General features: G+C 30.4%; 4 protein-coding genes across 4 annotated transcripts; all 4 read right to left on the bottom strand.

Moving 5' to 3' along the window:
• Positions 1 to 15,101: 15,101 nt before the first annotated feature.
• On the bottom strand, positions 15,102 to 22,066 carry LOC124928749 (trimethyltridecatetraene synthase-like). Its single transcript, XM_047468996.1, has 4 exons — positions 21,645 to 22,066; positions 16,280 to 16,458; positions 15,847 to 16,180; positions 15,102 to 15,752 (listed from the first exon to the last, which is right to left on the bottom strand). Exons 1-4 carry the CDS (start codon positions 22,032 to 22,034, stop codon positions 15,120 to 15,122), a joined length of 1,536 nt encoding a protein of 511 aa, XP_047324952.1. The 5' UTR covers positions 22,035 to 22,066; the 3' UTR covers positions 15,102 to 15,119.
• Positions 22,067 to 41,352: 19,286 nt separating this feature from the next.
• On the bottom strand, positions 41,353 to 43,169 carry LOC124931262 (trimethyltridecatetraene synthase-like). Its single transcript, XM_047471692.1, has 3 exons — positions 42,569 to 43,169; positions 42,110 to 42,443; positions 41,353 to 42,034 (listed from the first exon to the last, which is right to left on the bottom strand). Exons 1-3 carry the CDS (start codon positions 43,129 to 43,131, stop codon positions 41,393 to 41,395), a joined length of 1,539 nt encoding a protein of 512 aa, XP_047327648.1. The 5' UTR covers positions 43,132 to 43,169; the 3' UTR covers positions 41,353 to 41,392.
• A 1,539-nt stretch (positions 43,170 to 44,708) lies between these two features.
• Positions 44,709 to 47,020, bottom strand: LOC124929977 (trimethyltridecatetraene synthase-like). Its single transcript, XM_047470353.1, has 3 exons — positions 46,440 to 47,020; positions 45,428 to 45,767; positions 44,709 to 45,350 (listed from the first exon to the last, which is right to left on the bottom strand). Exons 1-3 carry the CDS (start codon positions 46,991 to 46,993, stop codon positions 44,709 to 44,711), a joined length of 1,536 nt encoding a protein of 511 aa, XP_047326309.1. The 5' UTR covers positions 46,994 to 47,020.
• Positions 47,021 to 50,727: 3,707 nt separating this feature from the next.
• On the bottom strand, positions 50,728 to 53,137 carry LOC124931206 (trimethyltridecatetraene synthase-like). The gene is made up of 3 exons (XM_047471627.1): positions 52,525 to 53,137; positions 51,634 to 51,967; positions 50,728 to 51,536 (listed from the first exon to the last, which is right to left on the bottom strand). The coding sequence occupies exons 1-3, from the start codon at positions 53,082 to 53,084 to the stop codon at positions 50,910 to 50,912; spliced, it is 1,521 nt and encodes a 506-aa protein (XP_047327583.1). The 5' UTR covers positions 53,085 to 53,137; the 3' UTR covers positions 50,728 to 50,909.
• Positions 53,138 to 72,089: the final 18,952 nt, after the last annotated feature.

Here is a 72,089-nt window from a genome sequence, read left to right as displayed (position 1 = left end):
ACTCCTGAGAATCTTCTCAAAAGCTAACACTCCATCTTCTGAAGCTGGATGGATGAAATGATAACGAACATATATATGTTTTGTCCTATCATGATAAACCGGATTTTTTGTCAAATGAATGGCACTACGACTATCGCAACGTAACACACTTCCCTCGTAGTCTTGACCAAATATTCGTAAAAAGGTTGCAACCACATCATCTCATTAACAATCTTTGTCACAACAACACACCCTTCCTTACAACTAGAAAGAACAAAAATCTTTTGCAATTTTGAAATCCAACTAATTGCAGTAACTCTTAGAGTATAGATGTATCATGTTATGCTCTTCCTACTCTCAACATCACCACCATTGTCAGCATCAATATATTATTCTAAATTAATGTTAGACTTTCGAAAACACAAAGAGAGACCCATACTTCCTCTTAATACTTCCTCTTAAATATTATAGTATCTACTTTACTGCTTCTCAATGTTGTCTACTCGAGTTGCTCATAAATATGATAACAACTCTCATTACATGTACAATGTCTGGTCGTGTGCAAATCATCGCATACATAATACAATCAATAACAAAGACATATAGAACAATGAAAATGTAATTTTTCTCATTCTTTGTTGAATGTGAATGATATTTAGATAGTCTAAAGTGACTAACTTAGGGGGTAGTAACTTGTTTTTTATCGTATAAGTTGAATTTTCTAAGAACTTTCTTCACATATTCTTCTTGTGAAAGTTTGAGAACTTCTTTATCCCTGAAGATCTTCATCCCAATGAGTTATTTTGCAGCACTCAAATCCTTCATTACAAACTTCTTAGACAATTATTTCTTTAGTTTGTTAATCTCATATAAACTTGCTCCAACAATCAACATACACTAGTAGAAAAAGGGGTATTAGTAAGGGCTAAAACCGTTACTGAAAGCATCGAACGCCGTTACTGAAACTTATTTGTAACGGCAAATAAAACCGTTACCAATCGTTACTAAAAATCACGTTACAGAAACTTCACATGTATCAGTAACGGCGTTCGAAACCCGTTACTGATAGTCATGGAATAATAGTAACGGTTCTAGCCGTCTAAAAACCGTCACAGAAACAACATAGGTATTAGTAACGGTTTTCGAAAACCGTTACAGATAGTCATGGAAGAACAGTAACGGTTTTAGCCGGCTAAAAACCGTTACTGAAAGACTATAGTATCTGTAACGGTTTTAGAAAACCGTTACAGATGCTTGTGTTGTTTCTGTGACGGTTTTTTTATTTGTTAAACCGTTACAGTTAGATTTATAGTAACGGTTTTTGAAATTATTTAACCGTTACTAAACCCTAATAGTTTTTTTTTTACAAATTTTTACCTATTTAAACCACAATCATCAATAACCAATAACCAAAAACCAAAAAGCACACAATCATCAATAACCAAAAACCCAAAACTACAATCATTAATTCAAAACAATAATCATCCACAAACTACAATCCATCCAAAAACTATAATTCATCCAAAAACTACAATCATATCACAAATTCACAAAAACCATTAATTAACGTATTTCAAATTACATTTCAACTAACCAGAATTGAAGTGGGAAAGCGACGATCAAGTGGAAGGGGCATCATCTCTAAGTAGCAATATTCTATTAACATATGAAAACCTAATTCAATATTATTAAGAATCAGCAAACACAGAATCAACAAATGTTTAACCAATATATTTTACTCCATAATATTACTTTATTTTACAAGGAAGGAGAGAGTTAAACTTACCTTTATGAAGATATTGATAGCGGGTGGCAGATTAGTTCGTTGATCGGCGGCGGAAGAAGAAAGTGATCGATCGGCGGAGGATTAAGATAGAGAAGAAACTTACCTGGCGGCGACTAGAACGGAAGGGCGACGAGTTGAACGGACCTGGCGGCGACTTGAAAGGACAGGCGGCGACTTGAACGGACGGGCGACGATGTCGGGAAGAAGATCGGAGGAAGAAAAGAAAGCGCGGAGGAAGAAAAGAAAAGAAAGAAAAGAAAGAAGAAAGAAGTTCGCGGGGGTTTATTAAGACTATCTGTAACGGTTATTGACACAACCGTTACAGATAGTTAACTGTCTTTTCAACTTCTGAAAACGTATCTGTAACGGTTAATGAGAAACCGTTACTAATATCCTTTTACAGAAACGTTTACTGAAGGCGTATCTGTAACGGTTATTCAGAAACCGTTACAGATACTTGAAGAAAATATGGAAAGACGACAGCGTATCTGTAACGGTTATTGAGAAACCGTTACAGATAATATAGTGGTAACGGTTAATGAAGAAAGCCGTTACTAGTATCCTTTTACGGAAACGGTAACTGAAGGCGTATCTGTAACGGTTTCTGAATAACCGTTACAGATACTTGAAGATAATATGGAAAGACTGCAGAGTATCTGTAACGGTTTATGAATAACCGTTACAGATAAGATAGTGGTAACGGTTAATGAAGAAAGCCGTTACTAATATCCTTTTACAAAAACGGTAACTGAAGGCGTATCTGTAACGGTTATTCAGAAACCGTTACAGATACCCATAATTCGAAAAATAAATTTCAAGCTGCTATTATCTGTAATGGTATATCCATATACCCGTTACTGTAATTTTTTATCTGTAACGGTCTTCTAAAGCCGTTACTGATGTTTTGATAACAGTAACGGTTAAATTTAACCGTTACAGATAAAAGGTATTAGTAAGAGTGTTCGAGCGCCGTTACTAGTAGTCGTTACAGAAGAACTCTATTCTACTAGTGATATCAACAACGTACATTAGCATAATACTTTAAGATTTATCAAATATCTTGATATAGTAGCGATGATCAACTTCACATCTCATAAAGTTGTTACATTTCACGAAGCTATCAAATTTCTTGTACCATTGTCTTAGAGCTTATTTCAAATCATACAGACTCTTCTGAAGTTTACACGCAAACCCATATTTTCCTTTGATTTCATAGCCTTGTAGTTGTCGCATGTAAATCTCTTCATCCAAATCACCATGAAGAAAAACAGTTTTGATAGGTATTCTTTCACAACCAAACTCAAATAGTTATGATTGACATCAATTTGACCATTGGAGAGAAGATCTCGTTGTAGTCAATACATTTTTTCTATTAAATTAATTTCACAACCAAGTTTGCCTTGTATATATGGGTTTATCATTTTTTCATTAATCATGAAGATCCACTTGTTGTGAAGTGTTTTCTTTCCCTTTGGTATCTCGATGAGCTGTCAAGTCTGATTCGACGTTACAAAGTTCATCTTATCTTTCATTGTAGACTCCCACTTAACTAATTTATCAGATTATATTGCTTTCTCGTAGCATTCAAGTTCACATCTATCTATCAACAAAATATAGTTTAGAGATGGGACCACCTCTTGATTGGTTTTCGATTTTTGATGATCTTCTCAACTGTATAACCGGTGTTTGCTTATTGCCTCTAGGGCCACGTTCTCAATGATTTATTCTTCAATAGCACTTTGGTCTTCTTCGACAGTAGATATATATTCAGCTGAAAAATCTCTCAAATTTACCGTATCAGTCTCTTCCAATTTAGAATCACCATCTGGTTTCCCAACACAATCTTTGTAATGAACCTATTCATTAAAGATGATGTCCTACTACGAATGATCTTCTGATTTTGATTATCCTAGAAACATCAAACTCGATATCACCATAAACAACGAAAAATTACTTATTAGACTGTAGATCAAACTTATTTCTATCAATTCATTAATATGCACATATAATAAACAACCAAACACTTTCAAATAAGAAATATTTATCTTTTTATTGCTCCATGCTTCTTTTAAAATTTTGAAATCAAGAGAAACATACGGTTCTATGTTTATCAAGTATGAAACAATATTGATAGCTTCTTACCATAAGGTTTTAGGCAACCCGACGTGCAATATCATGATTCTAACATGCTCGTTCAATGTTTGTTTAATCCGTTCAGCTACTCCATTCTTTTGAGACATTCAGATAACAATCTTCACCATAATGATCCCATTCACTACACAATACTCTCTAAAATCTGAATTGATGTAGTCACCTCTATTTTCAGATCTCAAACACTTAACCTTCAAATTTGTTTCATTTTTAACCAAAGCCTTTCACTTCTTAAAAATAAAAATACTTCAAAATTGTGTTTCATAAAGTAAACCCATACCTTTCTTGTTGAATCATCTATAAACGTCACGTAGTACTGTGATCCATCAATAAAATAAATAGGTGTAGGTCCCTAGACATCAGTGTGTACCAACTCTAGTATTTCTTTTAGAGCTCTTTCCTAATCTTTAAGAAAATCACATGTTTCTTTTTTCAAGAATGCAATTTTTGCATAACTGATACTCAATAGACTTCAGTTCTGGAATCTGACAATTCTTCAAAAGAATTATCATCCATTTTTGCTTATATGGCCCAACCTACAATGCCATAACTTAATATTCTCCGAGTTATCAACAACAACATTGTCTCTACATGCTGAAGTTATGTATAATGTTCTAGTTTTGTGACCTCGAACAATAACTATTGCTCAGTCACCTTTCACGTACCATTTCTACAACTAAAACTATGACATTAGTCATCAAGATGTGTAACAAAAATCAAATTACGCATTAGACTTAGAATGTGTCTCCTTTTATTAATCTTCCAAATAAAACAATTTTTTATCTTCAATTTAATACTCCCATGCCCACAATATATAGTGGCTCACCATCTACAAGATAAATTTTTTCGTAATTTCAAATCATGTAATTCTCCATTAATTCTTTGTGAAAAGTGGTGTGAAAAGACACTCCCGAGTCCAAAACTCATGAATCTATCGGGCTATCAACTGATAGAAGCAACACATCAATGATAGGTTATGTAACTGCGTTGACTACATCATTTGTATCATCACTGTTCTTCTTCGATACTTTACATTTCCTCTTTAAGTGACCATGCTTACCACAATTCTAGTAATCAAATATTTGCTTACATTTGGACTAACTCCTCATGTTCCTCGACATACACTAACTCTTATCTTAGTTAAAATTTCTATTATTACCTCTGTCCATGTTTCAACATTCATGGCAGAACCTTTAAACGTTTCACCAGATTCAATTTTACAAACTTCTTCAGCAAAAATACGATCTCTAATTTCAATTTATAATTTCCAACAAAGTTATTAATTATTGTCCTCAAAGGTTCCTAGCTATTTGATAGTGATGCTAACAAAATTAGGGCACTAACTTCGTCCATAATATCAATCTAAATAGATAGAAATTTATTCACAAATGTATTAAATATGTTCCAATGAAATGAGCAGTGATAGAAGTATCCTCAACCATTCTTAAATTGAAAATATTTTCAATAAATGTACCTTGTTGTTAACAGATAGTTTCTCATATATATCAGAGAGTGATTTCATCAAACTCATGGTAGTCTTATCATTAACTACGTTATGAGAAACCATTTTGGCTAGTGTCAATCAGACAACTCTTAAAACCTATATATCAAGAAGTTTCTATTCAGCTTCATCCATCATCTATGGTTCTCACTCAAAAGAACATTAAACGTCTTTTCGTAGAGGTAATATTCAATTTGCATCCTCTAAAATGCATAATTATTTCATCAAATCTTGCAATGCCATGTCATATACTATTCTAGTCAGCCATCATTTTAAATACATCAATCTAGCCTAACAACTTTGATATTAGTTGTTAGGATTTGAATTCCTCAAATCCGACTTTTACTTGAAACAATCTATAAAAATGAAAAAAAATAAAAACAAAAAAAGACACAGATTTATAATTGTTCTCTCAAAGATCTACGTCCCTTCCGTCGCCACCTGATTTCACTATGAAGAAAAAGAATGAATACAAAATTTTGCCACACACTTTATCTCTCTAAAATTATATTTATCCATTTAAAACACTTAATAATAACATATTTATAATTCAGAAATGAGCACGGCACGATCGACACAGCGACACGGTAGGCACATACCAAACAATCGTCATAGGTGATACAATATTGTCTTGAGTCGGAAGTCATCAAATTTGCACCGAAATCACCATTTATCAAAGGAAGTGCAATCGGCACGGACGGCACGATTGGCACAAATGGCACAACCCGGTATGCACGGACGAGACAATATTGTCTTGCATAATAAATGAGCCATTAAGTTTCTCTAGTCTAGGGTTTCTTGTGCATCTATAAATATCGCTGGAATTTGACCTTGATTGCGGTTTATCTATGATCATTTCTTAGGTTTCCTACAATTACTCAGTTCTTTTTCTCTGTTTCTGCCATCATGTAGAAGGGAAAGAACAAAAGTAATAAATCTAAAGAAGTTAGGGATTTTGTGTTGGAAGGAATCAAGGAAGTAACCGTCAAAGAAATTGAAAGAAATGATGAAGAAGTTATCAAAGAACAACATGATACCAACACAAGTAAGCAATCTGCTCCAACTGCTACTGAGAAAATTCCTGTTGAAAATGATGCAGGAAAATAGGGGATAATGAAGGAGCTTGGAAGATACGCTATAATGAAAGATCTATTCTATTTGGACTCAAGAATCCGATTACAAAGCTCCTTATGCATGTAAAAGGGGAGAAATTGTCATCAATAAGGAGAAAGCACAACAAATTACAATTCAACTCAACATCCACTATCTTCAAGACTGGAATTTACTGAAAAAAGAAGAATATGAAGAAATTATTCAATGGTTAATTGCTACAATGAAGGATCTGATGAAGGCTCCCAAATCTAAGTCATATACTATTAGGAGCAACTCGACATGGAAAATTAATGAAGTCTGGAAGAACAACAATGCAAAAAATAGTTAGAAGATCATGTCTATAAAGGGAAAATCTGCTTGGGCAATACACAGATAAAAGTGGAGGTATTGAATTCTCAATTTGAATTTAAATTGTCTACTGAAGTAGAAGAAAACTATATAAAAGAATGAGAATATGTACTTGTGAGAAACTACATAGGAAAAAATAGAGTATCATTCTTAATTACTAAAGATGCACAGTTAAAGTTATAGAAAGGAAAATGGCTGAAGATGATTTCAGCAAATGTCCATGATTTATATTTTCTTAAATTCAAGAAGGGATCTAATCTGGAAGAAATTCTAGAAAATGGGCATACATATATATGATCCAATTGTATGAAATTGGAAAAATGGTATGAAGACATGAACCTATTGAGTATACCTGTACATATGTACAATTCTGAAGCACTTAGTCATTTTGTAGGTTTATTGGGTAGACCATTATACATGGATCCAATTACTAAAGGAGGAGAGCGCCTATAATTTGCTAGAATTAGCATTGAGGTGCATCTTATAAGCACGCTGCCGAAAAGTATCACCGTAGTAGACATAAAAGGAAAACCCACTGTCATGGAAATCACTTATGAGTGAAGGTCAGACCGTTGCTCTTTCTGCAATACCTTCCAACATGCAAGCCCAAAATATGATTTGGTTAAGGAAGAAGATCAGTAAATTCATAAAGGCCAAAAAGTAAAGATGTAGGAAAATGAAACAGATGTGCCTATTTTTAAAGAGCAAAATATGGTTAAAGAGCATGAAACAGAAGATAAAGAAAATTATGTACAAAAAAAAGCAGTACGAAGAAGGAGGTGGAATCTCAACCTAATCATGTTGAAGAGATAGTTGATGATTCTCAATCAAATTAAGTTGAAGTGGTTGTTGATGAAAATAGAGATGAAAATACTCAGGTTAATCAAGAGGAAGAAGAAAATTCCAAGGTTGATATAGTGGAATCTAAAGTTGCTAAGAATTCCAAAGCTGAAGTTGAAGGAAATAAAGACAATGATCTCAAAATTCAAGTTGAGAACAACAAGGTGAAGAGCCCGAAATTCTTGATTAATAATGATTTCTATCAAATCGGAACGGGTTCATATAAATAAAAAAAATCAAAATGAGAATATATAGTATTCATCAACCTCTTCAGTTTATCCCCCTTTCATTGTAAGAGAAAGGGGAAGGGGAAGGGGAAGAGGAAGGACAAGGGAAAAAGATAGACAACATGTTGAAATATCAGGTTGGTATGATTATAAAAATTCTGATTGGGATAATTAGGATTTGATACAGTTTGTAATCTTTGTTTGCAATCTTTGTTTCTTGTATGTTTGATTGCTACTAATCATGTTCTTTAAGATCGTTTGATTGTTATCATTTAATCATAGTTAAAATTTGACTAGCTTTGATTCTTGACCCTCCCACTTTTGGGATTTTAATGAAAAAGTCTTAACCGTTTCCCCCCCAAAAAAACATATTTATAGGCTAAATATTAAAGTAATAAAACATAAATAACTTTTAGTCATGCCCAAACCTAATAAACTCTAATTAACTTATATAGAGTTTATTAAAAATATATACTCCACAACTCAACACATATTGCATTTTCATTATAAAAAATTGTTTCAAGATCAACAAATGAGAAGAAAGAATGAACTTGACTTGTAGACCGCCAAAAGTTCAACAAATTTGAAATAAACTTTGGAATATACCGACATACCTCTTTAATGCCAAAGCTCTCGTCTATATTACTATTATGATTGGAAAACCTTGAAAACATGATCTGGAGATGGTAAACTATGAAAGGGCATCAGTTGCCAATGTATGTATGGAGATCAATCCTTCAAGTGGACTGCCTGATTGTATTGACCTTAAAGACACGAGAGAGAATCCTTATCAGAATGATGTTCACTATGAATGAAGACTTGAAAGATGCAAGAAATATAACACACTTTCTCATTCGATGCATCAATGTCCCAAAAGCTTAAATGATGGCAATAAGGAACTCAACTTGGTTGGGATTGATGGGAAACTTGAGGTTAACGAGGATGCTAGGAGTAAGGTCAATAATGAGAAAAGAAATGAGCAAGCACATAAAAAAGAGGCTGATGAGAGTAATGTAATATAAAAGGATAAATTTAGAAAATATGAAATAGAGATAAGAAATAGGACCATTGAAACTCAAAGGAATCAAGAACAAAGGCCAACTGCAATGGTTATTGATAGTGATTGTAAAGATCAATTAAGAGAATCAATTGGGCTGTTTGGACTGGTTGAAGTGGAAATTCAGAATGATAAAGAGGAGAAGAATTTAAATAAAGGGTATCTGAATGATGTAGAACATAAACAATGTAATATCAATGAAAGTATACCAGAATCCATAGAAAGTGGTGAAAAATGGTAGTTGGTGATTTAAATTTTGACGCAACTAATCAATCACAAGGGACAATCAAATATATGATTTGAGGTCTTTATCAAGTGGTATGGCTATAAATACTACTCATGTGTATGAGGCTAGAAATGGATTGGAGATGGTGATTCTGACCCTACAATAAATGAAGGCCGAGTTTGAACACATATTCCTTATCGAGTGAAAAAATTCAATCATTTGTAGTTAATGTCAAAAGTATTGAAGCACATATAATCAATAATAACAATGAAGCACTTAGTGAATTGGTGAATCAATTGTGCCAAAATCAGTAAGAGCAAAGAAGAAACAAATTAAAGAAAAAATGAGAATGAAGGCTGGGAGTCAATCTCTTATTTGTAATCATAAATATTGTAACATGGAATATATGGGACTCAATGACCCACTAAAGAGAAAGGAAAATATGTGTATTACTGAAAAACACAATATTGTAATTATTGGTATTCTGGAAACAAAGTTAAACGCAAAAATAATGATCAGATTAGTTCTCTTTGCTTTGGTAGAGGTTGAAATTTAATTCATAATTCAAACTCAAGGACAAAGATGATATGGGTGGAATGGGATTCAAATATTACAAATGTCAAGAAAATTAATTTATTTAGATGATCAGATTATTATGGCCGAAGTCATATGTAAGAAGACGCTTAGAAAATTTCAAATTGCAGTGCTCTATGGCAGCAACTCTGAAAATGAACGAAAACAACTATATGGGAGTCTTAGGAGCTAGATTGACAACGATATAGCATGAGCCATAATGGTTGACTTCAATGTCATGAGATATGCACATGAAATAATATCAGCAACTAAGATTACACAATGAATGATTGAGTTCAATGAGTGCATTAGGAATATTGGATGTATCGAGCCAACCAAGTCGGGCAGCATGTTCACATGGTCATCAAAAAGAAAAATGAGCAAATTAGAAAGAGTTGAATTGATCGAGGATTAATCAACGAAGAATGATTTTTTCAATTTCCATGTAGTCAAGTTGAAGTTATTAGTATAGGGATATCTAATCATTGTCCAATCAAACTATTATGAGAAAAGGAAAGAATAATGAAAAGACCATTTAAGTTTTTCAATTACGGGATGGAAAGTGACGAGTTTAGAGTAGTCTTGGATGACGTTTGGTCGATGCAGGTACAAGGAACGAGAATGTTTCGTGTTAGTGAAAATTGAGAATGTTTAAAAACTGGCTTAAAATACTAAATAACAAAAAATTCAATGTATTTCTACTAAAATTGCCAAAGAAATGGCCAAACTTGAGGAAGTGAAGAGTCATAACATCTTAGAATTGAAGAAAAATCGGCATTGGCTTCTTTTAGGTCACTTAGTATGCATGAAGAGAGTTTTGTTAAATAGAAGTCGAGATAAAACTACATGTTTTTAGGGGATATAAACACTTCCTTTTTCTATAGCAAGTGTTCACCTATAAATTTTAAAAATAGGAGCAATTGTGAGGTTGCTCAAGGTCATATACAAATTAATGAAGAAGACATTAGCTATTATCGAGAACTCATTGGAACACGGAAAATGGTTACTGATTGTAGCGTTATTCTTCATCAGATTGTTAATAAGAGGATCACAGAAGAGGAGAGTAGAACATTAATTGATGTTGTTACTAACAAGGATATTGGACAAGCAATTTTAAGCATTAATGGGGACAAAAGCCCAGGACCTGATGGTTTAATGCAACATTTTCTTTAAGAACAATCGAGGTGTTGTCAAAAATAATATTTGCGAAGGGGTTAAAAAAATCTTTAACAATAGAAGAATCTTCAAGTAATGGAATGCAATAGTGTTGAATCTTATACCGAAGAGTTTAATACCCGAAAAGATTCAGGATATCCGACCCATTTCTTGTTGCAATGCCATTTATTAAATTATCTCAAAATCATTTTAAAATTTCTTAAACCTTTTATTTATAAACTTATTAGTCATAGGCAATCAACATTCATACCTAGTCTATCTTTATCACATAATATTCTTCTTATGCATGGTCTGTTAAAAGGTTATGGTAAGAAAAATATTTCACTTCGAGTAGCATTTAAGATTGACATTCGGAATTTTTTGACTCAATTAAATGGAACACTATTCATGAGTTCTTAGTAGTTTCTGGATTTCCTTATATTTGTATTGATTGAATTTTGTAGTGCATCTCTACTTCTTACTTTATCATTTTGTGAATGGAATCCATGGTGGATATTTTAAAGGAGAAAATGATGTGAGGTAAGGAGATCCTCTCTCTTCGTACATATTTTTCCTTATCATGGAGATCCTTGATCGCATCTTCAAAATTCTTCTAAGGAATCGACCATGCATCCACCATCCATATTATAGGGAGGAGAACATTACTCACTTATATTTTGCAGATTATGTTTCATTATGGCACATATTAAAGTTGACTCCATTACTATTATTAAGGATACAATAACCTTCTTTTTTAGTGTTACATGGTTGTTCCATAAATGAGGAAAAAACTCTTGAATTCTATAACGTTGTTAAAGAGGAGACAAATGTGGAAGTTTTCAACATTCTTAGAATAAAGGAGGGAATATTAACGGTTCGATATCTTAAATCCACTAACATCAAAACAGTTTCAAGTCTCACACTATAAGCCACTTATTGCGAAGGTGAAAAACTCAATCATGTGTTGGGCTACAAAAGACTGTCTTATGCGGGACATATTAAGTTGGTTAAAAAAGTCATAATGGGAACAATTGGATTTTGGGCACAACAGACGGTTCTCCCAAAAAAGGTGATGAAAAAACTTGATCAAATTATGAGAAACTTTATTTGGGAGAGCAAGGGCAAGATGGAAAGAAAGTGAAATGGTAATGTGTGTAAACAAAAAGAGGAAGGAGACATTGGCATAATAAATTGTGCTGAATGGAATAATGATTTAACATATAGGCACTTTTGGGTAGTTACAAAGAAACGACTCGATGTGGGTGAAATGAGTGCATTCGAGATTAATGAAGAGGAAAATGAGCATTTAGACGTGTATGATCAAAGAGGATATGGCTTGGTCGTTAAAGAAAATTATAAAATTAAAGGAGAGTGATTGGAAACTTATTGACTTATAAATTGGCGATGGAAGAGGAACCCTGTTTTGGCATGATCCATAGTTTGAAAATCAGTCAATTGTCCTTAAAAATGAGTTTGAGCTGACTCGAATCAGAAGAGATTGTCATTCGGCTACAATACACAAGGTTACATACGAGTGGATAACCCTTTTAAGGAGAATTCCATTAGGTATAAGGATCATTAAATTTATTTAGAATATGCAATTCCATAATCGAAGGGACTCTCGAGAATCGAAGATTGAAAGTGAAGGCAAGTTTATTTTGAAGCTTGATTGGGACATTGTTCGAACTAGAGGGAAAAAATTTACGTGACTTCATTTGGTGTGGTCCCCTAAGGTCATTTCAAGACATCAATTGATCATGTGGTTAGTCTTCCGTGGAAGATTAACAATGGATCGAGTCAAGCGTTAAATAGATATTCCGAATTCAAAATGCCTTTTGTGTTGGAGAAGAAGAACCAATGGATCATCTATTTAGAAAATATACCTTTGCATCTGCGATTTGGAAGTGTTTTTATAAATCCATGTGGTTTCTTATTTTCCCAGTGGAATGGAAAGAAGTCAAGGAATTAACTCTCACTAAAACAAAAGGTAATTATTTCTTTCAAATGTTTTTAAGTGTTTCTTTGCTATAGTTGTCTATCACATTAAAATGGAGCGAAACTCAAGCGCTTTTGTAAAAATTCAAAGTAATGAGGAGCAAGTTTGGAGAAAGATCATCTTTGATGGAAACGCACTCACGCACACATGGAGGCGAATTCCTATGAATGAGCAGAATATGTCGTTATGTCAAATGTGAAATATCCTGTATTGGAAAGTCATTCAAACTTTTTTATTTAAGGCGCGACAAATCCTCTTATTAATTGATTGTTTGTGCTATTTGATTTCCATTTATTTTGAACTGTTAGTCTTTTTTTTTCATTTGGTTGTGTTTGATTATGTTTAAATTGGGAAAAAAGTTGTTTTGCCTTAATTTCTAGAACTCATTTTTTTTCTTTTTGAGTTTTTTTAATGAAAGACGTAAATCGTTTTAAAAATTTTTTTTCTCTCTTTTTTAAAACATATATAAAACTCAATTGAAAATTTTATAAAACATATTTGAAGACTATGCCTCACATATTATTCTTTATTATTGTAAGGTGCTAGTTGTACACATTGTTGTCATTAAAAGAAATGGTTTACACAATTGGCTTTGTCTGGAAATAACATTACACAAGGGTGTAAGTAAACTGTTTAAATCAAATTGAAATCGTTCAAGTCAAACCGAACCGATCAAACTAAATTATTTTTGTTTTCTTTTTTTACCAAATTGACACAACAATTATGTTTGTCGGTTTAGCGCCAATAGATCGTTTAAACCATTCAAATCCTATTGAATGTTTAAAAAGTAATGTTCAAATAAGACGGACCGAAAATCGAACCTTAAACGATAGTGATGAGTAATATATTATTAATTATAATTTTAAGTTAGAACACAAACTTAATCTCATAATTCAATGTTAGCGAGATATTTAAGTTAAAAACAAATTATTAGTATAATGCAATTATGTTTTGAGCACAATTTATTTATTTTTATTTAGTTAATTTTTAATTCTTGACAGTATTAATAAAAATACAATATAACTTTATTTATAATTTTCTTATAAAGTAAGCTTAGTTCACCTTACTATATTAATATATTATTTTACATAATGAATTGTGTTATTGACCATATTATTAATTGTTTATAAAATAATAATAGTTACCGTTATTATATTACAAAATAATATCTACAAAACTAAAATGAATCATTAATAATTTAAATGTCAAATTATATAAATAATTTATAAAATTAAAAATTTCAACGAAAAGATGTAACGATCATTTAAATATTTTTTATAGTTACTTCGAAGAAGAATTTATTTGAATTTTTAAACGATGAACGTTGAAATAAAGTAAGCCGAATGAACTAATATAATAATGTTAGAAGAATTTTTACAAAATATTTAGAGCGAAAATTAAAATTATCATTATCCTATTATTGATAAACAATATCGAGAAAGATGTCAATAGAGACTATGTATATGACCGAAAAAGTGATAGTCACATCCAAATTAGGAAAGTATATTACCAATACAATTGAAGGATATGAGAATCAAACGACTCATAACGATTGAGAATATTGTTTAGATTATAAAAATTTTGAAATGAAAAATTCAATACGGATAAATAAAATTGAATCGAAAAAAAAAATAACACAACTCTGCACAATTAAATCCAAAATTAAATCAAACAATCCAAACATATATTCTTGCTCTTTTTTTTTGGTAAGAACCTGTAATACAGGTCGAAAATGATACATTACATATGGAAGAAAGGAAAGAAAAGAAAAGACATATATTCATTGTGATTATATTGCTATTAGATGCACTAAATCAAATCATGTTGATCATAAGATGCAAAGATACAAAACAAAATGAGGATGATCATTTTATTCACCATTAAATTGCTAAGAATGTCTAAATTCACAATGAGGAGAAATCATCTAGAAAACAAAATTGTATAATTTTGAAAGAGTTGATATAACACAATACAATAAAAGTTGTAAATTATGTTCCGGGAGTTCAGTCAACCCATTTTTGTATTATTTTATAAATTCCAACATATATATATATTTTTGACATGTTTCTCACCAAATTAGTTAGTGCTAAGAATCTGCTTAAGAGTCTAAAAGATCCCTGATAATGTCATGCTAAATTTAATATATATTTGACATTATTATTAGTTTTTACATAATATAGTACATATTTTGTGGAAGCCTAGGCTCAGCCACAGCTACAAGAGGGATTTTCTTTGTAATTGTAAGACCAAAAATTTCTTCCATATTCAAGTCATCACTATTCATTCCCTTAGGCAAACTCCACTTATACCCATGTAAGAGGTTAGCTAGGCTTGTTTGGATTACCTTTAGTCCTAGACTATACCCGGGGCACATTCTTCTGCCAGCCCCAAATGGCAAAAGCTCATAATTCTGCCCTTTCATGTCAATTGTCTTTCCAATGAACCTATCTGGGTTGAATTGTTCCGGTTCATCCCAAAGTGTCGGATCTCGTCCGATGCTCCACGCGCTCACTAGGACTCGAGTTCCTTGAGGAATGTCGTAACCTGCAACTTTACAATCCTCAATAGACTCCCTCGGCACAAGCATTGGAACTACCGGATGCAACCTCATAGTTTCTTTTGTTATAGCATCTATGTAAGGGAGATTTGGCATATCTTTCTCTTTGACCCAACGGTTAGGGCCTATGACGCGGTTCAACTCTTCATGTGCCTTCTTGAAGGTCTCCGGATTCTTCAACATCTCTGACATTGCCCATTCTGAAGTGATCGTAGAGGATTCAGTTCCACCGCTTAAGAGATCCTAAAAATATAGTAAATCAAACTTCATTACAAAACTCGCTTCTAATTCTAAAAAGTAAAAGAATGAAAAATACATAGAGTGCATATATATGTACCATAGTGAAAGCTTTGACACCTCGCCTTTCAAGCTTGACCTCAAGAGTCGAATCATCGGCCAATTCTAACAACACATCCATCATGTCCTTGTTATCGGAGTTTTCCCGATCAATGGACCTCCTTGCGATATGCTCTTCAAGCACATATTCTAGGAATTCGTCAAACTTTTTGCCCAAGACTTTCATCCTTTTGACGTACCCGCCCAAGTCCAAGAAGGCCAACCAAGGGATTGAATCCCCTATAGTAAACACCCCATTTAGTAATAACAACTCATCGATCATCTCTTTCAACTCTTTTGATGATACGATTGGATTCCCGTCTTTATCTATATACCTATTTTATATACAAATTTAATTTTTATAATTAAATAATCAAAATACAACACTAACATTTATACACTATTAACATTTTTATAGCAATGATCATTACTACCTCTTTCCAAGAACCATTCTACTGATGATATTAAAACTCAACGTGCTGAAATGATCCTTAAGTGTGATCGGGGTTCCAGCTGATTTAAACAGGTCTATAAGAAACGAGTTCAACTCCTCGACACGGATGAACTCGAAAGAATCTAGGCGCCTAGCGCTGAAGAGCTCCATGAGGCACATCTGTTGGGCCTTATGGGTCCAGCCCAATTAGGCAATATAAAACCAAATAAACCCTAATTTTGTTTCTCTCTCTACCACAATTTTCAGAGAGAGTTCTGTGAAGAGATCAAGAGAAACAGAGTGAAGAAAATACAGAGGAAGAAGAAGGGAAGAAGATATAGAGGAAGAAGAAGAGAAGGAGAACAGAGTATCACCTTCTTTGTCTTGATTACCCTCAGGTTCATTTCTCTCTTACTTGTAAAGGGAATTTCATGTTTTCTCAAACCTAGATTTGTTTGGGTTTGAATGAAATTAGTTTCTCTGTATGTATACCTCAACTTTAGGTTTAAAGTTGAGAGGAACAATTGTATCGGTTTCTTACTGATTAGTGAAATCTGTTGGTTTTGCCCCGTGGTTTTTACCCTCCGTGTTGAGAGGGTTTTCCACGTAAATCTGGTGTTCTTTATTACTTTGCTGATCTGCTAGTATGATTTGGTTGACTTGTGAAATTAATCAGATCAATTGATTTCAATAGGAAGTATTATTCAACTTGAAATTCCTAACAAGTGGTATCAGAGCTGTTAGGTTTACTTTCTATTGAAGAGTGTTTTTCCCTTAGGTTCAGATGGAAGGCAGTAGCACTATGATCAGGCTGACAAACAATAACTGGCAGATTTGGAAATCCAAAATGGAGGACATCCTTTATTGTAAGGATCTGTATGAGCCAGTTGAAGGAGATAGTGCAAAGCCAAAAGAGATGGCTGAAGCTGATTGGATAAAACTGAACCGGAAAGCAGTCGGCACAATCAGACAATGGCTTGATGATAGTGTTTATCACCATGTAGCAAGTGAGAAAAGTGCTCATGAGCTATGGAAGAAGCTAGAGTCATTGTATGAGCAGAAGACGGCAGGTAACAAAGCGTTTCTGATCCGAAAGTTGGTAAATCTGAAATTTAGAGAAGGCACAGGTGTTGCTGAGCATTTAAACGAGTTCCAGAGCTTGATTAATCAATTATCAGTGATGGAGATGACCTTAGAAGATGAGCTACAAGCCTTATTGCTATTGGGATCATTGCCTGACAGTTGGGAGACATTGGTTGTGACTGTTAGTAATGCAGCTCCGAATGGTGTGCTTACTATGAGTATAGTTACTAGCAGCTTGTTCAATGAGGAGACAAGAAGGAAGTCAACTAATACAAATAGTGCACAGGCCCTAGTCACAGAGAACAGGGGAAGAGCTGAACACCGACAACAATCAAGAGGCCATAGCAAGTCAAGAGGCAGATCAAAATCTAAGGGGAGAGAATGTTATCACTGTGGTAAAGAAGGTCACATGAAGAAAAATTGTAGAGCCTGGAAAAGACTACAGAATGAAGGCAAAAATCAGAAGAAAGATGATGAAAACAGAAATACCACAGCCACAGTAACTGCAGAGGATGTAGTTATTCTTTCTTGTGAAAAGGAACAATATCTACATGTAGAAGATCACCAAGGAGTTGAGTGGATAGTTGATACAGGTGCTTGCTATCATGCTACACCGAATAAAGAGTTTTTCACCACGTACAAGGCTGGAGATCTTGGTACAGTGAAGATGGGTAATACTAGTCACTCAAGCATTGTGGGTATTGGTGACATTTATTTGCAGACAGAACAGGGGCATCGGTTAACACTGAAAGATGTGCGGCATATTCCTGATTTACGTCTAAATTTGATATCAGGTGATGCATTGGACAAAGATGGATTCAAGCATTATCTTGGTGGTGGTGAATGGAAACTCAGCAAAGGATCAATGATTGTAGCAAAAGGGAAGTCGTGGCATTCATTGTACAGAACACATGTGAAGGTACTCAAAGATGATCTGAATGCAGTACAAGCTGAAAGCTCTCTAAATCTGTGGCATCAACGCCTTGGCCACATGAGTGAGAAAGGGCTGCGAATTCTGGTGAGGAAGCTGCACATCCCCTCAACCAAAGATGAGGTTCTGGATCTATGCGACTACTGCCCATTTGGTAAGCAACATCGAGTCTCTTTTAGTCAGACATCAGAAAGAAAACATAATGTGTTAGACTTGATTTATTCTGATGTGTGTGGTCCTTTTGAAGTGGAGTCATTGGGTGGCAATCGATATTTTTTAACATTTATTGATGATGCGTCTAGAAAGGTGTGGGTTTATTTTATGAGAACAAAAGACCAGGTATTCAATTACTTTCAAGAGTTCCATGTCATGGTAGAAAGAGAGACAGACAGTAAGCTGAAATGTCTTCGCTCTGATAACGGGGGAGAGTATACCTCCAAGGAATTTAAAACATATTGTACCAAATATGGTATTCGACATGAGAAGACAGTGCCTGGAACTCCGCAGCACAATGGTGTGGCTGAGAGAATGAATCGCACCATTGTAGAAAAGGTGAGATGCATGCTGAAGATGGCAAAGTTGCCAAAACAGTTTTGGGGAGAAGCAGTTCGCACAGCCTGCTATCTCATAAACAGGTCGCCATCTGTTCCTTTGAAATTCGAGATACCAGAAACAGTATGGTCTAAGAAGAATGTTTCATACTCACATCTAAGGGTGTTTGGATGCAAAGCATATGTGCATATTCCAAAGGAACAAAGATCCAAGTTGGATGATAAAGCAACTCCATGTATTTTCCTTGGATATGGAAATGAAGAATTTGGGTACAGGTTATGGGACTCAGAAAAGAAGAGAATTGTCAGGTGCAGAGATGTTGTGTTCTTTGAAGGTCAGACAGGGATAAGTCCAGAAATAATTGAGAAGTCAGAGAGGGTTGATGAGTCCATAGAACTCATACCAATTCCTTCACATGTACAGTCAACAGTAACGGATGAAGATGAACAAAATGAAGAAGCCACTGAGGAAACCTCTGACATGAATGGTAGTAATGATGATGAGAGTGTTTATGGTGTTCCTGAGCAGGGGGAGCAACATCGTCAAGAGGAGCCAGAAGAGCCCCCATTAAGAAGGTCTGAGAGAGAGCACCAACCTTCTAAAAGATACCCTTCTTCAGAGTATATCCTGTTGACAGAAGAAGGAGAGCCAGAAAGTTTTCAGGAGGCACAAGCTCATAAAGACAAAGTTAAGTGGCATGATGCAATGAAAGACGAGATGAAGTCATTGCAAGAAAATGACACATATGAGCTTGTGGAGCTTCCTAAGGGCAGAAAGGCCTTGAGAAATAAATGGGTGTTCAAGCTAAAGAGAGATGAAAATGGAGAACTTATGAAGTACAAAGCCCGACTGGTCGTAAAGGGTTTTGGACAGAAACAGGGCATCGACTTTGGGGAAATTTTCTCACCAGTGGTAAAGATGACTTCCATTCGTGCAGTGTTAGGTCTAGTATCTGGCCTAGATCTTGAACTTGAACAACTTGATGTAAAAACTGCATTCCTTCATGGTAACCTTGAAGAAGAGATCTATATGGTGCAACCAGAGGGATTTGAAGTGAAAGAAAAAGAAAACATGGTTTGCAAATTGAAGAAGAGTCTATATGGTTTGAAACAAGCCCCGAGACAGTGGTACAAGAAATTTGACTCCTTTATGATGAGTCATGGGTACCAGAAAACCAAGGCAGATCCATGTGTTTTCTTCAAAAGATTTCCTAATGGAAAATTTATAATCCTTTTACTTTATGTTGATGATATGTTGATTGCAGGACAGGATGCTCTGTTTATAGCTATGTTGAAGAAAGAGATGTCCAAGACATTTGAAATGAAAGACATGGGTCAAGCACGCCAGATATTGGGCATGAAGATTACTCGTGACAGAAAGGCTAAGAGACTTTGGTTGTCACAAGAGAAGTACATTGAAAGGGTGCTTGAAAGATTCAACATGCAAGGAGCAAAGAAAGTAAGTTGTCCACTTCCTAGCCATTTGAAATTGAGCAAGAAGTTGTGTCCATCAACAGAAAAAGAAAAGGATGAAATGTCAAGTGTGCCATACTCCTCAGCTGTAGGGAGTTTGATGTATGCAATGGTTTGCACTAGGTCAGATATAGCTTATGCAGTCGGTGTGGTAAGCAGATTCCTTTCTAATCCAGGAAAACAACATTGGGAAGCAGTGAAATGGATTCTTAGATATCTAAGAGGCACTTCCAATTTGTGTTTGAGTTTTGGAAATGGTGAACATGTGCTAGAAGGTTACACTGATTCTGATATGGCTGGAGATCTGGATCACAGAAAATCCACTTCAGGTTATGTGTTTACTTTTGCAGGGGGAGCCGTGTCATGGCAATCCAAACTGCAGAAATGTGTGGCTTTGTCAACCACAGAAGCAGAATACATTGCAGCCACTGAAGCTGGTAAAGAGCTATTGTGGTTGATTAGATTTCTCTTGGAGCTTGGTATGCAACAAGAAGATGCAGTTGTTTTCTGTGATAGCCAGAGTGCTATAGATTTGAGCAAGAATGCTACATATCATTCCAGAACTAAGCATATTGATGTGAGATTTCATTGGTTAAGAGATGCAATAGAAAGCCAGCAGATGAAGCTGAAGAAAATTCACACTGATAAGAATCCATCAGACATGTTTACGAAGATAGTTCCAAAAGACAAGTTTGAGCTTTGTTGTCGGTTTGTCGGCGTGAATACCAAGTGATGACTTGAAGATCGGTGTGCCTCTCTCCGTGGGCTGGAGGGGGAGATTGTTGGGCCTTATGGGTCCAGCCCAATTAGGCAATATAAAACCAAATAAACCCTAATTTTGTTTCTCTCTCTACCACAATTTTCAGAGAGAGTTCTGTGAAGAGATCAAGAGAAACAGAGTGAAGAAAATACAGAGGAAGAAGAAGGGAAGAAGATATAGAGGAAGAAGAAGAGAAGGAGAACAGAGTATCACCTTCTTTGTCTTGATTACCCTCAGGTTCATTTCTCTCTTACTTGTAAAGGGAATTTCATGTTTTCTCAAACCTAGATTTGTTTGGGTTTGAATGAAATTAGTTTCTCTGTATGTATACCTCAACTTTAGGTTTAAAGTTGAGAGGAACAATTGTATCGGTTTCTTACTGATTAGTGAAATCTGTTGGTTTTGCCCCGTGGTTTTTTACCCTCCGTGTTGAGAGGGTTTTCCACGTAAATCTGGTGTTCTTTATTACTTTGCTGATCTGCTAGTATGATTTGGTTGACTTGTGAAATTAATCAGATCAATTGATTTCAATAGGAAGTATTATTCAACTTGAAATTCCTAACAACATCTTCCGCGCCTGCCGCCAGTATGGCCCGTAAGGGGACCACGTGATGTTGGAGTAGTTGTAGGCGGTGTATTTTCCGGCACTAAAATTTGGGCGGTTAACGAAATTGGCATCCATAGTCTTTAGGAAAACCTTAGCCATCTCGACGGAGGAGCCAACCACCACCAGGAAAGAACCGAACCTTAGCTGCATAATGGGTCCATACTTAAGGGTGAGTTCGTGAATGGAGCGGTGGGGAAAGGGGCCAATGAGGTTAAGGTTTCCGATTATGGGCCAGGGTTTAGGCCCTGGAGGCAGTGCTAGGTTCTTACGACGGCGGCGGAGGAGGGTAGAGATGAGGATGAGCGCCGCCGTAAACAGACAAGCAATCCAATGAAGGCACTCAATCTCCATGGTATGGTATGGTTGGTTAGGGGAGAGATTGAGGGAGTGTGGCTACCAAATACTCACATCCATTTATAGTGGAGGAAGAAGATGGATATCCATATTAATTATTTGATATTTTTTTAAATGTTAATAAATTATTGTTATAAAAAAATAAATTATTTAAATAATTAAATTATTTATTATTATTATTTTTTTAAAATACTATTTTTATTAAATATTAATATATTTTAAATATTTTCAACACTAATCTAATTTTTTAAAACTAATACTATAAAAAAATTACGTTAAAAATGTGATTTTAAAATTTAATTCAATATTTTTTTATATAATTATTAAAAAATATTACAAAACTTACTTTTTATCCCTTCGTTTTATTTAAAATTGTTTTGTTATTTTTTTAAGTCTACCTAAAATCATATAAATTAAAAACATTCAATATTCAATTAGATTACCAATCAAATATAAAGTTCTATCAGGGTCTAATATTGCTTATTATTATATTTATTTAGAAAAAATAAGAATATTAAAAAAATTATCTAATCAATCCATTTAAGTTTTATATCTATAATGATTTTGATTATTTAATAACAAAATTTGATGGTGCATTCTTAAAATTCGATTACACCTTTAGGCATAAACTCTTAGGTGTGTTTGATAACCCTGAAATTGGCATTGGAATTGGAATTGAAATTAGAGGGTCCAATTCCAATTGTTATGTTTGTTAGACACTTTAATATTAAGAATTGAAATTGGAATTCGAATTCCAATAGAATTCAATATAGTGTAATTTGATAGTTCTCAATTCTAATCTTTTTAGGTCGGAATTGTAATTCCAAATTAACACGTTTTTCACGTTTTTGACATGTTTAACATGTTTTCACACATTAAACACGTTTAACACATTTTTAACACGTTTAACATGTTTTTCACATTATGACACGTTTAATACGTTTTTGGCACGTTTAACACGTTTTTGACACATTTAACACGTTTTTCACATCCTTGACACGTTCAACACGATTTTCACGTTTTTAACACATTTTTGACACGTTTAACACGTTTTTGACACGTTTAACACAATTTTTACGTTTTAATACGTTTTGACACGTTTAACACGTTTTTCACATTTTGGCACATTTTGCACGTTTTGACACGTTTAACAAGTTTTTCACATATTTGACACGTTTAACACGTTTTTGACATGTTTAACATGTTTTCACGTTCTTGACACATTTAACACATTTTTAACACATCAAACACGTTTATCATGTTTTTGACACGTTTAACACGTTTTTGACACGTTTAACACGTTTTTGGCATGTTTCACACGTTTAACACGTTTAAAATATTTTTAACACATTAAACACGTTGTTCTCACGTTTTACATGTTTTTTACATTTTTGACACGTTTGACACATTTTTAACACATTTAACATGTTTTTGACACGTTTTAACACGTTTTTCACGTTATGGCACGTTTAATAAGTTTTTCACTTATTTGGCACATTTAACACATTTTTGATACGTTTAACACATTTTTATGTTTTTGACACGTTTAACACATTTTTGATATGTTTAACACGTTTTTACGTTTTTGACACGTTTAACACATTTTTAACATGTTTAACATTATTTCATGTTTTTGGCACGTTTAACACGTTTTTGGCACGTTTAACACGTTTTTGACACATTTAACATGTTTTTTACGTCCTTAACACGTTTAACACGATTTTCACGTTTTTAACACGGTTTTGACATGTTTAACATGATTTTCACGTTTTTCATACGTTTTGACACGTTTAACACGTTTTTCACACACTTAACACGTTTTTCACATTTTGGCACATTTTACACGTTTTGGCACGTTTAACAAGTTTTTCACATATTTGACATGTTTAACATGTTTTTGACATGTTTAACACGTTTTCACGTTTTAGACACATTTAACACATTGTTAACACATCAAACACGTTTATCATGTTTTTGGCACGTTTAACACGTTTTTGGCACGTTTAACACGTTTTTGGTACTTTAACACGTTTTTGATACGTTTTCATGTTTTTTACACGTTTAAAACATTTTTAACACATTAAACACGTTTAACACGTTGTTCTCACGTTTTACATGTTTTCTTACATTTTTGACACGTTTGACACATTTAACATGTTTTTGACACGTTTAACACGTTTTTAACACGCTTTTCATGTTATGGCACTTTTAACAAGTTTTTCACTTATTTGGCATGTTTAACACATTTTTGATACGTTTAACACGTTTTTACGTTTTTGACATGTTTAACACATTTTTGATATGTTTAACACGTTTTAACGTTTTTAACACGTTTAACACGTTTTTAACACATTAAACACGTTTATCATGTTTTTAGCACGTTAAACACGTTTTCGACATGTTTAACATGTTTTTCATGTTTTTGGCACGTTTAACATACCAAAAACGTGTTTAACATACCAAAAACATGAAAAACATATTAAACGTGTGAAAATGTGTTAAACATGTTAAACGTATTAAAAATGCCAAAACGTGTTAAATGTGCCAAAAATGTGGAAAACGTGTTAAACGTGAAAACGTGTTAAGTGTGTCAAAAATCTGTAAAACGTGTGAAAACGTGTTAAACACGCCAAAAACGTGTTTAACGTGCCAAAAACGAGAAAATTTTGTTAAACGTGTGAAAAATATGTTAAACATGTTAAACATGCCAAAAATGTGAAAATGTGTTAAACTTGTCAAAATGTGTGAAAAACATGTTAAACGTATTAAAAATATCAAAAATGTGTTCAACATATTAAAAACGTGAAAAACATGTTAAACGTGTGAAAATGTGTTTTAAGTGTGATAACGTGTTAAACATGTCAAAAACGAGTTTAAACGTGCCAAAAACGTGTTAAACGTGCCAAAAACGTGTTAAACGTGTAAAAACGTTTTGAAAATGTTAAACGTGTTAAACATGTCAAAAACGTGTTAAATATGTTAAAAACGTATTAAACGTGTCAAAAATGTAAAAACATATTTAAGAAGTTAACAATTTTTAACCAATATTTTATTTTACAAACATAGGAATTGGAATTAAATTACAATTCTATCATTTTTTCAAACATAGGAATTGGAATTGAATTACAATTCTATAATTTTTCCAAACATAGGAATTGAATTGTAATTCAATGTCAATTCTCATGGAATTCAATGCCAATTCTCATGGAATTTTTCCAATTCTCATGTTTGTGTTACTCAAGCCGACAATCCCTCAATGGACGAACCTTTAGGTTTTCTCACCAAAGTTTGCGTTACTCAAGCCGAAATTTCCTCCAAGGATAAACTCTTAGGTTTTCTCACCAAAGTTTGCTTTACTCAAGCCAACATTCTCTCCATGGACAAACCATTAGGTTTTTTCAAGCCGACATTCTTCCACTTCTTCCCTTAGGTTTTTTTTATCACCAATGTTTGTGTTACTCAAGCCGACATTCCTCCATCAACGAATCTTTAGATTTTTTCACCAATGTTTGTGTTACTCAAACCGACATTTTCGATATGGACAAACTCTTAGGTTTTCTCACCAATATTTGCGTTACTTAAGTAGACATTCCCTCCATCCCTAGTTCATCAAATTTACTGTTAAATTTAAAATATAAAGTCTTATTAGCATAGTTGGTTAATGGGTTGTACTTGTTTGGTTAGGTTGCAAGTTCAAAAGATACATATAACATTTTAAATTTTACTTTAACCGTTTTAAGTTTATGGGTGGGTCAACCCACAATCCGACCCAAGTATCCATTTACTCTCACATATATATCCAAATTAATCATCTGACCCAAGTATCCACTTACTCTCACATATATATCCAAATTAATCACAGCTCTCGAATCGACAATTCGAACATTTTTGAAATTAAGCATCATTATATATATATATATATATATTAGTTAGTTAAAAATTGAAACTTATATGGTTAAAATATCCCGCGTTCATCAAATTTGGTATTGAATTTAAAATATAAAGTCTTATTAGTTTAGTTTGTTAAAGAATTGTACTTGTTTTTGTTAGGTTGTAAGTTCGAAATATACATATAACATTTTTTATTTTATTTTTAACCGTTTTAAGTTTATGGGCGGGTCAACCTACAATCCGACCCAAGTATCCATTACTCTCAAATATATATCCAAATTAATCACAACTCTCGACCTGACAATCCAGACACTTTTGAAATTATATATATATATATATATATATATATATATATATATATATATATATATATATATATATATATATATATATATATATATATATATATATATATATATATATATATATATATATATATATATATATATATATATAACGCTACTCTTAAATAATTTAATCAATATATTGATATTAAACTATTTGAAACTTAAAAAATAAATTCTTTTGTATTACTTAGAAGATAATTTCTAAATATTTTATTTTTATTAAAATCAATTGATGTAATTGCTAAATAATATTAAAAACATACATTTAATTTAAATATTAATTTGTAAGAGATTATATTATAAAATATAACTTAATTATAGACTTGAACGTACCTATAGGAGTGATGTCTATTTTAAATTATTTTTTAGAATAAATTGTTTATAAATAGATTTTGAGATTATTTTAAATATTAAGTATAATTTTAAAATACAGATATAAATTTAAATAATCACTGATTGATTTTTAACTCACAATAAAGTACTTTTATATTCAAAATGACATTAAAAATAACTATATAAATCCTATATTTTCACGGGTAAAAATATATAATATTATTCAAATTTAATTAATTTAAAATTAATTTTAATTGATAAAAATTAAATTAAATTAAATTTAAAATTTAATATTAACATATATTTTAAAATTCGTTAAATATCTAAAGCTTAAAAATATTAATTTTATAAGTTAAAAAAAATTTAAAATGTATTTTTTATTAAGTAAGAATCAAGTCAACACCATTTATCTTGTTATTTATTATAAATCATCTAAAAATTTTATTTCGAGTTGTGTCATATAATTTGCTCTTATCTAAAGTAATGTTAAACATGCTTTACACTATTACCAATCACTTATCTATTACCGCAACTTTTTTTACCATCATTTCGACAACCAACCACCAATCACACAATCCACATATCATATTGTGACCTAACACACTTTCAAACACCTAGTATCTCTCGTCAAATCAACCACCATTCTTAATCGACCTCTCATATAATGACCTCACATTTTTCACATGCCTTTTATAACACTCGACAAACCAACCACTAATCTCAATCGACCTCTAGTATCGTGAGCTCACACATTTTCATATTTCGGTCAATCAAAATTTCATTCATATTATTTTTAACTACTGATATCTCAATTATTATCGGTCTTTTATCCTTACAAATCTCACATCTCATCTCATTATTTTTACTCTTACTATAACCTCTTATCTTGTGACTCTCACTTTTTTATATTCCTCTTTATCCACTCGGAAAATCAACCTTAACCTCACACACTTTTACAATTCGATTAATCAACATTTTATTTATATAATTTAACCACTTATATCTCATTTATTACTATCCTCTTTTATATTATTGCCCTCTTTTTACCCTCACTTCGGTAAACCAATCACCAAATTTCAATCGAAATCTCATCTCGTGACCTCACGCACTTTCATACACCTCTTATCATCGTCAAACCAACACCAATCCCTCAATCGACCTCTTATCTTGTGACTCACACTTTTTCATTCTCTTTGTCCCCTCAACAAATAACTAACCAATAACAATCGACCTCTAATCTCGTGACCTCACACACTTTTACATTTCGGTCAATCAACATCTCATTTATATATTTTTAACCACTAATATCTCATTTGTTACTAACATCTTAAATTATTCCCCACTTTCGGCAAGCCAACCATCAAATCTCAATCGACATTTCATCTTATGACCTTAAACACACTTTCACACAAATTTTATCCCTCGTTAAACCAAACATTAATCTCCCCAATCAACCTCTCATCTTATGACTCACACTTTTTCATATGCCTCTTTATCCTTTTGACAAATCACTCACCAATCCTAATTTTTCGACATATAATCTCGTGACCACACACACATTTTTACTCCGATCAATCAACATCTCATTTATATATTTTAACCATTGATATCTCCTTTTATTATCGGCTTCTTATCCTGACAAATCAACCACAAATCTCCACCTCACATCTCATCATATTTACTCTTATCGTGAATTCTTTTACCACCCCCACTTTAACAAATCAACAATCAATCCCCCAATCGACTTCTTCGGTCAATAAACATCTCATTCATATATTTTTAATCACTAATATCTAATTTGTTAAGAATACCTCTTATATATACCCTTACTTCTGCAAACCAACCACCAAATCCCAATCGACATTTTATCTATGTGACCTCACACACTTTTACACACATCTTATCTTCTCAACAAACCATCCATCGATCTTATTCGACCTCTTGTGACTCATATTTTTTTATATGTCTCTTTATCCACTCGACAAATAACCCACCAACTCTTAGTCGACCTCTTTTACCCCTACTTCAACAAATCAACAACCAATTCCAATTGATCATACACCTTTTATCCATCGTCAAACCAATCACTAATCCCTTAATTGACCATCATCTTGTGACTCACATTTTTTTATATGTCTCTATCCCCTCATATGCCTCTTTACCCCCTCGACAAACAACCCACAAATCTTAGACGACCTCTTTTACCTCCATTTCAACAAATCAACAACTAATACCAATTGATCACACACCTCTTATACCTTGTCAAACCAACCACGAACCCCCAATTATCCATCATCATGTGACTCACACTTTTTCATATGCCTCTTTATTCCCTCAGCTGACAAACTAATTATCACCCGACCTCCATCTCGTGACCTCACACTTTCAAATACTCGTCAAATCCAATAAATTCGACCTCACACTTTCACATGCCTCTAATCCATTATTTAAAGGTTGTTCCACAATATGTTATACTCTAGAATGCATTCTTTAACATCGATCTCTTAAATATTCATAATACTCACTTTTAAATTTTATATTTTGTGATTCAAACTGTGGTATTAAACATTAAATGTGAACACCTTAATCGTTAGACCACTTGAGATTGTTGAATTTTTTTTTTTATAATTTTGTGTATATATATATATTTTATATTTAATATGTATTACCAATTAGTTAATTACTCATATCTTGTAACTCACACTTTTTCATATGTCTCTTTATCAAGTTCGAAACATACATATATAATTTTTAATTTGATTTTTAATCGTTTCAAGTTTATGGGCGGGTCAACCCATGATTCGACCCAAATATCAATTTACTCTTACATGTATATCCAAATTAACCACAACTCTCGACCTGGAAAACTATGCAAATTCAAATTATATATATATATATATATATATATATATATTAGTTAGTTAAAAAGTTGAACTTGTATTATTAGAAATTATTGCAAGTTCATCAAATTTGGTGTTAAATTTATTATATAAAATATTGTTAGCTTAGTTGGTTAAAAAGATGCACATGTTTTTGTTAGGTTGCAAGTTTTAAACATACCATATAGTATTTTTAATTTTTATTTTTAACCGTTTTTAATTTATAAACGGGTTAACCCATGATCCGACCCAAGTTTACTCTAACATGTATATCCAAATTAACCCAATTATCGACTCAACAAACCAAATAAATTCAAATTAAGCATCATTATTATATATATATATATATATATATATATATATATATATATAACCACCAGTCCAGCACTATAATTGATTTGAGAAATCTATAATTAACTCGGGGAAGAATGTCAATTTTACACACCAAGTTGTAAGTAGGCGTCAAATTTATTTATTAAGTATCAAAATTTTATTTATATATATTAACTTGTAAAAAAGTGTCAATTTTGTTTAAAATAACGAAAAATATTAAACACCGTCAAATTTTTTGCCATATTTAATATCCACCTATTTTTAATTTTATTTTTATATTGACATTACTTTATTTATTTTTTATTCAAACAAACCATTAAAATCTTCCATTATTCATTCTTTCTCTCTCTTTATCCCACAACTATTTATTTTTCTTTTTCCTCTTACATTAACTCCAAGTTTTTTTCAATTTTTACTTCTTTCTTCTTCCAATTAACCCCAAGTAAAAGTGAAAGCTCCATAATCTAAATATTTTTAACATTGTCATTGGTGGGAGTTTTTGTTTTCATAATAGTTACACTGGTTAAGGTTTATGACTGAAATGTTTTGAACAATAACGACGATAGTTTAAGGTTATGTGAGAAAGACTTGGATTTGGTGGTTACAATTGCGAGTTGATAAAGTTTAACAGTGTAACTATTATGAAAAAAAACTCTCACCAACGACAATGACAGTTTAAAGTTCAGTTAAAAATATTTAGATTAAGGAACTTTCACTTGGGAGTTAATAGGAGGAAGGAGAAAAGAGGAAGAAGGTAAATATGAAAGAACTTGAGAGTTAATAGTAAGAAGAGGGAAAAAAATGGATAGTTATGGGATAAAGAGAAAGAAAGAATGGATAAATAAAGATTTTAATGTATTGTTTTAATGGAAAAATAATTAAAGTAATGTCAATTTTAAAAAAAAATAATAGTTGGATATTACATGTGGCAAAAATTTTGACGGTGTTTAACATTTCCGTTACTTTAAACAAAATTAACACTTTTTGACAAGTTAGTATATATAAATAGAATTTTGATACTTAATAAGTAAATTTGACACCTCCTTACAACTTGGTGTGAAAAGGGATTGCAACTTGCCCAATAAGAAAATGAGCCCGAGTGAAAGAGTTGTAGCTAAGGAGTTTGGAGCCCTTGAGTTCTCCGCCGGTAATGGGAAGATGAGCTTCCCCATTGGAATGGTATATGCTCGAGGAGCCTGTCCATGCCTGCTTATCCAGACCAAACAGCAACCTTTGGTCCTTCGGGTTGAGGCTCAAGGCGGGAATCGTAAGCCCAAGCTTGCGGGGGGCATGGGGCTACGAGATTCCCAATTGTTGAACGAGGCCTTTATCATGAAAGTGGCTTGGCAATTACTCACCAATGAGGATTCCTACTGGGTACAGGCATTGAAAGGTAAATACAAGTGGGGCGTAGTATGAGGGATTAGCTACCCGCAACTATCCGATCATCAACTGTGCAACAAGCAGTTCCATCTCTCAAGTTCACCAGGATAAAAGGCCACCATTACAACGGAATTCAAATTACCATTCTACATCTTCTTGACTTGCAGGCTGAAAGCAGTACTAGCCCCGCACTACTACGCTCTTGGTCTTGCCTAGGTAAAGAAAAAGAGTCGAAAGGTCGCGGGAATATATTAATCCATCAAGAGGCTTTGACCACAATTCCTTGATCTCATAGCTGCTATCGAGAAGGGATTGATTCTATTCACAGACAGCTTTCCTTCTCGCGGCTATGAGACAGATTCACAGTAAGCACATGATTTGAGGAGAAATCCTTTCCTGAGCATGATGCTATTTGATCGGTAATCATAGGAAGCCGCTGGGATTTGCCGGCCGAGTGAGCCTTTCACCTGGCTAACACACAAAAAATAAAGCATGGGTGTGTAAAATTGACATTCTTCCCAATTAACTCGTGGTTGGGTTTTGCCTTTAAGGCGACCGTTGCCTATTTGTGTTTTTCTTTTTCTATGAGAGAAAAAATACTTTGAAAAAAAATAATTAAATCTAATATAATTATAATAATAATAATAATAGAGGAAATTTGGAAGAAGAAAAAAAAAGTCTATGTTCTCTCTTTACAAAATCTTTTTTATCACATTAATGGATAAGTTATTCTCACCCATTCTTTTCCCAAATTTCTTTATAATAATAATAATTATTATTATTATTATAATAATAATAATTATTATTATAATAATATACCAAGATAAGGTTGAATGGATTGGACTATATATACATCATTAAGTAGAAGCAGCCATGAATAGCTTTAGAGTTGTGAGAGTGTAAATAAAGTTGAAAACGAGAGGACCACTGATTTGACATGATCTACCACAAGATAGAAATAAAAAATATTAAATATTTAAAAATTAATAATAATAAATTTAAAAAAAAATAACGTTTAAAATATAAATGCAGGGCTAAACATGGCCTTATGAAAATTTAAATTTCTTTGAACGTAAAAAAATCTCAAGCATGGCCTTATAAGGTGCTAACATAGTATTCGCTTGAAAAAACATGTTATTAATTACTAAAATCAAGTTTTATGTAAATAATTCACTATCTTATTATTTATAAAAATGAAAGTTTGAATTGTCATATTTGTAATTATGATTTACATAAAATAAGGTTATAAAATAAGGTTTAAGTTGAATAATCTTATTTATATGTTTTTTTTAAATAATAATACGGTCTTAGATTGTCCCTAACATGACCTTCAGAACTGAAAAATTGAATATTATTTGAACATAAAAAAAATCTCAAACATGACCTTATGAGGGGCTAACATGACATTCGTTTGCAAAGAATATGTTATTTACTAAAATCAAGTTTTATTTAAATAATTCACTATATTTCTTTTAGAGAGTTGAGTTCCGTTTCTTCTATGGAGTGCGACTAATCTCCGCGGGTTAATCACACATATCCCATAAACACACTTAATCATTTAACGAGCCGCAGAACTTGTCGTTTGACGGGTTCGAACCCAAGACTTCAGGGACACTGGGGATATTCATCTCTTGTTGCCACTAGGCTAGAAGAGGGGCAATAATCTACTATCTTATGATTCATAAAATTGAAAATTTGAGTTGAATAATCATATTTGTAGTTATGATTTATAGAAAAATAAGGTTTGAGTTTATTAATCATATTTGTAATTTTTTTAATAATGACCACGATCTCAGATTGTCCCGTGCATGGTCTTCGGAACTGAAAAATTGAAGTTTTTCTAAACATAAAAAAAGTTCCGAACATGGCAATATGCGGCGCTGAACATGACTTTATGAGGCGTTAAACATGACTTTATGAGGCGTTAAATATAGTCTTATGAGGCGCTTAACATTATATTCAAAAAAATAATTTTTTATACTTAATTTTAAAATAAAAATAAAAAAGGTGACATGTGACAAGTCATGTCGGATTCGTGGTTTTGTTTTTTTGGTTATAGCTTTGTTGCTCTAATAAAAAAATTTAAAACTTTATTTGAAAACTCCAAAATTCCAATAAATATGTATGTAACTTATATTTGGAAACTAATTTAGTCTAAGTTGCGGGCCAATGAGATCAACTTCATATCCTTCTACATTATAATTATTTTTTTAATTATTACTCACATATATACTCATTTCTTTCTTGAGCAATTGTTTGGATTTTTATTTTGGATTTTGTCCCAAAATTTTTATTTAATAAATAAAATAAGTTATCTACAATGTTAATTAATATAATTACAAAAATGTCCTTTTAATATTTAAAAGTTAATTTTTTTAAAAATAAAATAAGAATGATATTAATGGTCCCATAATTGGGCTGCCCAATAATCATGTAGACAAACTTGAAAAAAATGTTGCAGTCTTAATTTTAGTTTAAATTTTGTGTTTTCTTTTATATTTAAACGCATAATTAAATAAAAATTATATTTTTTTTACTCTAAACATTATCTGCCTTAATTTTAGTTAAAAAATATTTTTAGTGAGTTTAGAAATCAAAACCAAATAAAAATTACAATTTTTATCTCATATCATTAAACTAAACACTTTTAATTTGAAAATTCAAAATATTTAACTAAAAGCTTTTATTTTTTATTAAATGCTAAACATTTTTATTTTAAAAAAATTTAAAAATTTAACTAAAAGTTTTTATTTTTAGTTCGCGTGGAATTGCCGAGTTTAGCCAAGGGTCAGCCTGGTTCAAAATATTAATAGTTGTAAGTGTCATTTAATGGGTTGCTTTAGGGTAGGACCGACCATAATTGTGATAGAGAGAAATTTTCTTAAACTTTATTTTAAAACAATCCTAGAAAATCACGTATCAAACTAGCTCTAAATTAAATGTGTTTGATATTTTTTTTTTTCATAATTAATATCTTCAAATTATCTTAATTGTTTTATTTGTTTTCAATTTTCATAATATTTATTATAGTCAAACTGAATAAAAATAGGATTAATATTTTTATAATTAAAAAATAATAATTCATAAAATAAGATATATATATTTACATTAAAAAAGTTATTTTTAAAAAGACATTTCATAACATTTTAAACTCTTTAGTTACATTTTATTTACATAATAAATGTATTTTTTATTTAATTGATCACAATTATATATATATATATATATATATATTTAATTCAAAATAATAATTTAGACAATTCAATTATAACAGAAGTAAGAGCACGAATTATTAAAAGATATTTGTTTTTAAGATGAAAGTCTTCTGCATTAGAGAAAGAAATGAAAAATCATTTTATATAATTCCTATATATGACGAGAAAATAAAAATAAATAAAAATTTAAAAAATATTTATTTATTTTTTTAATTTTATTTTTTTTAATTTTATTTTTTTTTGGTAAAATGGACATGAGATATTTGTCCAACATGACTATGTGCAGGAGAGAGAATTTTAATTTTTTTTTTTTTTTTTTTTTAGAAAATGGTCATATTGAGGAAGTGAGATTTTGTTCCAAACACAGTTATGTGTAAGAGTGAGAAATTTATTTATTTATTTATTTATTTTATTTTTTTTTTAGAGAAAATAGTAATGTTTGGGAGATTTTGTCAGGTTATGTGCAGAAGCGAAAGACAAAAAAAAATATATTTTTATTTTTTTTTAAATGTTCCTCGTACCTAATATTGACTTAAAAAAGACGTATTTACATAAAAATCACATTTAAACATTCATTTATAAACTTGAAAAAGGTACATAGAGGATTTTGTTACTTTTGTATCAATGTAAATTATTTATTTTATAATAATTCATCATTTAAAATGAAATTCAATATATTCATAATTATAATTTCGAAAAACATTTATCCCAAAATAGCTCGAAATTCTTGAATTTCGACATTAGTTAACATTAGTTAAAATAAAATATTATTTAAAAGATTTTTCAAATGATTCCTGATATCTTTTAAAATTAATTAAAAATAATTAATTTTGGTTAAATTTTAAATAATTTGGAAATTTACGGTAATCAAATTAAATTTGATTTTTAGAAATCCGTTGTTTTAAATTATTTAAAAATTATTAATTTAAAAAAATTATTTATTTGAAACAGGACCACCAATTGATATTTGAAAATCAATAAAAAAAAAAAGCATGCGTATACAAACGTATTGACCAGAGTTTTTTTTAGTTCATAGTTTGGTGATACTCGGAAAATAGTTTTCAGTCTTCATCCACCGTACTCGTTTTAAAAACAGTTTCTACTTATAAATTTGACTTTTTAAAATCGGTTGTATAACATTTTATTTTTACCGATTATTCTTCTGATCCTAGGCATGCATAAGGTTTGTGCGTTATTTAAAGAATTGTAAAAATAATTATTTAAATACTAGTACATGTTATAAATGATAACTTAGGGAGGAAAGTACCTGAAGAACATAAGCCATTTAAAGTCATTAGAGTTTAAACATAAATCTCAAACAAGCCTTTATCAAAATATATTTTGTGGAAACATCCCAAAAATATTTTTGAAATCACTTTCTAACTTTTCAGGATCTTTAGAAAATGATTTGAGGTTCCAAAGTTAAAAAATAATTTTGGATTTTGAAAATGGGAACCAAACATGCATTTGGACCGGTGTACTAGGCATTGGGTTAGTTTTCATTAGTTAGGGTCCGGGACCATCGATTGGACCCATCGGTCAAGGCTAAGAAGCCTTGGTCGAGGTGCTAAGGACCAAGACTCTCGGTCCTTGGTTGGGATTATTGGTCTGGGTGTAAAAATCATCGGGCATGTGTTAGCCTTGGGTTAATTTTATCGGTCCTATGTTTAAGAATTGTCGGTTGGGGTCGAGATTCCTCGGCCCTATGTTTGACCTCTCTGTCCTAGATGGAAGTCAAAGGTCCTAGGTTAGGGAATTCTCGGTCCTAGGTCTAACCTCTTGGTTGGATGTAAAAATCATCGGTCGAACTTCTCGATCCTAGTTAAAGAACATCGGTCGGACCTCTTGGTCCTTGATGAAGAACATTGGTTGGACCTGTCGGTCCTAAGTTAAGTTTTTTGGTCGGACCTTCCGTTCCTCAATAACACCAAAATTGCAGGTTTTGCAATTTTGAAGGAGGATTGGATCCTTTGATTCAAGGACCTGGGTAGCTTCACAAAGCTCCCAAGAACATTTAGAATATCACCCCAATGTATCAATCGACCTGGGTGATTATCAATTTATTTAAATAGTTTGTAGCCAAAAATCGGGTTTTTAGTTTTAAAGTTGATTTGAAGTGTAAGGAGCTAGCCAATAGATTCCTTATGCTCCATATACTTGATTGATACCAAAATAAAAAACTGACTATTCGTTTGGACCAATTCAAGAACTGACTATTCGTTTGGACCAATTCAAGAACTCAAAATTTTCAATTATTTTGAAAATTTTAATTTTGATCAAACATGATTAGGATGGACCAAACATGATCCAAATAGTTGTCCAACATTATTGTTATCATGTCGGGAAGATTTTTGGGCAACTTTTTTGAGGATTAACCGAAGAACAAAAAATTCGATTTTTTAATTTTCAAATTCAAATTTGTGTTTTTCTGTTTATGATTGATTGATTGATTCTAACATAAACAGAAAGCTTGGAAATGATCATAAAATCAATTTCCAATCCTAAAATCCAACAATCAGACAATATACAAACTTATGAAAACTGAAATATAAAATTTCAATTTTAAAGTGGAAGTATGAATTAAAGGATGATTAGAAGCATACCAATTATTACTGAACACTTCTTAGACTTTAAGGAAGATTTTGGGATGCCTAGATCCAAGCTTTAGAGCCTTATATGAAATTTCGAAAAATCCATATGCTTGAAGCTTAAATGACGGATTTTCTATAATTTTTTATTTGAGGTTTGAGATATTATCTTTTGGCTTCGGATTTGTTCATGGAGGCTATTTATAGCCTTCCTAAGTTGGTGGAGGTTTTAAGTAGATCAAATTAGTCAAAAGTCATTAATGAAGTTTTGTATGTTCTTAATCTCACTTGCCAGAATAGGTAGTGATTATGCCTATGGTGATAGGAGAAATGATCATTGTGGTAAGGTGATCATTCTGCCTTTCGAATTAACCGAAATAGTTGATTGTGGATAAAGTTTATTTTTGAAAAATCAAATTTGGGACTTTGTCTTTATCTTCATCAGCGTTGCGACGAAGAAGACGGTGGCGGCCAAATCGACGTCGTTTTGAGCGTATTTAGCAATTGTGGGGAGTTCCGTCAAGCGTCGTTGCGATTTGTCCGTGTTCCAACCACTCCGTCGCGTTCTAGATGACGGAGCTAACGCTCGGTTAGTTGATCGGGTGCATCTCGGTCGTGCGCTCCTTTGGTTGTAGCGAGCTATGCGTGCGCGTCTAGAGTGTTGGATGAAAATCCAGGGCTGATCCAATGGGCGTAGTCGCGGTTGTAGCTTTATCTCATAATTTCGGTTACACTCGATTACTAATTTTATTTTTATCTTAAAACCTTATGGGTTTGTTTGAAATTGATTTTTTTTCACCACTTTGGTTTTAATTTTGATATATTTAAATACACAAAATATTAAAATAAATATGACAAATATTTTGTCAATTTTATTTTTGTATATTTTTAGGGTTAAATAAATAATTTTTGGGGGATGAAATGGGTATCTCATTTCATCCTAAATTATTTATTTTAATCCCTTGATTTTTTTCTTAAACTATTTTAAGATATAATGAGTACAACATTTACCCAAATAATTTTTTTTGACCATTTTTCTTAATTAATTATCACAATAATTAATATAATTAATTGTTTTAATTAGGTTTTGGCTTTGGGGTTAATTATTTTGATTTTATTTATTCGAAAATAAATCAAAATAATTATTTTAATTTTATAAATTAGGTATGTAAATTTTTAGTTCTTATAGATTGCACCTTTCGAATCGAGTTTGAATACAACAAACTAATTTTTGAAAACGTTGATTCGAATATGACATCTAATACTAAGTTATCTTATCTAATTTATAATAAGGGTGTTATAAAGATAGAACTTGTAGCGTGCTGATATTGGAGTGACTTGGTGATGTTGTGTATAGTACGTAGTTCGTCGAGTTGCTTTCAAGCGTTTCTTTAGGGATCTTTCTTTGACAATTATCATAACAAACATAATTCTTGGGAATCCTATTTTATAGATCTTAAGAAAAGTACCAGTAAAATCCATGGGATAATGATAAAGAGATCATCATAAGTATTGAACCATCAATTTTTATCTAGCATGAATATCAACAGATTATTCAAGAAAGTCATGTACAAATGGCTAATGGTTAATGTCATGAGATATGAATGGAACGTGAAAGTTTTAATAACATTTCATATGAGTTACTAATAAGTAATATTCAGGGTGATCATATATGTATGATCGCAAAACTATCAACAAATAAGTCTTGGTGAAAGATAACAAGTCTTGAGCGATCATATACATATGATCAGACTACTATCAATAGATAGGTTTGTTGCGGGAGCTGACAAACTTGTTGTGAAGGTCACTCACAGGTGAGGTTGAAGATGATAATGTATTAATGACCGTGGTATTATCAAAAATAGGTTTCCGTGTTCTTTGTGAATTAGGAAGAGAATACCTATCGAGAAATAGGATTTTTGGTATACTTATCGAGAGAGTAAAGATTGGCTTCAAGTACCTATCGAGAGATAGGGTTTTGTTAGGATCATGTATAAATGATAATTGTGCTTGTTGAGAAACAAGACTTGGATACCTATCGAGAGATAGAATTTTTGGTCGTAGTGATTTTGCGAGAGGGGATACCTGTCTAGAGTTAGGGTTTTAGCAGAATTGTGTATGAACGATGTCTCAACCTGTTGACAAATAAGGTTTTCAGATGGAATTGTGTACGAACGATTAGCGCACTTATATCTAGATAGGGTTTCTAACGAAATTGTATACAAGAAATGTCTGAATTTATCGACATATAGGGTTTTCAGACGGAATCGTGTACGAACGATTAGCGCACATATCAACAGATATGGTTTCTAATGGAATTGTATACAAACAATGTCTCGACCTATCGATAAATAGGGTTTTCAGATAAAATCGTGTACAAACGATTAGCGCACCTATCAACAGATAAGGTTTCTAACGGAATTGTATACAAATAATGTACCGACCTATCGACAAATAGGGTTTTTAGACAAAATAGTGTATGAACGATTAGCGCACCTATCAACAAATATGGTTTCTAACGGAATTGTATACAAACAATGTCTCGACCTTTAGACAAATATGGTTTTCAGACGGAATCGTGTACTAACAATTAACACTATCAACAAATAGGGCTTCTAGCGAAATCATATAAAAATGATGTATTGACCTATCGACAAATAAGGTTTTCAGACGGAATCGTGTACAAACGATTAGTGCACCTATCAAAATATAGTGTTTTTAACAGAATTGTATACAAATAGTGTCTCGACCTATCGACAAATAGGGTTTTTAGAAAGTATCGTGTACAAACTATTAGCACATTTTTAACTTTTATCATTAAAAATTATTAATATCACATATATATTAACATTTCAAGCTTTAAACACAATATGTGGTAAATTAAAGTTCATTTTATTATCTAATTTTTAATTTTGATATGATATACATTTGAACTACCATTGAAGTTAGAAGAGCAACTAGTCAAATAGTTCAATGAAATGTATAAAAGATGGTCATATGGTTTTAAAAGATTTTTTTATTGGATCAAATAATATCTGTCTCTCTTAATAAATGCTTGAATAACCCCTCATTGGTAGAGTGCACTAAGAGTTATCAAGACATTATATAGTTAAGTAATTAATGTCAAACTTATAGGATGACTCCATTAATCATATTAACTCTTCAATTCTTTGTGATTTGAAAACCTAATTAATATTCAGATGTCATGTTGTTCCAGTTGTTGTGAATTTTATTGGTGTTGTTGATGTCATTTTGGTTGCACGAAGCTTGGGACTTCGAAGTAAGATTGCCTTTGTTGAAGTCGAGAAAGATGCAACCGCCAACCAAATGGTGGCCGATATCTGATTTTGACCATTAGTGTCTGCCTATTCCGTTGAAAAACGTTCAAGTCTAACTTTTTCTTGAGTTATATGGATGCATCTTGTTGGTGATTGATGATAATTGAGTTTTTGTTGTTTCTAGATTAACTACTCACAAATAATGTTATGTCTTGTTCTAAAAAAAATCTTGTGTTGAATTTGTTATTACATTACAATTATTGAATGAGATGTGTTACATCATTAATTTGGACAAATTGTCTTTGATGGCAGTAATAATGGACAGTTTTGATCCATAAGAACAAAAAATTGAATTTCACTTCTATATCAATCAAGTAATTATCTTCAAGTAGGACCATTAATATCAAAATTATCATCAAAATATCAAATAAGTATTTTGATCCCTTTAACCAAACAATATTCATCAATCAAATAATTGAATACTCAAGCAATTTTTTTTTAAATAAACAATAAACATATCAAGGCCTTAATTAGTCATGTAATATACTATATATATATATATATGTATATATATATATGTATATATGTATATGTATATATGTATATATGTATATGTATATATATATATGTATATATATATATGTATATATGTATATGTATATATATATATGTATATGTATATATATATGTATATGTATATATATATATATATATGTATATATGTATATGTATATATATATATATATATGTATATATGTATATGTATATATGTATATGTATATATGTATATGTATATATGTATATGTATATATGTATGTATATATGTATGTATATATGTATGTATATATGTATGTATATATGTATGTATATATATATATATGTATGTATATATATATATATGTATGTATATATATATATGTATATATATATATATATATGTATATATATATATATATTTTTTAAATGGTCCATGTAGGTACATTATGAAATGGGCAAGCTTAATTACAATACGGGCTAGTATTTTTATTGATAATTATATTTATATATTTATATTAATTCCAATTTAGGTGTTACAAAAAAGTGCATATAATATGATAGGTTGATATTATTAGTTGTTTGGTATAATATGATATAAATTATGTGGAAGTCTAGACTCAGCCACAACCACGAGAGGTATTTTCTTTGGGGTTGTAAGTCCAAAAATCTCTTCCATATTCAAGTCTTCCGAGCTCATTCCTTCAGGCAAACTCCAATTGTACCCATGCAAAAGGTTAGCTACACTAGTCTGGATCACCTTTAGCCCTAGGTTATACCCGGGGCACATACGTCTGCCCGCCCCGAATGGTAGAAGCTCAAAATCATGTCCTTTTACGCCGATTGTCTTCCCAATGAATCTATCTGGGTTGAATTGTTCCGGTTCATCCCAAAGTGTTGGATCTCGTCCAATGCTCCACACGCTCACTAGGACTCGAGTTCCTTGAGGAATGTCGTAGCCTGCAACCTTACAATCCCCCATACACTTCCTCGGCACAAGCATTGGAACCACCGGATGCATCCGCATAGTTTCTTTTGTTATAGCATCTATGTAAGGGAGATATGGTATGTCCTTCTCTTGGACCCAACGGTTGGGTCCAATGACACGGTTCAACTCTTCGTGTGCCTTCTTGAAGGTCTCTGGCTTCTTCAACAATTCAGACATTGCCCATTCTATTATAATGGTCGAGGTATCAGTTCCGCCGACTAAAAGATCCTAAAACATTCAATCAAACATGTTATTTTTTAAAAAAGAAAAAAAATACATAAGTGTATGTTTTAATTTGTGTACCTGAGTGAAAGCCTTAATGCCATGTCTTTGGAGCTTGATCTCGAGAGTCGGGTCGTCAGCTAGCTCCAACAACACATCCACCATGTCCTTTCCCGTGCTGTTTTCCTCATCGATGGACCTCCTCGCGATGTGCTCATCAAGCACGTGCTCTAAGAATTTGTCGAACTTCTTGGCCAAGACCTTCATCCTCTTCACATACCCCTCCAAGTCTAAGAAGGCCAACCAAGGAATTGAATCCCCAATAGTGAACACCCCATTTAGCAAGAACCACTCATCCATCATCTTCATGAATTCTCCAGGTGATAATACTGAATTCTCGTTCTTATCTAGATATCTTGTTTACATACATTTTATCTCTTATTATTAAATAATCAAATTAAAACGCTCACATATATGCATGAAATAATATCATTGATATATAATTTATTTGAAAATACTTATGTTTATATTTATAGTTACCTTTTTCCTAGAACCATTCTACCGATGACATTAAAACTCAACTTGGACAAATGATCCTTGAGCCTTGTTGGGGTTCCAATTGAGTTAAACAAGTCTCTAACCATCGTGTTCATCTCCTCAACTCGGATGAACTCGTACGAGTCCAACCGCCTCGTGCTAAAGAGCTCCATGATGCAAATCTTACGCGCCTGCCGCCAGTAGGGCCCGTGAGGAGACCACGTGATGTCTGAGTAGTTGTAGGTGGTGTACTTTCCGGCAGCAAACTTAGGGCGGTCAACGAAATTGGCATCCATGGTCTTTAGGAAAACCTTAGCCATCTCGACGGAGGAGCCAACCACCACAGGGAAAGAACCGAACCGTAGCTGCATAATGGGTCCATACTTAAGGGTGAGTTGATGAATGGATCGGTGGGGAAGGGGACCAAGGAGGTTTAGGTTTCCGATTATGGGCCAGGGTTTAGGTCCTGGTGGCAATACAAGCTGGTTCTTCCGGCGACGGAGGAGGATATAGGCGAGGATGAGCGCCGCCGTAAGGAGATAAGCAACCCAATAAAGGGACCCCATGCTATATATGAGTAGGGAAGATGTGGTTGTAAAGTGATTATTGTGATCTATTATTAATAGAGGAAGATTGATATATTATTTTTAACTTATATTTTTAAAATATTTTTTAATAATATAAAACCAATTATTGAAAGATTTTATAATAAAAAAAAAAGATTGATAGAATAATATTAATTTGTGTGCTCCACCATTATTTATTTATTACTTTTTAAAATTTGGGTTAAAATTATAACTTGTGTTATTTGAAAATAATAATTAGTTCTGATTTTAAAAATGTATATAATATTTTTGATAAAAATATTTAAATGTATTAATATATAAAGATAAAATAATAATAATAATTTTAATATAATATATTTTAATATTTTGTTTTAATCAATTGAGTGGTCCATATGAGAGTAGAGATGTGTTTTTTATTTATGGTTACACAACTTTCACTCATGTTTAAGTAACATTTTTTAAATATGAAAAAAAACATCATATTTCCTTTTATCATTCTTAAACTATTTATCAATCAAAATAATAGGTACTCCACCAAATCAAGACTAATTATAATAGATTATATATATATATATAAGCCCTAAAATTCCTACACTTTAATTTTTTAATTTTAAATAATTAGTTTTGAATAAATGTTGTAATCATATCTTCAAAATAATTAAAATAAAGGTAAAATAAATAATTATTTAAGATCATTATTGTATTAATTATATAAATTCCAAACTAAAATCTTGGATAAAAACAAAATAAGTAATTATTTTAGAAAAAATGTTATATCCGTGAAAATTATAAAATAATTGAAATTTGAGATAAGTTAAATAATAATAAAATTATTATTCTTATTATTATATTATAATCGACTTAAATGAGAAAAGGAAAAGGAAAAGAGATTAGATATTGGAGAATTTCAAGGAAAATGAAATCTTGCTGCTCCGCCTTGGATAAAACAAGCAGAAAGTGGAAACAAAATTTTGCTTGCAAGCTTTTGATCAGATGAGAAAGCAAAATTGATTTTTTTTTTTTTTTTTTTTTTATTATTATCAGAGAAAACAAAGCAGAAGGAAACAAATTTGATATCATCAAAGCAGAATTTGCTTTCTCTGACAAATATTTAATCAAACAAAAGAAAGCCATGCTGGCCCTTATCAATTTAAAGAAGAGGCTAATCTTTGATTCTCAAGAGAAGACGGAAACGTTTTGTCCACTGGCTTACAACCAAATGGGAAGCCAATTCTCGTTCCCAAATTAACATCTTATAATGTTTCCTCTTATAAGAGGGAGGGGTAATACGGTAAATAAATAAATAAATTTAGTATTTTAGTATGAGCTAAAAGAGTGATACAATAAAATTAGAGTGAAGAATGAGATGATATTTTTTGAATTTTAGTTACAAGGAAGTTTATTATTATTATTTTATTTTAAAGATTATCAAACAAAGTCATATAATGATGTAATCTATTGGGATAATCCATGAAACTCTTATAATTGTAGTATTTTTTATTACTTATATATATATAATTTAATTTGATTTGGTCTTACAAAGTGCATTTAATAGGATAGCTATGTTGATGATACTATCATTTGTTTGATATAGTATGGTATAAATTGAGTGGAAGTCTAGGCTCAACCACAGCCATTAGAGGATTTTTCATTATAGTTGAAAGACCAAAAATTTCATCCATGTTCAAGTCCTCGGGGTCCATTCCATTAGGCAAACTCCATTTAAACCCATGCAAGAGGTTGGCCAAGCTAGATTTGACCATCTTTAACCCTAGGTTATACGCAGGGCACATTCGTCTGCCCGCCCCAAATGGAAGAAGCTCAAAATCATTCCCTTTCACGTCAATTGTCTTCCCAATAAACCTATCTGGATTGAATTGTTGTGGTTCATCCCACACGGTTGGATCTCGCCCAATGCTCCACATGTTCACTAAAACACGAGTTCCTTTAGGAATGTCGTAGCCATCAACCTTACAATCCTCCCTAGACTCCCTAGGCACGATCATTGGAGTCACCGGGTACATGCGCATAGATTCTTTTAATATAGCATCTATATAAGGGAGATTTATCAAATCATCTTCTTGAACCCAACGGTTGGGTCCAATGACACAATCCAACTCCTCTTGTGCCTTTATTAAGGTCTTTGAATTCTTCAACATAGCTGACATTGCCCATTCTACTACAATAGATGAACTCTCGGTTCCAGCTCCCAAAAGATCCTTTATATTCAAATTCAAACTCAAATGTTAAATATTATTTTAGAAAAAAGACATGAGATGTATATGTATGTGTATACCAGAATCACAGCCTTGATGCAGTTCCTTTCGAGCTTGACCTCTAGAGTTGGGTCGTTGGCTACTTCCAATAACACATCTACCATATCATTGGCCACACAATTATCTTTTTCATTGGACCTACTCGCAATGTGCTCGTCAATAATGTAATCTAGGAATTTGTCGATCTCTTTTGTGCATTCCTTCATCCTCTTAATGTGTCCACCCAAGTCAAAGAATCTCAACCATGGGATTGAATCCCCAATAGTGAGCTCCCCATTTAGCAAGAACAACTCATTTAATGTCTTCTTAAATTCTTCCGATGATATAACTGAATTATCATCTTTATCTAGATACCTTTTTTTACATGCATATACAATCATCGATTACTTCACACATTTATAGGTTGAATATATGTATATCACGATAAATGCATGGAATTAAAGATAAAATGTTCAAATATTCATTAAGCTTTATATTAAATAAAATAATTCATCAAACTTCTACCAAAAGCTCAAATAAACTACCTTGAATAAGATGTTAAAACTAGTTGTTACAAAGACTTTTTCAAGTTCATTTGGTTATTAATTGAATCAATTAAAAATTTTAATGGGCTATTTCCTATTTTTTATGTATATGAAATGAATAAATTAATTATGTTTGAATTATTTGTTTAATATGATCAATAACTATTTGGAAGTCCAATTTTGGTTCTATTTTTATTAGTTGATACTCAAATTTTAAATCACTATTTCATTGAGATTTTTTAATATCAGACGTTATTGTAGTATTTTTTGTCGTGTAATCAATAAAATGCCATATGTATTTTTTTTTATATTAAAAACCATATTTATCCATTCTTACGGCTTCCTTCCACAATAGTCTTTTAGGAAGAAAATCATGTTATAATAATACTAATGAAATGTTAAAAATTAGTAAGTAACAAAATTCTAGCCCTATATAGTTAAAAGTTGTCCAATTTTGAGTTATAAGTAGTAGTAGGTGTTAAAGTTAGGAAGTTAATATTTCCTTTTTCCAAGAACCATTCTTGTGATGATATTAAGATTGAAAGTGGTCAAATAATCCTTCACTTTAATAATAGATCCAGCTGAATTAAACATGTTTATAAGCATCGAGTTCAACTCCTCGACTCGGATGAACTCGTACGAGTCCAACCGCCTCGTGCTAAAGAGCTCCATAAGACAAATCTTACGCATCTGTCGCCAATAGGTCCCATAAGGAGACCATAAGATGTCGGAGTAGTTATAGGTGGTGTACTTTCCGGAAGACAACTTTGGGCGGTTGGCGAACGTGGCATCCATGGTCTTTAGGAAAACCTTAGCCATCTCGACGGATGACCCAACAACGACGGGGATAGAACCGAATCGGAGTTGCATAATTGGTCCATACTTAAGGGTGAGTTGATTAATGGATCGGTGGGGAAGGGGGCCAATGAGGTTTAGGTTACCGATTATGGGCCAAGGTTTAGGACCAGGCGGCAGTGCTAGGTGTCTCCGGCGACGGAAGAAAGTAGAGACGAGTAGGAGCGCCGCAGTAAGGAGACAAGCAAACCAATGAAGGGACTCCATGTTGATGAAAAGTGTGAATGTTCATAGGTGATTAGGATATCTATTTATAGAGGAGAAACTTAAATATATATTCATATTTAATTGGATTTGTATTATCTGTTTTAGATATGAAAACTATAAACATGTTATTAATAACCAAATTTAGGCTTTTTATTATTTTTGAGCTAGTGAGTTTATAGTTGTCTATCTAGTAACATTTATTCAATTATCACATGAACTCATGTTTTAAGAGTTATGATTTTGAGTTTTTAAACATGGATCATTATTAAAAAAAAAAAAATTGTTCAATTATATATTTTATCTGAGTTTCTATCTAATTTTGTATGAGAGAGTTTGTTAACATATTAATCTTCCATAGGAAAAAAAAAAAGTGCAACAACTACATCTAGATTCCAAAATCTTTCTTTTTAAAAGATTTTTCTAAGTAGCCAAAATAGTTGGATATATTTTCAAATAATACATCCTAATTAATATGTGGCAAATAATTAATAGGTATGGGGTAGACTTCACTATCTTAACAAACAATAATTACTTTATTCAAAACCAAATTATGATATCCATTAAAAGAACATTCACCATTTTTAGTTTATTGCCAAATAAATATAAGGGCATGAAATATTACATTAACCTATAAATAAATGTATCTTATCCCCGTGATGAATTAACAATAAATCAACTTAAAATTAGGCAACCAAACTAAATTGGCTTTTTATTCAAACATAATAATATTTAGTTATAATTAAGATTTTGCCTTTTCAATAATTGGTATGGAAATCCAAAACTTCTTTAATTAATGTTGTGAGATTCTATTGGTAATTAAAAAAATTATCATAATTGTCGCTTAATATCTAAATATTTATGATTTACTCAAACTTAAGATGTTTTGAGTGATAATTAAACTTTAAATTTGAACGTTTGAACTCTATTAAGGGTAGTTCAAGTGGTAAAAATGATTTTTAAGTGGCAAAAAATTTAGTGTTTGATTTCAACTTAAAACGTTTTATTAATGATAATAATAAATAAATAAAATGGAAATTTTGAATTATTATGTAAGAGTCATTTTACTTTCTACTTAAACTATTTTAATTAGTTTGTTATCTGTTATTTTCAATTAATATATATATATATATATATATATATATATATATATATATATATATATATATATATATATATATATATATATATATATATATATATATATATATATATATATATTTTGTAAGATTTATAAAGTATGAATACAATTATAACTAGACATTAATTAACTATCCATCATTGTTTGATCATCCTAATCCATATTTTAACTTTGTATTTAACATAAGTTACTTCTTCAAAACATGGATAAATCCCTTTTATGGAAACAATGGAGACAATAATTGAGTTTCTTACTTGTTTTATTTTATATAATTTCTTCATATATATAATGTCATTTGTTTAGATCGTTAATGGTAGACTCACTTATACGATTTCGAGGATTTGTAGTTAAATAAATTACTTTTCTTTTTCGCATAATGTAAATAATATTTTTTTTGCAGTACGTACTTTGGCGTTGTACTTAAACCTCACATTTTTAATTTATATGTTAATTTATAGACTAAATAATTACAAAAATAAATTTTTTATTACTACATATCTGCAAAGTAATATTTGCGTCTAAATGATTGCCAAACCTTTCAATCTTCCCACATAATTCATCCTATTTGAAAAACATTTAAATTTGTCTTGTTTAAACAAAGCATCAACAATTTATTATATTCAGATAATATAGAATTTTGCATATAAAAGAAAAAAAGTCAATTAGTGATAACTCTTAGTTTGTACTTCAAATCGATTATTTTAATTTTGTAATGGACAAGGAAAATGTTTTCAAACATTTTTTAAAGACATTTTGTGTAATCATTTTAGATATTGAGACGGTTGATTTTAGTGTATAAATTTTGGAAATTTTGAAGGCCCAAAACTAATGTGCACAAAGTGGGCTGGAATATTCATAATCATTTTGTAAAAGCTTTTAAATTTATTTAATATAAATAAATATAGGTATTAGAAATCCTACAGATGTAGCTGGTTTATAATATACTCGGACCCAAAACAACATCGGTTTAATTTTTTTAATTGAGCAGCAACGATCGACCAAAGCATCAGACGGGAATATTAATTTATTATTACCATGGCTGCAGACAGAGTCGGGTCACGAACAAAATTTAAAATGTGCTTAAAAGGGAGTTCGAATAAAGAATGACAAAGAAATTTTGAATAAACGAGTGATGGAAATTATATTTTATTATTTTTTTAATAATTAAATAAATAAATATTGAATTATATTGATTTTTTTAAAAAATTAGTCTATATTGATAAATTTGGACCGTGAAAAAAATAAAAATATTTTTTTTTTTTTTTTTTTCACAGTGGACTGAAGAGCCCCTAGCCCTTACATAGATGTGTTACTTATTTGCGGAAGTCTCTTTTTTACATACGAATCTATTGATGCAAGTAATATTTAATTAACTTATTAAATATGCAAATCGGATCTTCTGCTATCGATTGCCGTGTTTCCCTGTTGCGGACCAATTAAAATGATGTAGGATTATTATTATATTAATAAATCAAGCTGAGTTGAAGAGAAGGGAGGAAGAATTCGGAACCCGGGTTTCATTTCGGGTTCACCCCAAACGGCGTTAACAGAATGTCTAGTTAACGTACGGAGCGAAGCTCCCTTCCTCTAGCTTACAGGTCAAAAAGAATCAAGATATATTGTTACCAGCGAAGCTCACTTCTCTTCAGACGCCATGTAAGAAAGAATATAGATGACCAGTAAGGAGCGAAGCATACGTCGCCCAGACGCCCCGTTCAACGGAATGAAGATATGCTTTTAGATCGACGGATACTTCGCTTCAAAGGTTTTTAATACCCTGACGTTCATGTAAAACCCCCAACACACTCATTAAAAGACCGTTTACCTATAATGTAAATACACTTACTCATGTATGTAAATACCAAAATTAACAAAAATAAAATATTTTTAAATTTAAAAATTTATTTAAAATAACATTCAGCGAAGTATACTACTTCGTTTCAATTACTTATTTTTATATTTTAAAAATTTTATTTATGAGGAGACGCTTTGTAGCGAAGCATACTTCGCTTCAATTATTTATTTTTATATTTAAAAATTTTATTTACGAGGAGACGCTTGGCAACGAAGAATACTTTATTTCAATTATTTAAATACTGATGTACCCTGACGTTTATGTAAAACCCCCAACACACCCATGCAAAGACCGTTTACCTATCACGTAAATACACTTGCTCATGTATGTAAATACCAAAATTAACAAAAATAAAATATTTTTAATTTAAAAATTAAAAAATTGACAGACGCTACTTTGTGAAGCATTCTTCGTTTCAATTACATATTTTTATATTAAACTTTTTTTTTTTCATTTTATATTGCCCCTCCTCATGTGAGAGGGAACAGTGGAACACAGCCAAATGGGAGCAGAGGATCTTCCCTCCTTTGTGAGAGGGGTTAGGTCAAGTTTTTCGGTGGTGTTTGAAGACTAGCGAAAATGTTGCCTCTTTAGTGTAAGATTGTAGTATTTTGTAAACAATAAACTAGAGGAATTGACCCAAATTCATATCATATTCGCACCTAACAAAATAAATATAATCTTTTAAAATCATAATAAAGGTATCTTGATTATGATCAAAATATTTGAATCCTCTCTAGCAAAACAATAACATTTTATTATATTTTTACATATATAATACATTAATTATCAAAACGGTCCTGAATCATGCAAACTATTGGGATAAACAATCCATCAAACTCATATAATAGAATTTATTTATAACCTATATATATATATAGGTCTTACAAGGTGCATTTAATTAATTAATATGATATTATTAATTATTTGTATAAATTGTGTGGAAGCCTAGGCTCAGCAACAGTCACCAACGGGATTTTCTTTGGAGTGGAAAGGCCAAAAATCTCGTCCATATTCAAGTCCTCTGGGCTCATCCCATTAGGCAAACTCCACTTATACCCATGCAAGAGGTTAGCCAGGCTAGTCTGGATCACCTTTAGTCCTAAACTATAGCCGGGGCACATTCTTCTACCAGACCCGAACGGAAGAAGCTCAAAATCGTGTCCTTTCACGTCGATTGCCTTCCCAATGAACCTATCTGGGTTAAACTGGTTTGGTTCATCCCACAGTGTCGGATTTCGCCCAATGCTCCACACGCTCACTAGGACTCGAGTTCCTCGAGGAATGTCGTAGCCTGCCACCTTGCAATCCTCCCTTGACTCCCTAGGCACGAGCATCGGAGCCACTGGGTGCATCCGCATCGTTTCTTTTGCTATAGCCTCGATGTAAGGGAGATTTGGCATATCCTTCTCTTGGACCCATCGGTTGGAGCCAATGACGCGATCCAACTCCTCTTGTGCCTTCTGGAAGGTCTCCGGCTTCTTCAACATCTCTGACATTGCCCATTCAACTGTCACAGCTGAACTCTCGGTTCCACCCGCTAAGAGATCCTGAAATTTTCAATTCAATCACACATTAATGCTTCTTATTTAGAAAAAATATATCAAGGGTGAGTGTGTTAATTTGCGATTATATAAAAGTGTGTACCTGAGTAAAAGCCTTGACACCGTGTCTTTCGAGCTTGACCTCGAGATTCGGGTCATCGGCTAGTTGTAGCAACACATCCACCATATCTTTGGCCACAAATTTGTCATGATCGATAGACCTCCTGGTGATGTGCTCGTCAAGAACGTACTCAAGGAATTTGTCAAACTTTTTCGCCAAGATTTTCATCCTCTTCACATATCCCTCCAAGTCCAAGAAGGCCAACCAAGGAATTGAATCGCCAATTGTGAACACTCCGTTTAGCAAGAACAATTCATCTAACATCTTCATGTATTCTTCAGGCGATACCACTGAATTCTCGTCCTGATCTAAGTACCTATAAATGTAGATTTGCCACTTATTATTAAATACAAAACGAAAATCAAATTTAAAATCCTTATTAAAAATATTAAGATTATTTTGGTTTTAAAAAATCATTAAATATAAATATATATAATAAAATTAATTAAATAATTTAAACAATGAGAAAATATATGATTTAATAGTAGTTTTCAAAATTAAACTAAAATAACTCAAACTTAACTAAGCCTAATTAAGTTGCAGTGATACCCATTTAGAAATGTATTTTCATATTCGAGCTATGAATATATACAATTCCAAATGATAAAAAATAATTGTTTCCAAATTCAGAAAAAAGATATAGAAATTAAGTTCTATTCAAAATAAAACAAAAAAGTAAATAAGAGACAAGTAGGGCCAATGTTGTTCCCAAATTGCTCTGTTTTTACTGGCATGGATTTGTATAATTATGAATTTCAATAATGGTTCTTACAAGCTTAAAATTTAATTTTTAAATCGGTGTCATTTTAATAAATAAACTGCAGTTACATAAACAAAATCAATTTATAATTAAATTTGAGTTAAATATGTTACCTCTTTCCAAGAACCATTCTACTAATGATATTAAGACTCAAAGTAGTCAAATGATCTTTCAGCGAAATAGATGTTCCAGCCGAATTAAACATGTTTTTAAGAAGCGAGTTCAATTCCTCGACTCGGATAAACTCGAACGAGTCCAACCGTTTTGCGCTAAAGAGTTCCATGAGGCACATCTTACGGGCCTGCCTCCAGTATGGCCCGTAGGGTGACCACGTGATGTCGGAGTAGTTGTAAGTGGTGTACTTTCCGGCAGCCAAGTTTGGGCGACCAACAAACGTAACATCCATGGTCTTTAAGAAAACCTTAGCCATCTCGACGGAGGAGCCAACCACGACAGGGAAAGAACCGAACCTTAGCTGCATAATCGGTCCATACTTAAGTGTGAGTTCGTGGATGGATCGGTGGGGAAGGGTGCCAATTAGGTTAAGGTTTCCGATTATGGGCCAGGGTTTAGGACCAGGCGGCAATGCAAGGGTTTTCCGGCGACGGAGTTGGGTGGAGATGAGGAGGAGCACCGCCGTAAAGAGACAAGCAATCCAGTGAAGGGATTCCATGGTAATTAAGGTGTGAATTAGTTAGATATATGGTAATTAAGGTGTGAATATCAATACAAGATTGGTTTCTTTATTTATAGAGGAGAAATATTGATATGTTAATTTATGAAGGCCCACATTAATAATATTACTCTATTTGTATTGTATATGATTGAAATGAAACCATCATTTCTCAAACAATAAATTAATTTAGACTTAAAAGAATTTTATATTTATGTAGTTGGTGGGTAAACACTTGCTTTCAAATTTCTTTTTCATTTCTTTTTTTTGTAAATGGAAGGTCAAGTCAAGTCCTTGTTTGTTTTGAAGTTTTTGGGAGAAGTGATTGATAAATATAAAAGTAAAATTTTGTATATGTATTTTTTAATTTAATAAGTTAGTACGATTCCACTTCAAAGTTAACATATTTTTAGTATGAATTGAACATTTGATATTTTATTTGTAATTTTTGTCACTTAAACTGTCTTAACGAATTTTTAATACATATATTGGCTAGATGATTCACTAGAGTAGTTCAAGCTACAAAAGTTGGTGTCTAAGAGACTAAATTTGCGGATCAATTCTTATTTAGAACATCTTAAGTCATTATGTTATTGAATTTGTATGCATAATATATAAATTAATTTTATGGACAAATAATATAATTTACTTAAAAAAAGTATCAAACAAGTCAGAAGGAATTAGTTCACATTGTGAGGCAATTTCATGGAACTTAACTTGCAACTCCTTGTTAACAACTTGATCTCCACTTTCCATAAATAAAAAAATAAAAAATGTTTAATTAAAAATTCATAATATTGACCAACTTTTCAAAGTTGAAGAGTGAAGACCGACTAATATCTCATTCAATTCACTATGAATTTCTCTCATGCAAGTTCCTAGTCTTTTATATGAATATTAGTTTATTAAAAATTAGTTTATTTCAAATTTAAAACTAATTAATCTATTATATTTATATTATAATTCTTAATTGTAAGTCACGAAATAAAATGATATTCATGTGGCATTAAGACAAATGAAATCTAAAATAACTGATCCACTTATAATGATATAGTGGGGTCAACAATTAATTAATCCTAATAAATAATTTAAAAATCATAAACTCCTCTCCTCTCTCTTTCAAATAATTTTCTTCTTTAAGAATGTGGACTTTATTTTTGTCCTTTTAGTATTATTTAAAATTATTTTTTTCAAATATGAATAATTAAATATTTTTGAAAAAAACATAAAACTTTTATCACAGTTTATCAATTCAACCAATTTTTATTATTTTAGTTTGTAATTAATATTAATATTTAAGTTTTATTTTATTTAGAAAATAAACTACAATTTTCTCTTAATTTATTTTTAAAATTGTATACTTAATACCTTGTCTTTTATATATGTTTAATTTATTATAAAACACTATATTTTTATTATATTCTTTTATAATTATATCTTTATACATTTATTTATAATAAAGTTTTATTAATGTTACTTTTATTTCAATAAATAAAATATTAAAAAAATATATTTGGTTGGTTTTTGGGCATTGATAATTGATAATTGATAATTAGACGTAAGTATAGTCAAAATTTATCCAATTAATTCACCAAAATGTCTAACCATTCAGTGAGCTATAAAAAAATATTTATATGAAAGAGTTTTCACAAATAGTCTAGATTAATCGTGACGATGAATCATCGATCACTTTTTAGGACGGTACTTGGTGTAGTGTAAATAGTCTCACTACGATTATTTTGAAGTTTCATTGCTATGAGTAGGAATGTTATAATTAAATAAATGTTTAATTCACGAACTAGTGATTTTGATATGTCTAATTAGATATAGAAAGAAATTATACATTATAGAGAATTATTCCCATAATAGAGTTTTTTTTATTATGTTAGGACGTAAGCAAATGTTTCGTCTAAACAAGATATTATGCGTTGACAAAATAATGAATAATTTCAATATTATGCATTATTACAATTTGTTCGTTATGATTCCATATTAATATTTTTAAAATTAAAAATTATTTATATTATTTTTTTTCAAATATATTTAACTTATTTTTTTTATCTTTTAATATTTATCTTTTAAAATTATTAATTATTTATATATATATAATGTAATATATATTATTAAATAATAAAATTAAAAAAATATATTTTGACATATTTTAAATTTTTAATAAAAAATTGTTATTTTAATTTATAGTTGTCTTGTTTAATTTTACTAAAGTATTATACTATAAAAAAAATTTTATTAAATAAAATTAATAATTAATGTTATTATTTAATATAAAATTAATAATTATATATATATATATATTAATATATTATTAAATAAATAAAATAAAATAAAAATTCTTAAAAAGAATTAAAAAAAACAAAAACAACTTAATATAAATAATAAAAAAATATTTAAAAATTATATATGTTTGAAAATATATTTAACTAATCATGTTAAGTTTTAAAATGATAAAGAAAATTTGAGACTTATTTATTATTCATGACAAGTTGGAGATGACACATTTCTTCCTACAAGAGATGTCACTGTTGTGGTGGAGGAGGCGAGAAAGAGATATTGAACGAGGGACGTTGATGATGGAAACATGGGAAGACTTCAAAACTGAGTTCAAACGCCAAATTTTCCAGAGAATGCCAAGTACGAGGCTAGAAAAATGTTAAGTCAACTTGTGCACAAAGGGACCATCAAAGAGTATGTGAAGGAGTTCCAGGAGTTGATGCTCGAGTTACCCAGTCTAATTATATATTTAATAATTAATTAATTATATTAATTTTATTTACTTATTTATTAATATTTTTTGTTGTTAAATGTCAATTTTTACTAAATAGTCAAAATTGATATAATTATAAAAAACGCAAATAAACTCAACATGTGTTTTCTTAATATTTTATTTTCTAAATAAGTAAATCAACACTGAGTAATATCATATCAAAGTAGAATTTTATATAATTTAATTGGTAAAATTATCCAAAACTTAATATTTGAAAAAATAAATTTCAAACTTATATAAATGGAATTTTATATTTTTAGATATTTGATAAATTTAAAAATATATATTAACATTAAATTTTAATTAAAACTAATTTTTGTAAAATTTAAACCAATTCAAAATTAATTAAATTTAAATAATATTAGTTCTCTTCATAAACTTTTATATATAAATAATATTTTGTTTATATTTTTATCTGTGAATTTAAAAAAAAAGTTAAGTAATTAACATAAAAATGAAGACATGTTTAGAGAATATAAATTTTACACTGTCATGAGAATAAATGTATAGAGATACACAAAAATAACAAATATATAATAATATATATTTATTTATGAGAAAATAAATGAGTTTCGAGCTATACATATGATTCTATACCTAGCATAGTCTATGATACATTTTTGACTTCTGTAACATGCCATAAAATTAGAGCTTTGATACAAGTCATTCATCATATTGATTTTGTCTCCTAAATTTACTCTTAATCATTATGTAGATTGTCTTATCTCTTATAATTAATTTATATATATTTTTTTTTATCTTTAATCATATTATATATATATATATATCAAAAGTTCGAATATTTGAAGAATAATGATTATTTTTATATTTAAAAATATGTTATTTTATTCTTAAAAAAAAAAATTACTCAACTAAACTAATTATGTTAGCTCAAATGTTAAAAGTCGGGTTAAGACATCAATTATTGATTCACATTAAAAAGTCTTAAATATAAGTATATTATGATTTTGAAAATTATGTTAACATTCTAATTATTTTTTTAAAATGTGAATCATAAATAAAGATATATTTTAAAGTATACTTAATATTTTAAAGTATTTTAAATTATTTTTTTATAATTATTTATGAATAAAATAATTTTATAAAATTTATTTTTTATTTATCTTTATTTTATAATTATAACTGTGCAACACATTATCTTACCTAGTAATATATAATTCTCATACAACATTGGTGTAGTCTATAACCAAAAGAAGTATATGGGAAATTTTCAACATAATTGATTGATTGAAATAAGTGAAAGATAGAAGAGAAAAAATAAAAGATAGAAGAAATATAAATGGTGAGAGATACTAGTCTTTTCTTTAATATTATTTTAAAAAATCAAATATTTTATAAGAGGTGAAGTATTCTATAGAATAAAATAAATAAGGTAATATTTTTATATTATAATTTTGAATTTTCATTGTATATACTATCTCTCATTTATATTTAACAATGGATAACACTTCAGAATCTGCAGAATTGTCTATTCTGGATGTTTTTTTTGTTTCCTCTCACAAAAGTAACAAAACAGTAAAAAAATTAAAATAATTATTTTTTCCCTCACACTATGTGAAGGGAACAAAGAACCATCTGAGCAGAGGATCCTATCTCTATCATAAGCTGCATTGTATAATGAGTTCTATAAACAAATTATTTTATATACCCTATTTATAAGACTAGTATATAAACCTATAAATTATTTTATATTTGATTTAATTCTCATTTTATTTTATAAGATAAATATATTTACCGATTATACAAATAAACAAGTAAACAAAAATTAAAATATTAAATAATACTAGCACAATGTCCCTACATTACAAGGATAAATAAAATTCATATTTACAAAGTTGAAATAAACAATACTTACATCGTTATCGTCGCCATCATCATTATCGTTTTTATCGTCTTCATCATCTTTTTCATCGATGATATTTATGGTCTGAATATGAGGGGCTTCAATAATTAGGACAATCTAATAATCGTCTTACTCCTCTAATTTAACGTTGTTTTTGTTATATATAATAACGTTTAAAGTCATCCATCACCATATTAATCCACTCATCATCAAATATAATCCATGTCATCTCTCCTCTCTCATATATATATATATATATATATATATATATATATATATATATATATATATATATATATATATATATATATATATATATATATTAATTTAAATTTCTATTAATTGAATGATAATAAAATAACATAATGAATTCTCATTAATTGAATTTAACATTAATATTAATTATAAAAACTTCCAACAGCATTAACATCAACGCATTAACATCAACGTAAACTATAACTATATGCAATTAAACCAATTAAACCAAACTTTTCATTTTCTTCTCCACCCAAATATTTTTTTTTTCCTATAAATAATCTTAGATCAACAAAGTTCAACTGCAACAACCACACCGTCAACACGACACTGGTATTTTCTCCCCTCTCTCTCATATTCTTCATTTCTTCCTATAAATAATCTTAGATCAACAAAGTTCAACTGCAACAACCACACCGTCAACACGACACTGGTATTTTCTCCCCTCTCTCTCATATTCTTCATTTCTTAATTAATTTTGTTTTTCCGCTATAAATTATTTTCATTATTTTTTTTTAGTGATCATGTCTTTTAGTTATGTATAAGGAGCTAACATTTTTAGCTCTTCAAAAAAATTTCTTAAATTTAATGTGTCAATATGTTGGATTTCTTCACGGTTTCGATATGATCATCAAACTTGTGGAGGCCCTTCATGTGATTTCTAAGGAGTTTTTCATATATTTAGTAGGAATGTGTAGAATTACATAGGAGAAATTGCAAAGTTTAGGAGGTATAAGAAGAAAATTTTCCTTATGCGTCAAAGGAACTGTTCGTCCGGTCCTATTGAAGAGGAAATTGTGTGCCTTCATTGGTGAGGAGCACTGGATGGCTAGGGTTTGAAACAAAAATTGCAGATAAAAATATAGGATATGAAGATATTTCGCATGAGAACAAGACTCTAACATTTTGGTGGCTACCTCTAAAATTTTATTTTGCATAACTTTTTATGTGCAGGATACAATTTAATGTCTATTTTAAGTGTATATTCTTGTAACCATTGTTAAAAACATTTTAATATTTTAGATATCGTTTTCATAATTTAATAATGTTTTTTTTCTCTTTTATGTGGTTAATATTTGTTAAATCTTTATTTTTTTTGGAATGTATACATTTTTTTTCCTTTGGTTTATAATGACCATATATGTATTTACAAAATTTTTTTAACTATTGTTAAAAGCATTTTAACATTTTAAATCTTTTTTTCCATAATTTAATAATATATTTTTCTTTTCTCTTTTATGGGGTTAATATTTGTTAAATCTTTATTTTTTGGGGAATGTGTATATTTTTTTCCTTCGATTTATAATATATGTTTATACAAATTTTTTGTGGGTTAAATGTTGATATGTTTATAAAATAAGTGGACTTCTCTAATAGTTCTAACGGTTGTTTATGTAGTATTATCATGTTTTTTTATAAATACATAAACACAAAAAATTTAAGATTATTTTGACAATAAGGCAAGGGCTTTGCGTAAACAGTGCATCCGGCTAAAAAAATCACGAGCTTTCTTACCTACTTTTGTTGAATGTGAATGTGTGGTTACTATATTATGAACAATGAGAGAGAAAATAAAGATCGGTTAATTCTAACAATATTTTAATAAGAAATATTTTAATTAAATTTGAGCAATAAAAACTTTTAATATTGTATAACTTCTCATTGTTCAGTTCATTTGTTAAACAAGAATCACATATTTAATATATATATAATAATAATAATAATAATAATAATAATAATAAATATAACATATTAATTTATTTTATTCAAAAAAGTATTTATATTATTGATTAAGGGTTCATTCATAATTTATATAATTAAGGATGATATTTTATCCGTTTAAAAAAAATATAATTTTAATAAATAGTTAATATACCATTATTAAATAACGAATAAATTTTATCACCGTTTCAGAAAAAAAATATTTTAATAAATATTACTAAATATGGAATAATTAAATTAAATTTGAGCCATTATTTTATAATATTTGTCTTGATTATAATATTTAATATTTAATATATTTATATTATATTAATAATTTTTTATTATTATTTAATCTTTATTTATATTTAGATATAAATATTTTTAAAATTACATTATTTGAGTTATCCTGTATAATATTTGTTACGTTTACCCTATATTTCATTAACCTTCTTTTGAATCAAAGTAATCTTGTATTCTGAGCATAAGAATTTTTTCTATTTTCCAAATATGTTTTGTAATATTATTATTACTTATTATAACGTTTAATTAATTAATTTATTATTTATATTATTTTATTATATTTAATATATTTATATTATATTAATAATTTTTTTATTATTATTCAATCTATATTTAAATTTAAATATAAATACTTTTAAAGTTATTTTATTTGAAGTTATCATTTATCGACCTTCTTTTCTTTTTAATCAAAGTAGAAGTAATGATTTTATAAGCTCGATTAAAACAAAAGAAATAAGTAACATTTTTTAAATATTATTATAATATTTAATTAATTAATTTGTCATTCCCATTATTTTATAATACTTATCTTTATTCTCATATTTAATATATTAATATTATATTAATAATAGTTTTATTATTATTCAATCTATATTTAAATATAAATATTTTTAAAGTAATTTTATTTTAAGTTATGATGTATAATATTTTGTATGTTTACATTTACACTCACTATTATAATATAATGTCAATTCATATAATTCATATAAAATATCAGAAAAATGGACAAACAGACATCCAAAAATGGACAAACATGCATTCATTGGAATTTTAGATTTGACTATAGATGGCAACTACTACAAGTATTTATTTGCAAGAGGTATTTACATATGAGATGCAATAAATACTACAAAAATTATGAACTACTAAGTATTGATTTTTTATTAATAGACAATTATGTAAGTGTGTTAAGTCTTGTGTTATATAGTAATGTATGTTAATATAATGTGTATCTTATTATTAATAACTAATATGCAATTTGTAGGGTGCGGTGATTCACGTGAGCATCGATTGTCAATTTGTTCCAAGGCATCAAAACTTATTAAAGGAGGGTAACATGTACATATTTTAAAATTTTCGGTTGTTAAGTCAAATGTACAATACAAACATGTTCCAAACCTTTTGAAAATTTTGTTTAGCTACGAGACAATCATGAAGTCTGTTTCTCAGATTCTAAATATTTTGATATATAAATTTGATTTCTATGATTACAAAGAGGTTGTTTCTAGAAGTGACAATTGCTCACAACTAATAGGTAGTGTTTTGATTAACTATTGTCTTTCATTCATTTTTTTAACTCATAATTTTTTTTTTATATGTTATAATTGTTATTGCTCGTCTTATCAGTTTGGGCTCTAAGACTTTTAAGTTTTAATAAAAATGGATATAACACGGTTGCGAGACGTAATTTGATCCTTCAATTTGATAGATCGGTCATTTATAAATCTATAAGTTAAATGAGTTCTTTTGTTTTTTTACTTTATTAAATATTTTAATTTTTACCTTTTGTATATGTTATCTTATAGTGAAGAAGATATTAATCTAATTTTAGGAGAAAACATAGCCGAAAAAATTAAATTTGTTGAGGGATCTAACAACCAAGATCCTATCATAGTAGTTGTGACCGGCTTACTTGTCAAGTTATACCAAGGTAAGAATTGTAAAAAAATATGCTTATGTCTTAATTTGTTTGTGTTAATCATTTTTTATGCTTTCAATAGGTCATTATGTCCTTTCTTCAACAACGGTCACACAAGTTTTTCAAAATGTAATGATTCCAGAAGTGGTGACTATGCGAGAAAGGTTGATATTTTATTTCTTTAAACAATACTCTTTGTTTAAATATTTGTTGTTTTAATGGCTATTATTTTTTTTGCTTTACTCAACTAATTGTAGATTTGTTGTCCATCCATCTCAAGTATGCTTATTGGATGATATTGTTGAAAGTTCGACGTGTTTACATGATGAGATGATGAAAGATCGATATACAATTGAGGAATTATACAATCTATTGTCAAATGAGGACAACAAGGTTGGTAAAATTGGTATTTCAATATTATTATAATTATCTTACTGGTTTATTGGTTAAGAGGAGTGTATACGTACCCTTGAAGCGATAATCAACAATGTATGCAACTACAATGGTTGGTTTTACTACTCTTGTGATGATTGTCACAGAAAAGTAAAGCTCGAAAGCGATTTTTTTTTTTGCAACTCATGTGTTAAAGTTACAAAAAATCAGACTCCAATGTGTTAAATGTTTATATTTTGTCTATTTGTTCATTAACCAACAATATTCATATATTTGATTATATCTATTTTTTTCATTAATTTAATTTTATTTATTTTAAATATAAATTAGAGATTGAGGTTGGTGATGAGTCAGAAGCTGCATTGTTTGTGTTTTTTTGATAGAATTGTTAATAAGTTAGTTAATTTAATTATTTCGGATTTATTACAATTACATCCGAATTGTGACAAAGATTTACCATTGTCTCTATCATCAATGTCATCGCGAAAACTTGTGCTTCAAGTTAAAATAACCGATTACAACCTGAAGAAAAAATCGCACAATTTTACGATTATAAAAGTGTTTGATTCAAGTCAATCATTAATTACTCAACATGTAAACATATTTTGGATATCTCTATGTTATATGCAACTTTGTAACGTGTTTTATATTAAATTAAATTTTGTTAAGGAGGAGCATCAACTTCAGACAAAATTGTTGAAGAGGTAATTTTTCAATTTTGTGATCAAATGAATTGTTTTTTTTTTTTTATCTATTTTAATGTCTTATTTAGGTTTTAAAAACGTGTGTTTTAAAAACGTGTGTTTTATATATTAAATTAAATTTTATTAAGGAAGAGCATCAACTTTAGATAAAGTTGTTGAAGATGTACTTTTTCAATTTTTTGTGATCAAATAAATTATTTTTTTATCATTGTTTAATATTTTATTGTCTTAATTAGGTTGTTAAAAATTAAACAAATTTAGAGATACTCGCTCTAATGACAATTTATTATGACGAAAAAGAAGGAGATTTATTTTTTATTTTCCAATCTCTAATTTCGTTTTAGGAAAGTTCTTTTTTATTAGTATATAATTCAACCTGTCTTATTTTTTCTATAATATATAGAATTATAAAATAATTCATATTAAATAATTTGTTTTAACTTAAATTTTTTATTTTGTTTTTAATAGTTTAAAATTCGTAGTCCAATCAGTCCGACCACGAAACGGTTGAAACGGTTGATTGGACCGTCCGAATTTTGACTTCAATGCGGTTACCTTTTGAATCGGTCAAAATCCGGTCCGATCAGACGGTTCAACCGGAAAATCAAACCGGATATTTCCGGTCGAAAGTTTTTTTTCTATAGACATGGGCTCTAAGCTACAAGTTAAGGATGTTGAATCTTCTTAGGCCAGGCAAATCAGCCTTGAATATGTGCGCCTTCGGTGTCTCCTCAAGCTGATCCTTGCATTGGCGAACGAGCAGAGGTCTTGGAGACGAATAATGCAACATTATTGATTTGTGAACTGGAGAAAGGGAAACCTCGAAGATGTCAGAGAGTGGAAAAGGGGTCGAAGATGTTGTTTCTATGGCTGCTAAAAATGCTTGGAATCTATATATATAATGATGCTTAATTTTTAAAGTGTCCGGATTGCCGGGTCGAGAGCTGTGGTTAATTTGGATACTTGGGTCGGATTGTGGGTTGACCCGTTTTTAAATTTAAAACGGTTAAAAATAAAATTAAAAATGTTAGATGTATATTTCGAACTTGCAACCTAACAAAACAAGTATATAACTCTTTAACCAACTAGGCTACAAAAACTTTATATTTTAAATTCAACACCAAATTTGATAAACGCATGACGTTTTAATATTAATATAAGTTCAACTTTTTGACTAACTAATCTATATATATATAATGATGCTTAATTTTTAAAGTGTCCAGATTACCGGGTCGAGAGCTGTGGTTAATTTGGATACTTGGGTCGGATTGTGGGTTGACCCGTTTTTAAATTTAAAACGGTTAAAAATAAAATTAACAATGCTAGAGGTATGTTTCGAACTTGCAACCTAACAAAAACAAGTACAACTCTTTAACCAACTAGGCTACAAAGACTTTATATTTTAAATTCAACACCAAATTTGATAAACGCGGGACGTTTTAATATTAATAGAAGTTCAACTTTTTAACTAACTAATATATATATATATATAATGATGTTGAGTAAATGGATACTTGGGTCGGATTGTGGGTTGACCCACCCATAAATTTAAAATGGTTAAAAATAAAATTAAAAATGTTATTCGTAATTTTTTTCACGATTTTTTATATTATTACTCGTGCAAATGCACGGGCTAAATGCTAGTTAGCTTAATTAAAGTATTGGATTCGTTTGATGATTGCAGGTAGGTAACTGAGGTAAGGTGTTCCTAGAAATGTTTAGGAATTCCATTAGAGAGATAATAGAAGTTGGTAGGTAGTTCTGGAGTTTTCATTATTCTCATTTAATATAATCGGCCTATAATACTATTACATCGTGCCCCTTTATTACATATTATTAAAGTCATATCAATACTTATGTCCGTTTTCTTAGTGAACAAGCCATATGACATTTGATTATGAGGTAACTTTGATAAAAGATAATTTTATGATGTAGAGTTATGAATATAATTAGTATTTATTTAATTATTTTTTATATACTTAATGATTATATAAATTGTACTAATATATTTAAAATTAAAATAAAATTAAAAGTCGGTCCAACCAGTGGTTCAGCCGGTCGGGTCGGACCAAAGTATGCCCAAAAAATTGGGTTGATGACCGAAACGGTTTTCAGAACCATGGTTTAAATTAAATCAAACAGATAATAGAATTAATTGTCTTTCATATTTTTCATAATTAATTTTATATTAATATATTTTTTCTCACATCATTTTTTCCCACTATTTATATTATATTATATATATATATATATATATATATATAAATATATAATTTATATAACTATTAATTAAAAAAAATAACACCACTAAATTTACATTAAAAATATTAAAATTATAAAAATAATAAGAAAATATTTGCAAATTTATGTCATGTTTATATGTATATAAAAATATTTGGTTTATAAAAGTTTGTTTCATAATATAATATAATATATATATATATATAATATTACATATTTATTTATTTATATATATATAATTTATTTATAAATATTTTGTTAGGATCAAATATAACAATAGAGACGGGGTCTACTATGTTGAACGCTTATACACTTCATTTGATATTAATTCTGTTAGAAGTTGATATTCGTTTCTATTCCTTGCAAGTCGTTACAAACTCTTGAACGGAGTTCAAGTAAGAAAATGTGTTGTTTAGACTTGAAGTAGTAGGTGAATGAGATTGAAAGAAAGGAACACATGAAACAAAAGATTTTATGGATGTTCAGAGCAAAAACTCCTACCTCAATCCCTTTTCTCAACCTTGATAAGGATATTCACTAGAAGATTTGGTTTGAATACAACACTTGTATAAACCCAGTCGGACAACCAGTACTTAGACACTGCATGTTTCCGAACTCCTAACACACAAACACTTTGTTGAATAGAAACAAATTATGTCAACTTACAACATTGAATACTCACACAGAATAGGCAAAATATAATACAATTTTAATACTCTAGCACACTTGAAAGTTTTTAGGACTTTGAGGGATTTCGAGAGTAGTGAGAACAATCAGTGTTTTTCTTGTGAAATCAGTTAATCGTTTTAAAAACTTGTGTAAAGAACTAATGTGGCAAATTGTCCTCTATGTTCTTCTTAAGTATGCAAACTGCAACAGACATATAACGGACACATTTGATTCAAAGTACGCTTGTCTTATTTGATTGACTGAGATCCAAAATAGTACATCAGGGAGGAAGATCCAGAATAGTACATCAGGGAGGATCTTCTTTGATCTTGTTTGTACTTGGATGATAGTAAGCGAAATTCTTATTAATGAGATTACAATGTACGAGGAACGTACAACTCGGAAGGTTTGACTTGTCATGGTTCATAATAGTCTTTTATATGTCTAATTCTGTTGTTGTGTCAGTCTTCTCATAACGAATACTTATTCAGGAACTAAGGTTGATCAGGTATAGGAAAGCGCTTAGTCAAAATGCCGAACTTGGAAATTACTGGAAGCGCCTTATTTAGGACCGAAGTGGTAAAATACCAGAGATGCTTAGTATAAAGCCGAATTGATAAATAACCGGAGACGTTTATCCAAAAACTGATTTGGATAAACTATTGGATGCGCCTCTTGATAAAATACCGACTTGATATAAAACCGGAAGCTTACAAAATATCGGACGCGTCCTAGTATAAAATACCAATTTCATATAATATCGGATACGTCTCAATATAAAACCGAATATAAAATATCGAACGCGCCTTTATAAAATACCGAAGGTACAAACTACCGGAAGCGCTCCAATATAAAATCAAAGATAAAATACCGAAGTGTAAAATACCGAATACGTGCTTATATAAAACCGAACTTACAAACTACCGGATACGTGCTTGTAAAAACCGAACTTACAAAATACCGATTTCATATAAAATATCGGATGCGTCTCTGTAAAATACCGAAGTATAAAATATCGGATGGTTCTAATATATAACCGATCTTGTATAATACCAATTTGGAGATAAAACTGGAAGTGCTTCTTTTATAAAACCGAAGTTTGATCAAATGCTGGATTTGATCAACTACCGGACAACTTTTCTTTTCCGGTTTTCTTCAATCTACAAAGAATTAATTTAACACAATTTAGTTCTTTATTTATACATTTATAGTTAATACTTTTATTTAACAATTTCTTATTTTTTGATTATTTAAGTTACAATCATTGACTAATTATCCTACGTTAATTAGCTATTTTGATATAACAATTTCTCTTTCTTTGATTTTTTTAGAATAAATTATCAAAGCTAGTGTTGTATGTATTTTTAGCATTTTTTCCCTTTTTTGCTAGTTTTATCCTAAAATTATCAAAACTAGTAATTGATCAAAAATATTTTTAACATGAATCATTTGATTTTCCCTTTTTGATAATTAAGACAAGAAATGCAATTAGTCAAAAACAATTGTTCAACAAAATCAGTTTATCGAATAATAAAGAGGATAGAGGGTAGATACATACAATTTATTTATATTATGAAACAATTACTAATAATTAATTTCTTTTTTCTATTTTTTCCTCTAATATATATATATTACATTTTTTCTTCATATAAATATATTCTCTTTTACTAAATTAAATAGTCTATAAAAACTTCGTTTATATTCTTCCCGTACAACGTAGGGTATCCTACTAGTTTATAAGAAAATAGAAACACAATAACAAATTTGATAAGGAGACATTCATTTAATTTTTTCTAATTAGTTCACTGTTTTTACCCTTATTTCTCGGTCAACCAAAAGTATCATTTCTTATATAATAGACATCTCATATTACTAATCTCGTAACCTCATTTTTGCACCCAACTATCTCAACAGTACCAACATCTTTTAATTTCATTTTTGATAAACCAACAATCTCATCATATCATTAACCACCAATATTTGTTGTTTTCCAATTAGCCTTTTATCCCTCGATAAATCAATCACAAATCTTAATCACACTTGATTACCTATTATACCTCGACTAGTAAAAAATCGACCTTTACCGACGTTTTTTTCCGAAGGTTTTATAAAACTCTCCTAAATACTCCCGAGAGGAATAAATCTTTCGGTATTAAAAATAGATTCCGAGAGAGGTGTAAAACCTTCGGTTTTACTAATTATTACCGAAAGTTCTTTGTAGAACTTTCGGTTTTTACATTCCCAAAAAACCAAAAATAATTCTAAGTGTTGGATGTGGGTTAATTGCGAAGGTTATTCAAAGAACCTTCGGTTTTACCTTTTTTGAAATTCTCTTTTGCGAAGGTTTTCCAAAAAACCTTCGGTTTTGACTCAATTAAAAATAATTCTAATTTTGGTAATGTTTATTTCCGTAGGGTTTTTAATAAACCTTCGGTATCTACCTCTATAAATACAAACCCTAACCCTTCTCTTTTTCATTCAACTCTCTCCTTTCTCTCTCTTCCGCGCCGCAGCCGCCTCCTCCACCGCCGCTTCTCTTCTTCTCTTCTCGCGTTCAGCTTTGTTTCATTTTTTTTTGTTTATTATTAGATTTAGATTTCTTATAATGTAGTTTATATATATTATCTAGATTTAGGCTAGTTTAAATTATTTGTTTGTTTCATTGATTTAGATTTGTCTATACATTATTGTTTAGATTAGATTTATGTTAGTTTGTTAAATATATATGATTTTGTTAGATTTGTTATTTTGTTTGATTGAAGTTATATTAGATTTAGGTTACGGTTATTTTGTTTGATTAATATATATATATACATATATCTGAAATGCATTTAGGATGGGTGATTCATGGAATAGTCTTCGGCGTACACCGGAGAAACTGTCTCGCTGTTACCAGAATTTGCTAGCACAAACAGAAATTGCGGCACGTGAGGAAGACGTGAGACAGATGACGTTGGAAATGGAGCAAATCCGATTGAGAGATGCGGAAAGAGGCCGATTGCTGAGTGAAATTAAAGCGGACATGGCTGAAATGGCCCTGAGATTAGAGAATCTCAAACAGGAACTTGTATTGTTGAGGAGTCGACTGAATCAACCACCCCCTCCTCCCCCCATCTAATAATTTCTAGATTATATTGTTTGATTAATTATGTGTTTTGTTTTCCGTACGAACGATGACATTTTTATGTGTTTTGTTTTAATAATTATGAATTATTATTATTATCTTTGGTTTGGTTTTAATATGTTGTTCATGAATTATTTTATTTTTGTTTGCTTTTCACTTTTTTTTAAAAAAAACCAGCATGGCCAAAACCGAAGGTTTTCAAATAAACCTTCGGTTTTGACCATTGGTTAAAAAAATCTAAAAATTTTCTAAGTATGGGGAAGGGTAAAAACCGAAGGTTTATTTGAAAACCTTCGGTTTTGACCCTTGGTTAAAAAAATCTGAAAATTTTCCAAGTATGGGGAAGGGTAAAAACCGAAGGTTTATTTGAAAACCTTCGGTTTTGACCCTTGATTAAAAAAAATCTGAAAATTTTCTAAGTATGGGAAAGGGTAAAAACCGAAGGTTTATTTGAAAACCTTCGGTTTTGACCCTTGGTTAAAAAAATCTGAAAATTTTGTAAGTATGGGGAAGGGTAAAAACCGAAGGTTTTCAAATAAACCTTCAGGTTTGACCTTTGGTTAAAAAAATCTGAAAATTTTCTAAGTATGGGGAAGGGTAAAAACCAAAGGTTTATTTGAAATCCTTCGGTTTTGACCCTTGATTAAAAAAATCTGAAAATTTTCTAAGTATGGGGAAGGGTAAAAACCGAAGGTTTATTTGTGAAAACCTTCAGTTTTGACCCTTGGTTAAAAAATTCTGAAAATTTTCTAAGTATGGGGAAGGGTAAAAACCGAAGGTTTATTTGAAAACCTTCGGTTTTGACCCTTGGTTAAAAAAATCTGAAAATTTTCTAAATATGGAGAAGGGTAAAACCGAAGGTTTTCAAATAAACCTTCGGTTTTGACCCTTGGTTAAAAAAATTTGAAAATTTTCTAAGTATGGGGAAGGGTAAAAACTGAAGGTTTATTTGAAAACCTTCGGTTTTGACCCTTCCTAAAAACATTCTGTTTAAGGTCAGGACCGAGAGGTTTATTCAAAACTTTCGGTGAAACCCATCAAAACCGAAAGTTATGTTATTAACTTTCGGTGTTACCAAATCATAAATTGGAAAATTAATTGGTTTTCTACTTTCCAATCTAGATTCTTAAAAAATCTAATCATGTGTGTGTTTTTTATAAAAATTAAGATTGTGTTTAATGTTAAAATGTTTATGATTGTGTTTGATTATATAAAGAAGTGTATTTATATGTTTGTGTTTGATGATGACATGAATGTGTATAAAGTTTGATCATATGGCTTATGTAATGTGTTAAGGTTATTAAATGTGTTTAATTAATATTGTTCAAAGTCATTAGAAGATTAAAACCAATTAATTTAACAATTTGTGGAATGGTAATTCCGAGAGTTTAGCGTAAAACTTTCGGAAATACCCATAAAACCCGGAAGTTTTACTATTAACTCTCGGAATTAATATTTCACAAAATTTTAAATTAATTGTTTTTTTTGTTATAATCTAGACTCCTAACTAATATTATCAAGTGTGTGTTTTATTTGAAAATTTTAGATTGTGTTTAATGTTAAAATGTTCAAGAATGTGTTTGATCATATAAAGAAGTGTATATGAATGTTTATGTAGGATTATCCTATGTATTTGTGTAATGTTTGATCATATGGATTGGGAAATGTTTTAAGGATATGAAATATGTTAAATTAATGTTGTTCAACGTTATTTGAAAGTGAGAAACCAATTAATTTAACAATTTGTCATATTCTAAAATCGAAAGTAAAATACATAAATTTCGGAAATATGCACAAAAACTGACAGATATACCAAAACCTCTCGGTTTTGTATATTTAAATTTAATTGTATAAATGTTTTTAAAATAATCAAAACCGAGAGTTATATGAAAACTCTCGGTTTTTATTTGATTAATTCCGAGAGTTTTCATATAACTCTCGGTTTTTATTACCAAAATAAATTCCGAGAGTTCTATGAAAACTCTCGGAATTAATCAAATAAAAACCGAGAGTTTTCATATAACTCTTGGAAATCACCTATTTAATTAAAAAAACCCTTCTTTCTCTCTTCCCCGTTTTTTCTTCTCTATCTCTCTCCTGCCGCTTCTCTTCGCCAGCGCCGCCTACAAGACTCGCCGCCTCCCGCATCCGACACTCTCCGGCTGAAGAAGACGACGTCGCCCCGTAGAAGACGAAGCCGCCAAGACGCCGCCCTCTTGAAGCCGCCAACGGTTGAAGATTTGTCGCGGATCCGGTTGAAGATCTGCCGCCGCGCCTCAGTCGTGCCTCCGCCGACGATTGAAGGTCAGTTCTTGGATTTCAGGTTTATTTATATATATTAGTGTTATATATGTTAGATTTTAGGGTTAGTTTTTAGGATTTGTTAGATTTAGGAATTTTTAATGTTATTATTGAATCTGATTGAATCAATTGGTATGATTGAATCTGTTTGAATGATTGATTTGTTAGATTTGTTTTGGAATTGTTGGGTTTAGGTTGATTTATGTTAGATTTTGTTTAATTTAGGATTATGGTTTGATTTTTGTTTGATTTAGTTTAGATTGGTTTGATTTTGGTTTAATTGAAGTATGATTTTGGTTTGATTTAGGTTAGATTGGTTTGATGTTGGTTTGATTTAGGTTGGATTGGTTTGATGTTGGTTTGATTTTGGTTTGATTGAGGTTTGATTTTGGTTTGATATAGGGTAGATTGGTTTGATGTTGGTTTGATTTTGGTTTGATTGAGGTTTGAGTTAGGTTAGATTGGTTTGATGTTGCTTTGATTTTGGTTTGATTGAGGTTTGATTTAGGTTAAATTGGTTTAATGTTGGTTTGATGCTGGTTTGATTGAGGTTAGATTTTGGTTTGATTTAGGTTAGATTGGTTTAATGTTGGTTTGATTGTAGTTTGTTTTTGGTTATATTGAGTTACATTTATGTATAATATGTTTTATATTGAGTTTGATTATATTTATTGTTATCAGGTTTTATCCACCGTATATTGAAGATCGTCGAGCTTCCTCCGCCTTCAGCCGCCTCCTCCACCGTCGTCGCCGGCACAACTGCTAAATAAGGTAAGTTTTAAATGTTTTTAATAATATTTGAATGAATTGAATTGAATGAATGAATGAATTAGAATTGAATTGTTTGGATTAGATTGGATTTTAGGTATAAATTGAATTGTGTATGATTGAAATAGTGTTGGATTAGATTTGATTTAAAGTTAGGTATGAATTTTGTATGAATGAATTAGATTTTAGGTGAGAATTGCATTGTTTTGATTAGATTGGATTTTAGGTATGAATTGTGTATGATTGGAATAATGTTGAATT

This window comes from Impatiens glandulifera, chromosome 3 (genome assembly GCF_907164915.1).
Source record: "Impatiens glandulifera chromosome 3, dImpGla2.1, whole genome shotgun sequence".
NCBI lineage: Eukaryota > Viridiplantae > Streptophyta > Magnoliopsida > Ericales > Balsaminaceae > Impatiens > Impatiens glandulifera.
Note: the sequence above shows the minus strand (reverse complement) of the source record. Positions and strands in the feature narration are given on the sequence as shown.

Excerpts from the sequence above, each read along its gene's own strand:
- LOC124928749 (XM_047468996.1), bottom strand. The coding sequence starts at position 22,034 with ATGGAGATTGAGTGCCTTCATTGGATTGCTTGTCTGTTTACGGCGGCG. Across the intron at positions 16,459-21,644 it reads ACTGGCGGCAGGCGCGGAAG|ATGTGCCTCATGGAGCTCTT; the intron begins ATGTTGTTAGGA and ends AAGGCCCAACAG. Across the intron at positions 16,181-16,279 it reads AGAATGGTTCTTGGAAAGAG|GTATATAGATAAAGACGGGA; the intron begins GTAGTAATGATC and ends TATATAAAATAG.
- LOC124931262 (XM_047471692.1), bottom strand. The coding sequence starts at position 43,131 with ATGGGGTCCCTTTATTGGGTTGCTTATCTCCTTACGGCGGCGCTCATC. Across the intron at positions 42,444-42,568 it reads AGAATGGTTCTAGGAAAAAG|ATATCTAGATAAGAACGAGA; the intron begins GTAACTATAAAT and ends TATGTAAACAAG. Across the intron at positions 42,035-42,109 it reads GCATTAAGGCTTTCACTCAG|GATCTTTTAGTCGGCGGAAC; the intron begins GTACACAAATTA and ends TGAATGTTTTAG.
- LOC124929977 (XM_047470353.1), bottom strand. The coding sequence starts at position 46,993 with ATGGAGTCCCTTCATTGGTTTGCTTGTCTCCTTACTGCGGCGCTCCTA. Across the intron at positions 45,768-46,439 it reads ATCACAAGAATGGTTCTTGG|AAAAAGGTATCTAGATAAAG; the intron begins AAAAAGGAAATA and ends ATATGCATGTAA. Across the intron at positions 45,351-45,427 it reads GCATCAAGGCTGTGATTCTG|GATCTTTTGGGAGCTGGAAC; the intron begins GTATACACATAC and ends TTGAATATAAAG.
- LOC124931206 (XM_047471627.1), bottom strand. The coding sequence starts at position 53,084 with ATGGAATCCCTTCACTGGATTGCTTGTCTCTTTACGGCGGTGCTCCTC. Across the intron at positions 51,968-52,524 it reads AGAATGGTTCTTGGAAAGAG|GTACTTAGATCAGGACGAGA; the intron begins GTAACATATTTA and ends CTACATTTATAG. Across the intron at positions 51,537-51,633 it reads GTGTCAAGGCTTTTACTCAG|GATCTCTTAGCGGGTGGAAC; the intron begins GTACACACTTTT and ends TGAAAATTTCAG.